This window comes from Erpetoichthys calabaricus, chromosome 9 (genome assembly GCF_900747795.2).
Source record: "Erpetoichthys calabaricus chromosome 9, fErpCal1.3, whole genome shotgun sequence".
Taxonomy (NCBI): domain Eukaryota; kingdom Metazoa; phylum Chordata; class Cladistia; order Polypteriformes; family Polypteridae; genus Erpetoichthys; species Erpetoichthys calabaricus.
The window spans coordinates 80,650,309-80,706,831 of NC_041402.2; the positions used below are offsets into that span (position 1 = coordinate 80,650,309).

Below are 56,523 nucleotides of genomic sequence, written 5' to 3' on the forward strand. Positions count from 1 at the left end.
TTATTCCTTCAGTTGTCCAAGGAGTCCGCCTTTCTTCCTCTACTCACATGGATGGTCACTACAATATGTATTATTTTGCATTTATTGCATAATGTTTCTGTGTTTATTTTTCAAAACTATAATTTAAGATTATGTGGCATTTTCTAACATGCAATATTAGTAATCATTTAACAACAAGCTGAACTGTTAAGTAGAACTAAACTTAATTAAAAAGTTAAATGGAACTGAGCCGAACTTATTTAATTCAGTTCTAGGAGTAAATGATAAGCTATATGGGCCTAACGTTCATTCATTCAGAAGTTCTGTGCATTTTCTCATAATGACATTAAACGGCTATCATCAATTGAATTTGTATACAAAACATTGTCTTAGATATCTTTCTTTTTGAGTTATGCAGTTTCATTTATAAACCTAGACATTTACAGCTTTTCAAAAAAAAACATTTTATCACATTATTTTTTAAGAAGGAAAATGTATCATTTGTATTGCCTTTACCCTGACACTTTGTTGTCACAATGTTTGGGAGATTTGAGTTAAAAATGCGATACATGCACATGGAAATAAAACTTTCAGCTCAGAATAAAATTCTTATTCACCCAATTGATTGTCTGAGGATTAGTGAAGGTTAAATAATTGAACAACATTACATGACAGTCCCAAGTGAATGATTGGTAAACACAGAGTTTAATACTGAAGCTGACGATACATGCAGGAAAACAACAGTAAAAAGAAAACTCCAGACTCTGATTAAAGCTCCTGCTTAGAGCGGATTGTGGCACAGCTAAACGACAATGTGACATTTCTCCCATCCATGCCTGCTGCTTGCCCCGTCTCTCTATCACTGTTTATAGGTAGATGTGATCATTATTGTCTCATGCACAGTGAAATTCTTCCTCAACACCCAGCAGGTCACCACTCCTTGGCACCAAGAATAGTGAGTATAACTACCTTACCTCAATACTTTTGTATCCTTTACCTTAAATAACTATCTAATCTCAAAACCTCGGGTAAGGGAAAACATAATTCTGATAAGACTGTAAATTATACATTGAATTGCAGTCAACAAACAAGAGGGAGAGGAGGGTCTTCAATACAAACAGTCATTCCTATGAGGCTTTAGTTTTTCTGTTTATAATATACAGTGATAATTCTGAAGAATATGCTTTATCAAACTTTAAGAGAAAAAAGCATGCATTTTGCACCTTTTGAGCATACAACTGGATAACTGACATGAGGATCATGTGACACAAGTAATGTGAGATTTTTTATTTTTTCCATTGTTTATCATTGTACAGCATTGGTTTCTATTGGCTTCTATTATTTCATAGATTTTTTTTTCTCTCCATTCTGCATGAAAACATGAGATTAAAGCTTTTTTATTAGCCATCACTACAAACTACACAGGGTAAGTAACATATAAAAAGGTTCAAGGATTCCTTTAATTTGAATAAAGGTTCAAGGATTCCTTTAATTTGAATTATTGTTTAAGCCTACCCCTCCTTTAATCGCCACCTTATCGTGGTGGAGGGGTTTGCGTGTCCCAGTGATCCTAGGAGCTCTGTTGTCAGGGGCTTTATGCCCCTGGTAGGGCCACCCAAGGCAAACTGGTCCTAGGTGAGGGATGAGACAAAGAGCGGTTAAAACAAACCTCCTATGATGGAAAACAATTTTGGACGGCGTTTTCCCTCGCCCAGACGCGGGTCACCGGGGCCCCACTCTGGAGCCAGGCCTGGAGGTGGGGCTCGATGGCGAGCGCCTGGTGGCCGGGCCTGCACCCATGGGGCTCGGCCGGGCACAACCCAAAGAGGCAACGTGGGTCCCCCTTCCCATGGGCTCACCACCTATGGGAGGGGCCAAGGAGGTCGGGTGCAGTGTGAGTTGGGTGGTGGTCGAAGGCGGGGACCTTGGCGGTCCTATCCTCGGCTACAGAAGCTGGCTCTTGGGACGTGGAATGTCACCTCTCTGAAGGGGAAGGAGCCTGAGCTTGTGCGCGAAGTTGAGAGGTTCTGGCTAGATATAGTCGGACTCACCTCGATACACAGCTTGGACTCTGGAACCAATCTCCTTGAGAGGGGCTGGACTCTGTACCGCTCTGGAGTTGCCCCCGGTAAGAGGCGCCAAGCGGGTGTGGGTATACTTATTGCCCCCCGACTTGGAGCCTGTACATTGGGGTTTACCCCGGTGGACGAGAGGGTAGCCTCCCTTTGCCTTCGGGTGGGGGGACGGGTCCTAACTGTTGTTTGTGCGTATGCACCGAACAGCAGTTCGGAGTACCCACCCTTTTTGGAGTCCCTGGAGGGGGTGCTAGAGGGCATACCTTCTGGGGACTCCCTCCTTCTGCTGGGAGACTTCAATGCTCACGTGGGCAATGACAGTGAGACCTGGAAGGGCATGATTGGGAGGAATGGCCCCCCGATCTGAACCCGAGTGGTGTTTTGTTATTGGACTTCTGTGCTCGTCACGGATTGTCCATAAAGAACACCATGTTCAAACATAGGGGTGTTCACATGTGCACTTGGCAACAGGACACCCTAGGCCTCAGTTCGATGATCGACTTTGTGGTCGTGTCGTCGGACTTGCGGCCACATGTCTTGGACACTCGGGTGAAGAGAGGGGCGGAGCTGTCAACTGATCACCACCTGGTGGTGAGTTGGCTTCGATGGTGGGGGAGGATGCCGGTCAGGCGTGGTAGGCCCAAACGTGTTGTGAGGGTCTGCTGGGAACGTCTGGCAGAGCCCCCTGTCAGAAGTAGCTTCAACTCCCACCTCCGGCAGAACTTCGACCACATCCCGAGGGAGGTGGGGGACATTGAGTCCGAATGGGCCATGATCCGTGCCTCTATTGTTGAGGCAGCTGACCAGAGCTGTGGCCGTAAGGTGGTCGGTGCCTGTCGTGGCGGCAATCCCCGAACCCGTTGGTGGACACTGGCGGTGAAGGATGCCGTCAAGCTGAAGAAGGAGTCCTACCGGTCCCTTTTGTCCTGTGGGACCCTGGAGGCAGCTGATAGGTACCGGCAGGCCAAGCGGAATGCGGCTTTGGTGGTTGCTGAGGCAAAAACTCGGGCATGGGAGGAGTTTGGGGAGGCCATGGAGAACGACTTTCGGACGGCTTCGAGGAGATTCTGGTCCACCATCCGGCGTCTCAGGAAGGGGAAGCAGTGCAGTGTCAACACTGTATATGGTGGGGATGGTGCGCTGCTGACCTCGACTTGGGACGTTGTGGGTCGGTGGGGGGAGTACTTCGAAGACCTCCTCAATCCCATTAACATGCCTTCCAATGAGGAAGCAGAGCCTGGGGACTCAGAGGTGGGCTCCCCCATCTCTGGGACTGAGGTCACAGAGGTGGTCAAAAAACTCCTTGGTGGCAGGGCCCCGGGGGTGGATGAGATACGCCCGGAGTTCCTCAAGGCTCTGGATGTTGTAGGACTGTCTTGGTTGACACGCCTCTGCAACCTCGCATGGACATCAGGGACAGTGCCTCTGGATTGGCAGACCGGGGTGGTGGTCCCCCTCTTTAAGAAGGGGGATCGGAGGGTGTGTTCCAACTACAGAGGGATCACACTCCTCAGCCTCCCTGGAAAAGTCTATTCAGGGGTCCTGGAGAGGAGGGTCCATCGGATAGTCGAGCCTCGGATTCAGGAGGAACAGTGTGGTTTTCGTCCTGGTCACGGAACAGTGGACCAGCTCTATACCCTTAGCAGGGTCCTGGAAGGTGCATGGGAGTTTGCCCAACCAGTCTACATGTGTTTTGTGGACTTGGAAAAGGCATTCGACCGTGTCCCTCGGGGAATCCTGTGGGGGGTACTCCGAGAGTATGGGGTACCGGCCCCCTTGATAAGGGCTGTTCGGTCCCTGTACGATCGTTGCCAGAGCCTGGTCCGCATTGCCGGCAGTAAGTCGAACCCGTTTCCAGTGAGAGTTGGACTCCGCCAGGGCTGCCCTTTGTCACCGATTCTGTTCATAACTTTTATGGACAGAATTTCTATGCGCAGCCAGGGCGTTGAGGGGGTCCGGTTTGGTGGGCTCAGGATTGGGTCACTGCTTTTTGCAGATGATGTTGTCCTGTTTGCTTCATCAGGCCGTGATCTTCAGCTCTCTCTGGATCGGTTCGCAGCCGAGTGTGAAGCGGCTGGGATGAGAATCAGCACCTCCAAATCCGAGACCATGGTCCTCAGCCGGAAAAGGGTGGAGTGCCCTCTCAGGGTTGGTAGCGAGATCCTGCCCCAAGTGGAGGAGTTCAAGTATCTCGGGGTCTTGTTCACGAGTGAGGGAAGAATGGAGCGTGAGATCGACAGGCGGATCGGTGCGGCATCCGCAGTAATGCGGGCGTTGCATCGGTCTGTCGTGGTGAAAAAGGAGCTGAGCCGCAAGGCGAAGCTCTCAATTTACCAGTCGATCTATGTTCCTACCCTCACCTATGGTCATGAGCTATGGGTAGTGACCGAAAGAACGAGATTGCGAATACAAGCGGCTGAAATGAGTTTCCTCCACAGGGTGTCTGGGCTTTCCCTTAAAGATAGGGTGAGAAGCTCAGTCATCCGGGAGGGGCTCAGAGTAGAGCCGCTGCTCCTCCGCATCGAGAGGAGTCAGATGAGGTGGCTCGGGCATCTGATCAGGATGCCTCCTGGATGCCTCCCTGGTGAGGTGTTCCGGGCACGTCTAACCGGGAGGAGGCCCCGGGGAAGACCCAGGACACGTTGGAGGGACTATGTCTCTCGACTGGCCTGGGAACGCCTTGGGATTCTCCCAGAAGAGGGAAGTCTGGGCATCTCTGCTCAAGCTGCTGACCCCGCGACCCGACCTCGGATAAGCGGGAGACAATGGATGGATGGATGGATGGTTTAAGCCTAATTGATATTTTTGTATACGACGTAGCTACACTGTAGACTGCATTACCTTTGGCACAACTATGATGTAGCCTGATGCACACCTGCTCAAAAATGTGACTACACATCGTAGTGACATGAACCCGACGCAGACCCCTACAACTCTACTTGTCCAGTTTGGTAACTACGTATTTCCTGAAACACATTTCCATTTTTCTTCCAGTTTGGAAGGTGGGGAATTTGAAAGAAAAATATGTTCACCCTGTTTAGCAAAAGGAGTGGTGATCCTGGAGGGCAAAAAACTGCATGCATTTTAAGGAATCATTCAATTGGTTTGTGTGCTTCAAATACCACCAATTAACGTTCAGGCCTGTGGCGTGCCATGATCCAGAAGCATAAACTGTTTTTGACAGCGTAAGCTGCACACAGTGTAGCATCAACACTGAAGTATAAATCAGCCTTATTAGTAGTTATTCATGGAAATCTGAAGATAGATAAATAAATATATCTTACATACAATGTTCCCAGATGAATAAAGACCAATGATGGATGATAGCTTCAGGCGGTCTGCTCCTTCTCGCAACAACAGCAAGATGTACTTTGAAGCACAGCTCTGAGAAGAAGAAGTCGGGAGAGGAACAGTAACACCAGTGCTTTACAGTGACTCACTGACAAGTATGTGCTCCAGCTGATTTGCAGGAGGTACTTCTCCATGTGAGTTTCATACTTTGATGATGTTGATCTTCACAACCCTAGCAGACAGGAAAAATTCATGAAAGTTTATATTAAAGTGTCAAAACATATAAGCCAGGGATCCTCAAGTTCAGCATTAGCTGCAGGTTTTTGCTCCTTATTTCTTAATTCTTTGGTAATGCAACTTGTTACTTAATTCTATGACTACTTGGTGCCTTCAATTGGCCACATCTGGACACTCTTCTATTTTAGAGTTTTCCTTTCCAATAATATCATCTAAATAATTTCTGAACCAGAGAAGATTAGTAATTCTCAGTCATTCACTTTTTCTCTTTCATTTCTTTCCATGATAAGACCTTTATCCCAATCTCATTGTTAATCCACAGCTGCTTAAGTAAACAAGAAGCAATGAAAAACAGTGAATGCAGCTGTTCAAGACTAACAGAAGCATAAAAATGTTAGGAATCTTAATAAGCAAGCTGAAAAAAATGAAGCACAAAACGGTTCCTCGAGCAATAATTGGCTTCCACAGCAATAATTGGCTTCTAATTAAGATAATTTGGAGCAAAAACCTGCAGCCACTGTAGCCCCCCAGGACTATTCTTGAGGACCCCTGACAGAAGCTATATGCTGTTTCAATCATTTATTTTATAAAAAAAAAAGCAAGCTGATACAAAAATCTGATGTATTAATTTATTCTCAGTCACATCATTTCTGCATGGATTTCGAGGTGTTATTCCCTGCCTCATAATTAAAGAAACAATCCTAAAATTCTCCATCAGACAATACCCTGCCAGACATTTTAATAATTGTTGGAGGGTATAATTGGCAGTGCACAGCTGTTTCTGTAAAGTGCTTCTTTTTTTAAATCCTTGAGGAATAAACATTTTGCAGATTATCATATCGCATTTCAGTGATGTCAAAACTGTGCACTCTGATAAAAGATTTTAATGTTGTTTATAAATGCCTGCTTTACAATTCTTTTTTTGTCCAAATTCTCCAGAAGCACTTTGATTGTTTAAAATGAAATTCAGTGTAGTTGTGTAAGAAGCCGTGCTAAAGTGTGTTCCGTAAAAAGGCTGCCATAAATCTGAAAAATGTGAGCTTGATAATGCTCAGTTGAGACACCCTGGTATGTAGTTAAGATGCCCCCTGGTGCCTTCCAGGGGCATGTCCCCCTTCAGGCAGATCCTGGACATGCTGCAAAGAGTCTCTTTCCTGGCCTGTGAGCACCTGGGAATTTTCCAGGAGATGGAAAAGAGTTGACAGGGAAAGGAAGGTCTGGTCTGCCCAGCACAACATGTTGCCATTGCAATCCTCACCAGGGAAAAGTGGATCGAAAATGGAATGATTAATCTACTGTAGAAATAATAGTGTGTTCTCAAAATTGTTTCAAATATGGATAAATACAATACAATACAACATGTTTTTGTGTAGAGGTCTTCAATGAGAGCAGACACAGAGCGCTGTGAACAATTCTCATTTAATATACATATCTGATATGACTTTTACATATGCAGAAGAGCAGTGGCACCAAGTGCCACATCCAGATACCGAGAAGAGAAAGTAGTAAAGATTTAAAATACTGTGATACTTACATTTCTGTGCAAATGACTAATAAACAGAAATACAGTATGCATAGCTAATCAGCAACTCTAGTCAGGGTATGCTAGACTAAAGTAAGTAGTGAGTCTTCAGCTACGATTTAAAAGCTGAGACTGAAGGGGCACCTTTTATATTAGCGAGAAAATCATTCAACAGCTTCCACAGGATATACGATAATGTGTGGTGGGATAACACTAAGGTGACCAGAATGTTTTGGGCCAATCCGGGGAAATGGGGGGGGGGGGGCTAGAGGAGCGTAGACCACAAAGCGAAAGCTTATCACGTGATTTCTCGGCAAAGTTGCAAGATGCAGTAAAGCATAACCTTCGTCAAAACACCATGCACGCGCGCCGAGTTCAAATTATCGTGGTGATGAGATACATTCAAAAAAGTGAACCAACTGAAACCGGGGACGAAATCTTAAACCGGGGAAAAAACGGGGACATGTTTCTGAGTGGGGACAGTTGTCCGAAAAAGGGGACTGTCCCCGGAAAACGGGACGGATGGTCACCTTAGATAACACACAATATAAATGAGCATCTTATTTGTGGAATGTATATGCATGATATGAGGATGGTTAAAGGCTCTCAGTTGCCCTCATGTATCAGTGTGAGTGGGTGAGATGGTGCCCTATCATGAACTGGCAGCCATCCACATGTGTTTTTTGCCACACATTAGTTGCTGCTGGGACAGGCGCTAAGTTCCAGGGAATCTGAACATTACGATTCAAGGTGGAATATTACAAAGAAATTCATTAGTGTTTAAGGAATATTTTCATTTTAATACAGTATGTATTATTCATTAGTTCCTATCTTGTCAAAAATTGTCATACCTCAGATTACATACCTCAGATTAAACTTTTAGAATCACAGTGAAGTGGAGCGAGGGATGACTTGGGACAAAAGCAAAAATAATTGGGGTGCCAACAACGGCCAAATTCTGTGTAATATGTTGCCACAAAAGGTTAACTAAGACTTTAACAGAAAGGACAGCACAATGGCACAAAAATGTTTGCCATGCTGCCATGCTTCAAAAAATCTTTGAGGCATCCATGTGACCTTGCGAAGGAAAAAGGAGACAAGACTGTTAGCAACAGCACCCCCTCATCCTGGGGTGGTACCACATATCTTAGCACAGCCAGGAAGGCAATCTTCTAATGCGCATGCGTGACAACGGACATGTTTGTGATGGGTTATCACATGATTGTGTAGTAAAATTAGCGGAGTTTATCCAAGTGTGAATTCTGTGGCGAGGGATGTACCACCCTCAGTCTGGCATTTATTTAGTCTGGTATTGTGAGGATGCAAGGAGTAGGGTTGGCGAAGGTGGATGAGTTTAAATACTTGGGATCAACAGTACAGAGTAATGGGGATTGTGGAAGAGAGGTGAAAAAGAGAGTGCAGGCAGTGTGGAATGGGTGAAGAGTGTCAGGAGTGATTTGTGACAGACGGAGATCAGCAAGAGTGAAAGGGAAGGTCTACAGGATGGTAGTGAGACCAGCTATGTTATATGGGTTGGAGACGGTGGCACTGACCAGAAAGCAGGAGACAGAGCTGGAGGTAGCAGAGTTAAAGATGCTAAGATTTGCATTTGGTGTGACGAGGATGGACAGGATTAGAAATGAGTACATTAGAGGGTCAACTCAGGTTGGACAGTTGGGAGATAAAGTCAGAAAGGCGACATTACGTTGGTTTGGACATGTGCAGAGGAGAGATGCTGAGTATATTGAGAGAAGGATGCTAAGGATAGAACTGCCAGGTAACAGGAAAAGAGGAAGGCCTAAGAGAAGGTTTATGGATGTGTGAGAGAGGACATGCAGGTGATGGCTGTAACAGAACAAGATACAGAGGACAGAAAGATATGGAAGAAGATGATTACCATTCTTCATAATAGTAAAAATCCACTTCTTGAGTCCCAGTATGGTACTTATTTTCTTTTTGAGTGTTCAGATTAAAACATTTAGAAAGAAAGAAAGAAAGAAAGAAAGAACCCGAAAGATGGTCATAATCTAGCAATCAAAGCCTAAACACTAACCAGACCTGTAGTTAAAATAAATGCACGAAATCATAATCTCTAAATTCAGATTTACTATAGTTTTTTTATGTTAAATATGGACAGTGAGAGCAACATGTTGTTTCTTATATAGATGGGGAGCGACAATTTTAATTGTCATGTAAAACTCAATTACCCAAAATTATTATCAAATGCCAGCACAGTGGCATCAAGAAAATAAAGATAAATGGTAGTGAGTAATTCAAAATGCACAGAAGGATTAAAATAAAGCCTGAAATTGAATTCTGCATGCTTAAAAATCATAAATCCTGAGAGCTGTGTGATCACCCACCCTATTTGTTGAGCTGAGATGTCAGGTAGGCACTACAAAAGAAGAAGATGGATGTTTCAGATTTGTTATAATCAGAAACGATGGGGAGACTCCAGGGAGTGAATCTTTCTTGAATAACTTAATATGTGGCAGAACGGAAAGGAGATCTTCATGGAGAGCTGATAAGTGTCAGCAAAATCACAGGCAACATTAGCAAGTGGGAGAGTTTATGAAGAGTTACAACAACATTTATTTGAATAGAACATTTCCAAAGCTCAAAGTGCTTCACAGATGTCAAAGAAAGAGGTGGAAGAAAAGAAAAACACATTCAAAATAGGCAAGAAGAAGAATAATAACAACAAAAACATCAATCATAACTGAATACTTGTATGTACTCATTCACACCCCATGGTAATAAGTTGAATGAAAAAGGGTCCTGCTGAATTACTTGTTTTAAAATGCTTGCTTTACTGCCATTAAAAAAATTGGCTTGGAATCAGATTCGGAGAAGCTTCTTCTAAAATCAATACAAATGTAAGAACAATGGTAGTAATCATCATCATCATCATCCTACTCATAGCACTGAACAACCAACTTAACAAAAATGTCCATTCTGTGTAGAAGACTCTTTAGGTGAGAAGTGTTTATTTTTTCAGGAATATGTGTTTGTTTCTGTTCTTTGAAAAGGTCAAACGTGATGGGTTGTGTACATCAATGGCCTGGTCGAAGTTCATGCATTCCTTCACGTCAGGGGTGGATCTACTATGAAACTAATGAAGCTCAAACTTCAGGGCCCCTAATCCCAGAAAGGCCTCCAGAAGTGACTTTAGTCTACATTGCTTAAAAAGGTTGGGTGTCTGCTGTATAAGAAGGGATTTTTAAAATAATAGTGAAATAGTAAAGTATATATAACTCAATACAAAATAATAGTGAAAATAAAAATTAACAGGTTAATAAAGTATCAAAAAATAAAATTTGTGGTCATATGTTGTGGAACAGTCCCATTGATAAAGATAACAATGGTTATCCATACCTCACTGCAGGTTGTAAAGGTGCCCCCCATAACAGTTCAAGTTTCAGAGCCCCATAAATGCTGGTCCGCCACTGCTTCACCTCCCAAGTGAATGAAGTCAAACTATTAAAGAAAGGAGGGATGGGAGAATGGCAAGGGTGTAAAATGCACAGTAACACTGCAATGCAAGAACCCCTCACTCGGCCCAACAAGATGTATAGTTTTCCATACTAACAATGGAAGAAGAAGAATTAGAAGATCCCCATCTACAGCGCATTCAGAACACATTCAGGCCCCTCTACTTTCTGCACCCTTTATTGTAATGTAGATTTAATTTTAAATAGATAAATTTGCTATTTTTGCCCATCATTCTACATTCATTAACCCATAATGAGAAAATGAAAATAAGTTTTTCATTAGCGTTTAAGGAATATTTTCATTGGTGATAAAGTATGTATAATTTGCTAGTTTCTAACTTGTCAAAAATTGTGTTATTTCAGATTACAGTCTAGCTCAGAGTTTTGTTAAACTTTTAGGATCACGGTGTAGTGGGGAGAGGGATGACTCTTGGACAAGACCAAGAATAATTGGGGTGCCTACCGGGCCAAACCCCGTATAATACGTCGCCATAAAAGACTTTAACAGAAAGGAGTATGCAATGGCACAAAAATGTTTGGCATGTTACCATGGTGCAAAAAAGTTTTGAGGTGTTTGTGTGACCTTCCTCTTGGCTCGCCGGGTCTAAACTAAGACACTGTCTCTTAAGAGCATCCCTCCTTTATACTGGTGGGACTGTAAGGGGTGGGGCTTCTTTGGCTTTATTGCCCTCAAGGGGCGGTTTCTCAAGGCTGACAGGGACAAAAGAGACAAGACTATTAGCAACAGCGCCCCCTCTCGCCCCGGGGTGGTACCACATACCTTAGGTCAGCCGGAAGCCAGTCCTCTGATGCGCATGCGTGACAACAGACATGTTTGGGATGGGTTACCACATGATTGTGTAGTCAAATTAGCTGAATTTATACAAGTGCAAATTCTGTGGCGAGGGATGTACCACCCTCAGTTTGGCATATTTTTAGTGTGGTAGTAAACAAGAGCAGCATTGACGAATCACAGAGGGCTTCTGTTCTATGGTACAAAAATATAAGAAATATTCCTCACAATACCACAGCCTCTCTCCTAACCTATGAAGGAATTAACTGAGTTGACTAACAAGGAAAGACATGTATAAGAAAAAGGGAGAAAGGAGGGAATGACACAGACAGGCTTGTGAAGTGAAGGGGCCACAGTGCTAATTTGAAATGTCAAAACAAAAATAATGGACATGGCACAAGGAGGTGATGATTTCTGGGATGTCGTGGAGGGTAATGGAATAGGGCAGGGGTATATGTAGTGCTGTGACAATGCTGTGTGCTAAATGCAGTTTCAGTGGCCATGAACGAAAGGCTGGTGCCTCAACGCGTATTTGCCATTACAGCATACATTGAATCCAAATCAGTAACAATGGAGCAAAGAACATTCTGCATTAGGTTTATCGTGAATCAGTGAGAATTACATCTTGTAACGCTATTTTTAAGTGGTTTGATGAATCTCAATCTGCTCTGTTGGACCACTGAAAACTGTAAGAAGAGCAGAAAATGTCAAAAGGGTGAGACAAGCTGTAGAGCAGAGCCGACGACATTCGGCACAAAGTCAATCGGTAGCGCAAAACATATCAAAAACTGGACTGTTCACTGATTTATGGATCGAGATTTATCCTATTATCAGTATATATTTTTTAGGAATAATTTTGCTACGCAACTCACCTTTTTTATTTAGTTTATTGAATTGTTTAATGGAATCCAGAATATTGTGTTATTTGTGAACTAACTTTGGAAAATGTATTGTTAATAGTCAGAGGCGTAGCTAGGGTTTTCAGCGCCCGGGGACAACTGAAGATTTCACGCCCCCTCCTGTTTGTCAAAATGCAATGGGGAAGGGAAAGAAAATTTTTAAATGGCGCCCCCTGGATGCTGCGCCCGGGGACAGATGTCCCCCCTTGCCCCTCCTAGTTACGCCACTGTTAATAGTGAAACTCATTTGAAAAATATTATTTTTATTTTTGCCATGAGTGAAGTGACTAAGTGACCATTAATACTATCCTTTCAAAAGTCATCATATCCTTGCAACCCTGATGTTTCTGCACCCTTTATTGTGATGTAGATTTAATTTTAAATAAATAAACTTGCCATTTTTGTTCATCATTTTACATTCAATAACTCAAAATGAGAAAATAAAAACAGGTTTTCTGAAAGGTTTGCAAATTTATTAAAAATCAAGGGAGCTATCTGAAGTTTGATGATCTTTATGGTGCTGACGTGCTCTGTGAACATTTTCAATTGTGTAATGTAGGGCTGTGGCCAACAGGAGGCAACAGTGACAGGCTGGTAATGGCTAAACCTGCAATGAAATAAAAAATATGACCTTCCTCAGGTGACTTCAGCCCTGAATGATGAGAAAGATATGTCAAGAGGCAGAGAAACCGTACAAGAAATGATCTTATATATAAACATCTATGCGTGGAAGTGTGTGTGTCTGTCCGGCCCGGAAGTGAGAGGTGGATCTGGGGTAAGGGCTCCATCTCTGAGGAAACAGAAAATTTGCTTAGCGGCAAATACACAAGCAAGGCGAGCACATCAGCAAAACGGTGTATCCCTTTTACTTTTCCTCCCGCCACTAATACACAACTGAGGCGAGCACATTGGCAAAATGAAATCTCCGAAGTCAGAGACACTCACTTAGCTACTTAATACACGAGCGAGCCGAGCACATCGGCAAAACGAAACTGACGATTTCAATAGTTTCTAGGACCCCAGGCTTTTTACAGCACAGGTTTACACAGCTAGTTAATTATAATCAATTACAATAAATCAAAACTACTCAAGCCATGGGGGAATTACAGGGCATAACAAAAAACAGAGTAACATTGAAAATTAACATTAATGATGCAAAAGCAATGACTCTCCGTAGAAGAAAGCACAACATGTCCTACACTCACCTTCCTGGCTGGAAACTGTCGACTTCAAATGGAGAATGAAATCAGAAAGATGGCTTTAATCTCGCTGACCTAAAGCACCTTGCACAGTCACACACATCTGAGACTTCTCCTGGCCGGACAGAAAATTCACTAGCATGAAGGTACCCCTCTATTTCTAGGTAGAATAAAATGAAAGAAACATAAAGTTAAAAGAAAAGGAAATATTGACACAGAGAAAAAAATAACAAGAGGAAAAATAGAGGTTGTGAAAAAGCCTGCTAGCTAACTCAATAACAACTGTAGATAGATAGATAGATAGATAGATAGATAGATAGATAGATAGATAGATAGATAGATAGATAGATAGATAGATAGATAGATAGATAGATAGATAGATAGATAGATAGATAGATAGATAGATAGATAGATAGATACATTATTAATCCCAAGGGGAAATTTTCAGTATGATCCTCATGTCATATTGTGGGAAATTGGTTGTTGGTCTTTCCACAAAAGCCACTTGTAGCAGTTCTGCTTTTTCTTATTTTTTTTACTTGAAAGCATCACCTTAAATTTAATTACTTTATGGCAGTAGTAGATTTTTAAAATCAAAAAAGCTCCCATTAATCAGTTTTCTGGATCACTAGCTAAAAATGTGAATGTTGACCCTTTTTGCGCAGCCTCCATTGCGTTATGTTTATCCCTGGAAAAACGAGCTAAAAACGTTGAATTCTTTTCAACAAGTAAAAAAAAATGTCATTACATACAACAGAAACAAGAGAAACCTGTAAATACCAAAATGTTGACAAAAATACAGTGGGAAAAGTATTTCTAGTGTCCATTACTGTGCTGATACAGATTTAGTACATGTCCTTTGTCTGGTACTTTCTGAGACAGTCACTAACAAACAGCTCAACGTCACAATCGGGACAATAGAAGTGTGTTTCTTTGCACAATTTCTTGCAAATTAGATGGTAGAATGTTAGTGCCTGATCTGCACAATGGACACCTCACATCGTGTTATTGTAGGCTGCCACAGCTCAAGGCTTAGTGACTTCTACATTTCCCATGAAGTAAACATTGACAGTTGCTGCATTGTGAACAGCGCTTAGGGGGCTTACATCTTTCTTGCCCTTCCACGTGATCACAATCAGTTTGCCTTTTTCACCAAGCAGCAACTCTCACACCATGGTGAAGCTTCACAAGACCAAATTCACAGGGTGATTCAGTTTTACAGTGCTGTATGCGCAAGTTTCACTATCCGTGTCAACATCTGGTGGCCAATTCACACAGTCATCACTATTACATACTTCAACTAAAGGTTCAGTTTCAATTTGTTCTAAAACTGGCTTTACATCTTTTCGTTTGCCATTGCCTTTTGGTTAAAGGCTCCGCCCCACTCATGAATATTGATAGGTTACCTTGGAGTTACCATAAAGTAGCAGATCGCATAAAAATATTCATGTTTTTTGCAACATGAATATCCACAAGATGGCAGCAGATTACCGTCCCAAGAGTTATTCAGGCAGCGGATCATCACGCATCACATTGAGTCTGACTCGAGTTTAACCGTATTTACATAATATTCTGAGCACAAGTCACACTCAGAGCTAATGCCAAGGAAGTCAACAGCCCTAAAACTGGAAACTCGATTATCAAACAAAATGCATTTACTTGACTTTCTAAAAGGTGAAGCTTTACATGAAGGGTGTCAAATCCTGGAATGTTGCAAGGCCCCTTTCTTAATCAGTAAGAAATTACTGCTACCTTAAGCCAATGACTTCTAGGTTGAGGGAGTGTCAAATGTGACGACTGAAATTGCTGTTCTCATCTCATCGTCTAAGGTTGTCAAATTATGCTACTCTGTGACGACTTGCTAGTACAATTTGACATTTCCAAAGTATTGCAAGTTTGGCAGCCAGTAACACACCGTCTGACCTCTGGTACTGTATGACTGCTTTACTGGTGCAACAAGTTCAGCCACCGTCTTTCCCTTTTTTGTTTTCCTTTTTCTCCATTCTGTCAGGGTATACAAAACACGAGACATCAAAAGTCAAAAACATCTCTGCTCCTTATTCCTAGTAATATATGCATTGTACTCCCGGGTGAAAGTTCATTTATTATTTTTTATACACTTTATTAACCTCCGAGGGGACATTGTCTTTTCACATGACCTTTGGGGGTACAAACATAGTGTCAGTCAACCATTGTACAGCACCTCTGGAGTAATTTTCAAGTTAAGGGCCTTGTTCAAGGGCCCAACAGCGTAGAATTCATCCTAGCAGTAATGGGATTTGAATCGACAACCTTCCAAATACCAATGCACATCCTTAGCCACAGAGCCACCATTGGTTGTCATTGGTTGTCACATGCACACAGAGTCCACCCCATACAACTAAACACAAAGTCAAACCCAATCGAGTCATTGAGTATGTCCAACTACATCCAACACGATCAAATTATAAAAGTGAAGCTCGTGACTGACAATCAATAGAAAAATTGAGTAATGTTACGCAACCTTTGTATAAGAGTAAGGATAACCTACATTTCTGAACTTCAGTAGCGGTAAGTTTTCTTACAACATCTACAAAAAACAGATTTTGAAAAAGCAGACTCAACTTGTTCTTTGGTCTTCGGTTTAGTTTTACCATTGATTAGGCTTTGTGTGATTCTTCAGTAACATCTTCTGTCTGTTGTCACAAACTCGACAAAGAGCCATAGCAAGGTTTGGGGCAGCCGCCCGTATATTATTTCCTGGCTGCAAAATTGAATAAATTGATGTACTGAAGTGTACAGATCAGAGTCCCGAACAGAACTAAGGGGATAGAGGAAAGGTGCCGGCTTTTAAAGGCCAGTATAGGAAGTGACATCAAAGGGGCCGGAACTGGAAGGATCTTCATCAATAGGCCCGGACCCTGAAGTGACATATAAGGGGCCGGAACCGGAAGGGTCTTCATCCATAGGCTCGGGCCGAGAAGTGACATCATAGGGGCTGGAACTGGAAGGGTCTTCATCAAAAGGCCTGAACCCGGAAGTGATGTCAAAGGGGCTGGAACCAGAATTGACGTCATCAGGGCCAGGCGGAAAAGTGAGAGGTTCGGAATTACTCTAATTAAAGCCCTTTACCTGCCTCCCATGCGCACGTGTGTGACACTGTTTATTGTTCACATCTGGTTTAACATCCATCTGATACTTCACTCAGTAAGTCCCAAATCTTGTATGGAGAGACGTCTTTGATTCTCACACACAGCTCTTCAGAGCTGAAACCCCTGCTGACTGCTCAGTAGACGTTTCAGATTTGGTATACTGTGATGGTCTGGCATCCTGTCCCGATGCATGCTGGGCTAGACTCCAGCTTCCCTATTACCCTGCTCAGGATAAGCAAGTTTGAAAATGGTTGGATGGATTAACAATACACAGGGCTCAAACTTTAATTTAGGTGCACAACGACCAAAGATTGCTTATTTTTGTAGTAATAATATTTCCCTTAGATGGGCTGGCCTGCATTATACCTGGAGCATGCTGGGATAGGCTCTGGCCACTATGATGCTGAAATGGATTAAGAGGCTCTGAAAACTTGATATATTAACATTTTGTGCTAGCTATTTCAGGAAAATGTCCCCCCATGGCTTTGAAAATAGCAAACTGAACGCTGCTGGTAACTAAATGTATCTCAGCATAAGGCGGCAGCAAGCTTCCATATGTCCAACTTAAAATTAATAGATTCAAAATCCATTAACATTATGATGATGTGTTCACCAGCATACGCTGTAATTACTGGCAATTAGATACCAGCACTTGAAGAACACATGCATTTACCAGAAGGTCCATTCCAAAGTCAGTTGTGCCAATTGATCGATCTTGAGCAAGACAAGCTTAAAGACACTGCCAGAAAGCTGTGATTGTAATTGCTTGGTTTCGTCTCCATTTTTCCTCCCCTTTTGATTGCTATGTCTTTGTAGAGTTTTCAAGTTAAAGACTTCAGACTTTATAATTAAACATCTTTACTTCCTGAGAAGCCTGAATGAAGCCCATCTGTATCCATCTATGCTCAACAGCTCCTGCTCAGATTCCATCACAGCTCAGATCCATGAAACATTAAAGTTGGCTTCAGAGTATTAATGGCACACTACAACCTTCTATTCAGGACATACTTAACATGTGCAAACAGGTGTCACACATGCGCTTTAGAGGATCTTCAGGGCTCATGAAATACCTCTCTGAGATGAGAGGAGGCGCTAGAGCTAATCATGTCCTCTTTATTTCACTCTACGGTGACAAGAAAATACCCAGTGAGGGCATTCAACCGGCCCATAAATTCAAGGCCATCCCAGATGGAGGTGTCACTCCATTGCCCGAGCAACCCATAAAATGGAGCTCTGGAGCCTAACCAAGAGAAAAGGAGAAGTCTTATTATTGGGAGCCCCTGAGAGGCCATCTTTGTTAAGTTGATTTATGTCTTCTGCTCACTGCACCATCAAGCGCCTTAAGTACAAATGGGGACAGCCGGGTTGGCAACCCAAAATTTCTTTTATGGAATTGCCTTTCCTCATACAACCACGCAGGATAATCAGTTTTATGATCCAAGCCCAAGGCAGTGAAGCCAAAATAATCACACAACTAAGGCACACAATTCTATCCATCCATTTTCTAAAGCCAATTTATCCTGAGCAAGGTCATGGGGACCTGGAGCCCATCTTAGCAAACATCAGGTACAAAGCAGGTAGAATTCCTGGATAGGGTGACCGTCCATTACAGGGTGGACACTCTGACACCCACACCCACACAAGGCTGTGGACCATGGGAGGAAACCCACATACACATGGGGAGAACATCCAAACTCCACATAAGGACGTGAGCCCTTACTGCGAGGCAGCAGTCCTATCACTGCACCAGTGAGCCACCCATTATTGAATTTAGTAATTAAATAAAGAAAGAATTTGCATTATTGTGGTGTGAGGCAACAGGACGGGGCAACGTGCCATAACTCTCATGCCAGTATGGAAGAGAGAGATCCGATCGTTTTTTGGAGACAGGGTGATCTCGAAAGGTTTGTGGCCACCTCGATCGCCCAATTTAACTCCCCCAGATTTTTTTCTATGGGGATATTTAAAGGGCAAGGTTTATGCAAGCAAACCCAGGACCATCGAACAACTGAAAGCAAACATCGAGCGTGAAATTGTTTCCATCGACAGTGACATGTTGCAGAGGACATTCTCAAATATGGAGCGTCGCGTTTCCTTGTGCGCGGACGTTGGGGGAGGACATTTTCAGCACCTTTTGTAATGTGGACTTGTTTTCCACTAAATACAAGGATGTTCAGTTCTTACAGCTCGCCTTTACGTTTACGCGTTCGTGAGTAATTCGCATTTTTAAAGTTGTACTCCCGAGTGGGACACCCTGTATAAGTATTGCGGAATACCGGGGTCCACCGGCCGCCCCAACCCCGACATAGACAGGCAGAGACACAAATGTCACACAGCACACATTTATTTATTTTTCATGCTCCCCACAAGAGCACAATATCCACAACACCACAGTCCTTTCGCCTTCACTCCTCCTCACAGACTTTGTCCTTCTTCCTCCCAACTCTGGCCCTCTGAGTAGTGACCACTCACTCCTTTCATAAGACACCCGGAGCTGCTCCAGTTGCTTGTTGACTTACTTCCGGCAGCACTTCCGGGTGTAGCAGAAGTGCTGCATACAATGGCTCAGCAGTTCTCCAGGTGCCCCCTGGCGGTTGCCAATGACCCCAGCAGGGTTGAGCTTCAATGCTCCAAACCTGTGGCACTGCTGCACGCCAGGGGGGCTGCCCTCTAGAGCCCTGGGGGCACTAATGATCTGGCTATGTGCTCTCCGCCAGACCTTCCATTATAGGGGTGTCCCAGCCAGGCAAGGACCCCGGCTGTCCATCACAGTATGTAAATTCAGTATACACTTACAGTGCCCATCCCTTAGGACTTCACATTTTATTGAATCACAGTGGACTTAATTTGGATTTTTTGACACTGATCAGCTTTGAAGTTCAAGTGAAAAGAGATCTCTGCTAGAGAAACACAAAACACAAAATACTTGATCACCCCTTCAAATCACCATTTAATAATAATAATATAATTAATAATATTTTTTTGCATTTATATAGCGCTTTTCTCACTACTCAAAGCGCTTAGCAATTGCAGGTTAAGGGCCTTGCTTAAGGGCCCAATAGAGCAGAGTCCATATTGGCATTTACGGGATTCGAACCGGCAACATTTCGATTACCAGTGCAGATCCCTAGCCTCACAGCCACCACTCCGCCTACAAATGCAAATCTTAGCACGCTACGCCACAGAAACAGGTTAGTCGACGTACCTTTGGCAGTCATGACTGCCTTGGCTCTCTGTAGACAGGTCTCTCTCTAACAGTTTTGCACAGTTGGACATTTTTCCTGCACTTTTCCACTGCCAGTGAGAAAACAGTCCTGCCAAAACTTCGCACTCCGTCTCAGCCACCCAGATCTTTAACATTGTGGTTTTTAAGCCATTCCTGTGTAGCTCTGGCTATAAGCTTGGGATTGCGGTCTTCTCCCAAGGCAGACGTTTCTTTTGCAGACTGCATCAGGTTTTCCTCCGAGATTTCCCAGTATTATGCTGTGTTCATTTTATCCTCACAAGCCTTCCAGGGCCTGCTGCAGAGAAGCATCCTCACAACATGATGTTGGTACTCCCATGCTTCACAGTGGCGATGGTGTGTTTTTGATAATATGAAGTGTTTTGGCTTACGCCAAACATGGTGTTTAGAAGCACGGCATTCCTTCTTTGCAGATCTGCTCAAGGTCTGTCGGGTTGCATAGGGAATTGTGAGTTAACAGGGGGTGAGGGAGCCTTGGCAGGAGTTCCTGCCAGTGACAACAGGGTCGAGAGTGAGACGTAATGTGTGTTCCACGAAGCTTACAACACTAACTCCTCTATGAACTTTAGTGTGTATTGCTATCTTGGAGTTGCAGTTGCAGCTACTTACAAGAGAACTGTCATCAAGTCTGCCTTCATTCAGGCCAATCTTAAAACCTCAACAGCAAAAAAAGATTAACTGGTGAAGCACTGCTGCCCTCTAGAGATCAAGTCGTAGTACTCCACGTGTTCAACTGTGCTACATTGGAGCAGCATTTTGCAAAACTACAAAATCACAAGTGTGGGATGTCAGACATTTAACTGAAAGCCTTTTCACTTATTTGCTGAAGATGATTGCATGTTTCACGGCTTCTGGGTGCCATGCTGCTGTGGTTTCTCTGCTACACTTGAGGCATATTTTTCAAATCAACATTATCAAATGCGTACACTAATCCAGAACCCAAAGTCCAATGAAATAATGAGCAGTTTGCATACAGCACACCAAAAAACAACAAGTGTGACGACATGCCTGCTAAAACAGCTCCTACCAGTCGAGGCATGGACTCAACCGGATTTCTGAAGGTGTTCTGTGCTTCCTGGCACCAAGACATTAGCAGCAGGTCCTCTAAATTCTGGAAGTTGTGTGGTGGAGCATCCATCGATCGGACTCGTTTATCGAGGCATGTCCCACCGATGTTCGCTCGGATTGAGATCTGAGGGATTTGGAGGCCAACTCAACACCTTGACAACCTTGCAATGTTTCTCAGAGCACTCCTCAACAATTACTGCAGGGTAGGTAGGGTACATTATCCTGCTGAACGAGGCCGCTGCCATCAGGGCAAGCTGTTATCAAAAATCGGGAGTGTGCTCCCCTCGACTTTCTCGTATAGTGAGATAGAGGAAAAGGGCATCAGAACCACTTCCAGTTGCGCAATATTTCTAAGAAATATCATATCTCGTTTCTCATCATAACTAATTGATGATATCGATACACAAATGATATTTTCGCACTTAGGGAGGTGGAATTTCTTCATGATTTATGCATTACCTAGACTACATGCAAAGTAAAAAGAGTTATAGACACCTAAAAACATTGCAATAGTGTTAGCATTATATAATATTTGTTGCAATAAATTGCTATAGGTAAAACTGCATTTAGCTACATTTAATTATGATAATGATGGAAAAAATAAAAAAAAATATCATAAAATTAAATGTATTACCAGGAACACAACGGGGAAATAGCAGCTTATTGTTCCCATTACATCTTCATATGTGCATGGCATGTTCAATGTTTACACATTATTGTTAAACTGATGATGTATAAATTAACTGTGGTGGGCTGGCACCCTGCCCGGGATTTGTTTCCTGCCTTGCGCCCTGTGTTGGCTGGGATTGGCTCCAGCAGACCCCCGTGACCCTGTGGTTGGGATATAGCGGGGTGGATAATGGATGGATGGATGGATGGATGGATGGATGGATAAATTAAAAAAAAATTAATAACAGATATTGAAAGAATATGCGTTATATTGAATACAGTTTATAATATCGTGTACACATTTATATTTCCATGATATAAAAAATGTGGATGGTTGTTTAAATAAAATACTACTTCTGCTTAAGTAATTTTTCTCAAATTTCATATCTGTTTGCTTTTTATCATTACAAATCACACATTTTGAATCATCTATCTGTAATTACAGTCATATGGAAAGGTTTGGGAACCCCTCTCAGCCTGCATAATATTTTACTTTCAACAAAAAAGATAACACTGGTATGTCTTTCATTTCTGAAGAACATCTGAGTACTGCGGTGTTTTCTGAACAAAGATTTTTAGTGAAGCACTATTTAGTTGTATGAAATTAAATCAAATGTGAAAAACTGGCTGTGCAAAAATTTGGGTCCCCTTGTAATTTTGCTGATTTGAATGCATGTAACTGCTCAATACTCATTACTTGCAACACCAAATTGGTTGGATTAGATCGTTAAGCCTTGAACTTCATAGACTGGTGTGTCCAATCATGAGAAAAGGTATTTAAGGTGGTCAATTGCAAGTTGTGCTTCCCTTTGACTCTCCTCTGAAAAGTGACAGCATGGGATCCTCAAAGCAACTCTCAAAAGATCTGAAAACAAAGATTGTTCAGTATCATGGTTTAGGGGAAGGCTACAGAAAGCTATCTCAGAGGTTTAAACTGTCAGTTTCCACTGTAAGGAATGGAATCAGGAAATGGAAGGCCACAGGCACAGTTGCTGTTAAACCCAGCAGGTCTGGCAGGCCAAGAAAAATACAGGAGCGACATATGCGCAGGATTGTGAGAATGGTTACAGACAACCCACAGATCACCTCCAAAGACCTGCAAGAACATCTTGCTGCAGATGGTGTATCTGTACATCGTTCTACAATTCAGCGCAATTTGCACAAAGAACATCTGTATGGCAGGGTGATGAGAAAGAAGCCCTTTCTGCACTCACACCACAAACAGAGTCGCTTGTTGTATGCAAATGCTCATTTAGACAAGCCAGATTCATTTTGGAACAAAGTGCTTTGGACTGATGAGACAAAAATTGAGTTATTTGGTCATAACAAAAAGTGCTTTGTTTGGCAGAAGAAGAACACCGCATTCCAAGAAAAACACCTGCTACCTACTGTTAAATTTGGTGGAGGTTCCATCATGCTGTGGAGCTGTCTGGATAGTTCAGGGACTGGGGCCCTTGTTAAAGTCGAGGGTTGGATGAATTCAACCCAATGTCAACAAATTCTTCAGGATAATGTTCATGCATCAGTCACAAAGTTGAAGTTACGCAGGGGTTGGATATTCCAACAAGACAACGACCCAAAACACAGTTCGAAATCTATAAAGGCATTCATGCAGAGGGAGAAGTACAATGTTCTGGAATGGCCGTCACAGTCCCCTGACTTGAATATCATCGAAAATCTATGGGATGATTTGAAGCAGGTTGTCCATGCTCGGCAGCCATCAAATTTAACTGAACTGGAGAGATTTTGTATGGAAGAATGGTCAAAAATACCTCCATCCAGAATCCAGACACTCATCAAAGGCTATAGGAGGCGTCTAGAGGCCGTTATATTTGCAAAAGGAGGCTCTACTAAGTATTGATGTAATATCTCTGTTGGGGTGCCCAAATTTATGCAGCTGTCTAATTTTGTTATGATGCATATTGCATATTTTCTGTTAATCCAATAAACTTAATGTCACTGCTGAAATACTACTGTTTCAATAAGGCATGTCATATATTAAAAGGAAGTTGCTACTTTGGAAGCTCAGCAAATGATACATAAAAATCCAAAGAATTAAGAGGGGTTCCCAAACTTTTTCATATGACTATAACAATAGTTTACTTGAAAAGTTGTGAAAGTATTCAGTTCAAGTACTCAAAAGTTGATAGGATTCCTTATTTTTGATATAAAGCAGGTGTACAACATCTCACTGACCTAGGTCAAAGCGTTTTTGACTTATCGTGTTTACACACAGACGGACATAATTTCAAAAATGGTATTTTCAGACTCAGGAAGGTCTAAAACGTTAAAATTCATCAAAATCTTGAGGTTGAATTTTTTCACAATTCCTATGCTTTCTCTATGCTATGTATACAAGAAAGTAAAAAAGGGGAGTATGTGGCCAGCAACAATCTTTAGGTAGGTGGTACATGTCAAAGGAACATCCACATAAATGCCAGGATCAGAGGTACTCAAACAGAACATTGCCCAGAGCGCCATACTTCCTCCGCCAACTTGTCTCCTTCCCATTGTGCATCCTGCTGCCATCTCTTCTGCAGGCAAATGACATGTTGTCCATCTAATCAATATGAAAATGTGATTCATCAGACCAGGGTACCTTCATACATTTCTCCATAACCCAGTTCTGATGCTCATGTGCCCATTGTATGTGCTTTTGGCGGAGGACAGGAGTTAGCATGGGCACTCTGACCAGTCTGTTAGCAAGCTGTGATACACTATGTGTTCTGGCACCTCTCTGTCATGGCCATTACATTTTTCAGCCATTTGTGCTACAGTTCCTCTTCGTAGTATCAGACCAACTCCCCAAGTGCATCATTGAACATTGGATGCCCATGACCCTGTCACCCATTCACCGGTCATTCTTACTTTTGGTTGTTACTAAGCACTGCATACCAGGAACACCCCATAAGACCTGCCATTTTGGAGCTGTTTTGACCCAATCATTAAGCCATCACAATTTGGCCCTCCTCAAAGCGTCTCAAATTCTTATGCTTGCCCATTTTTCCTGCTTCCAACGTATCACCTTCAAGAACTGCCTGTTCGCTTGCTGTCTGATATATCCCACTCCTAGACATGTGACATTATAACAAGATAACCAATGTTATTCACTCTGCTTTTAATGTTGTGGCTGATAGATGTATATCAAATGCTTGGGTTTCAACCAAGTTGACTGCAGTCCTGCCACGGGCAGAGAGCAACAATTAACAGAGACATCAATAAAGCTTTTCCAAGTCAGTATCAGTTGTACATACTGAACGTATCCATACGGTGCAAGTTCTGTGATTTGTCTAAGGAACTCTTGAAAACTTCATACTAGAAGCCATACTAGACTTCTGTTTGGGCTAACTTGGACTGCAGTTCTGCGCCCTGCAAGCTACAGGGACCCCAAAACAAATCAAGATGTACAAAAATACTTGTTTGTTTTTCAGATAAATATTCCTACCACTAGAGTGGCCTACCAAGCCATCTTTACCCTTTTACTGTTACCCCCGAGACAGCTTGTCCACCACTAGTCGCACACACACTGTCAGCCCAGAGTTATCGTGTCTCCTGTGAACTACAGGTACACACAGAGGGCATCTGCTGTATAGCGTTTGCAGCAGCAGGTCAGCTTAAAACGGGCCGTCAGAATGCAAAGTAATTTGTTGAGTTATAACCGGGGCCAGTCTTTTAGCAATTGCCAGTGACAGCATTACATAGTTAGATTCATAAGTATTTGGAGAGATATATAGTTTACATAATTATGGCTCAGTACACCACCACAATAGATTTGAAATTAAGCAATCCAGATATGATTGAAGTGTAGGCTTGCAGTTTTAATTTAAGGCATTAAAAACAAAAACATTGTATGAGCCATTTAGAAAAGACAGACATTTTTATACATGGTGCCTCATTTTCTGGGACTCAAAAGTATTTGGATAAACTAACATAATCATATACTGTATATTACAATCATTTGCAATTATTGGTTGAAAATCCTTTAGTCAATGACTGGCTGAAATCTGGAACCCATGGCCTTCTCCAAGTGCTGGGTTTCCACCATAGGGATGCTTTATCAGGCCTTTACTGCAACGGTCTTCAGGTCCTGCTTGTGTGCTGGACTTTCTTCCTTCAGTTTTGTCTTCAGCAAGTGAAATGCATGTCCAATTGGGTTGAGGTCATTTGATCGACTTGGCCCATGAAGAATATTCCATTACTTTGCATTGAAAAGCACTTTTGGCTCATTGTCCATCTGTACTATCAGACGTTGCCCTGTCAGCTTTACAGCATGTATCTAAATCTGAGTAGACAGTATAGCCCTGTACACTTCAGAAATCAACTTTGGTCAATAGTCATCATTATCAGTAAACACCCACGTCCATTGGCAGTCACACATGCTCATGCCGTAACGCTGCCTCCACCATGTTTCACAGATGATGTGATATGCTACAGATCATAAGCCGTTCTTTCTGTGCTCTCTATTTAATAAGTAAAATGAGGGACCTTCTCACACCTGGCTGTGGAAGAGCTTGTTAATCAAATGTCCAAATACTTTTGTGCACAGGAAAAAGAAGTGGGGATATTTACAAAAATGGCTGTCATTAATATAATATTTCTGTTAAACACTTTGAATTGAGGCTGAAAGTGTACACTTCAATCATTTAATTATTTCATTTCAAATCTACTTGTAGTAGTGATGGTGAAGCACACAAAGGGGACAATTTTTTGTTCTGTAAACTCTATGATGCCACTCCTGAATGTATGTGGTGCAATAACAACTTTGGGTAATATTCAACTCAGTATTCACTTACCGCAAGGTAGGATTTATCATAAGCAGATAATCCATTGCACAATTTGTTCATAAGGGACAGCATGTTAGTTGTAATCGGCCTGACAGACATGCAGAAACTCATCCAGTTTATACACTCCAACCAAACTCGTCTGCATGAGACCAGACATGATTTGTAACATTAAGTGTACAGTATTGTATATAATCTAAAAGCCAGACGTTGAAATGTAGTGACCAACAAAACCTTTACTTGAAACTTCTCACGCACAGCAATTTGTTGAAAAATGTTTCAGCTTGTCAGATGTTCACGTTTTGTCAACAACTTACCTGACACTACGCCAAGAATTGAGAAATTCTTCACCTTCTCAGATGATGTCTTCATGGATTTTGTGCCATGCAAACACCTACTACATGCTCTTGCACAGCTTGCTTTTCTGGTGTACTGCCTACTCCAGTTGAGACAACATTCTAGTTTTTGCGAGGTTCCCTCAGAACATCTAGGTGAGGTCCAAACAATGGTTCAAGCCCAATGACTTCCACCCTCCTAAATCCTCACATGCTTGCAAGGACAGATGCAGCTTTCCCTTAACCCAGCTCCGGATAAGTAAGGTTTGGAAAATGGATGAATGGCTGTGTTTCAGGAATACAGCAAACAAACAACTGCAAACTATGGTCCTGCCTGATCAAATTCTGACAAATCTCCTCTATACTGCAGGTACTATTCTCTTAGGATGTCCATCTACAATAAAAACAAGTACAGTAGTCTTAAAAATACATTACTTGACCTGGGTGCTGGAAACAATTTTTTAAATGCAGAGGGGGGTTCCATAAAAATCATAGACATTGCTTTCAGTATCTTGCTAAAGTAATTTAATTTCATGGAAGAACTACTGTCCATGTTTGGCATTACTGCTTTTGATTAAGGCTGTGCAAATGCGTAACTTCATACATAGACATTTTAGATGACCTGCAATTTAATTTGAAAGCAACATAAAAGGAGTATAAAATAAAATTTTATGTTATGGTGGAGGGGTGATTTGAGGTGGACAAATAAAAAGGAATTATAAGCAGTGCACCAACTTCATATCATGTTCATTAGAAAATGTACACAAATATGGAAAAGCATTATTTTATTTACCGAAAAGGAGCAGGCACTCAAAAACGTAATTTAATATATGCTTCTTGGGAAGAGTTTTAGCGCAATTCAAAAATAAATCCAATTGAGAGTCCTTTGGATAACAAAACAAACTATTACAAACTTGGCCCTAACTTCTACTCACATGTTGTATTACTGATTGCACTAAGCAGTACTGAATTATACCCAAGTAAGTTTGTCGAATACAGCATTGCTGAGAGTTACCTCTCAATCTGTGTCAATTATATATTTTTTTTTATTCACCCAGTGTTTATTCTACATTGTTTTTCTGCAAAGAATTACATAATAATACACCAAAGGCTAGATTTATCGTAGTTTAAAGAATGAGAAACACTATGAAAAATAGTCATGCTTTTAGCTTTGCCAGACAAAATGGCAATATATTATCTACCTAGAAAATGTCAAACATCCGCAAAACTTTAGTAAATTCAAACTACTGTAAATAAAAATTGAACTAAGCACGAATCAAAAGGAATGGGTTTTAAAAAAAATTTTCTGCACACCTTTTACATAAATCTGTATGTATGTTTATTTTTTATAGAGGGAGGCCCACAAAAAAGTGGCACGCCTCCACCCAGATGACTCCTGCGATTTCTACTACGTGGATCATAGGCCCCATCTTCTTTGACAACGGTGAAATCAGAGGTGTATATGCAGATTTTTCGCAAGTTCTACACACAACTGACTATGAATGTGACCATTGTTACTTCCAGCAAGATGGTGCGACTCTACATACTTCCCACATAGTTATGGCTACTATTCGGGAGGATTTCCCTGATGAAAGGATTATTAGCAAGGATTTATGGCCACCACGATCACCTGACTTAACAACTTACGACTATTACTTGTGGGGTCATTTAAAGGGCTGCGTGTATGAGACAAATCTACTGACTGTACATTAACTTAAGTTGAACATTGAAAATGCAATACAGGGAATCGATCCCATGATTTGCAAAGAGTATACATGAACATGCTGAAACAGGCACAGATGTATTGACGCACAAGTAGATCACTTTCACCATCTTCTGTAAATTTAAGTAACAAATCTTATCATTTTTCTCTTCACCATGTAATGCAGTTGTGTCTGTGGAGGCGGGACAGTTTTTCATATAAAATAAAATTTATCAAGTCACAGTGGAGGGATGATTTGAGGTGGACATGTACATATACTCACTCACACACACACAAACAAACTAATAAGAGGTTTATTGCCACCCTGAAGACATCTGAATGGTTAGACAGGTAAAAGGCAAAGCAATTTAAGGGCAAACAAAAGTTATCAAAACTTGGGAACCAAAATCTAAAATACTGCAAATAATTACTCCACTAGCAATGAGATGGTAGTATTCTAAAAGAAGCAAACTAAGAAATACACCATTAGTGCTTAAAATGAAATTCCAAATACTTGACTATGGCATGTAACACCCTCCAAAACCAATCTTTGTTGCATTTAATATACTTCTATAACCTAAATCTTCCTGTTCCCATTCAGGAAACATGAACTATTGTGAAAAATGTGCAAAACCAATGATATCAACAATTTTAGAATCATATTAACTCAAACAAGAAATGCAGTTATATAAGTAAAGGCTTTTATTATTTTTTCCAAGTTCCATAGAAACTAAACTTTTACTTCTTTTTCTCCACATCTTGCTCCGCTGCTTCCTTGGCTCTTTTAGCACGAATACCAAAGAGTCTAGCATTGGCACGTGCCATACGCAGGCTAGCAAATGCTTTGAACTTCTTCTCATCTTCTGTGATTACCCGTGCCTTCTCTTTCTTGTAAATCTGCACAGAAAATACTTTGTCAGAATATAAACTTAAAACCATTTATCTTACACATTATTTTGCTAACATATCATCTGTAACCTGTATTTTTCCTTTCCAAATATGTATTAACTGCACACTAACACTTCACCAAAGTGTAGTCTACATCAGACAAATCAAATGGCATCAATACCACCATCACAATGGTTTAACTTAGAATTTTACACTTAAAAACTACCCTGCAATGGATTAGCAGCAGATTGTCCCTGCCCTGTGCTTGCTGGGATAGACTCCAGTCCCCCTCAACCCTAACTCATGATTAAGTGGGCTTCGAAGATGATAACTATCCTTCGAAGCTGATAACTATCCAAACATTTTCACCTAAAGCTGTAGCCGCAGAAACATTTGTTTCTAATTTGGCTTTCAGTTAAATTCCCATAAAATTAGATCAAACAGTATAGTATTTAACAAAAGAAAATATTCTAAAAACAAATATGTCTACTGTGCAAGTACCAAAGCTGACAAGTTTACTGATAACTATTGATTTCTGGTACTGCGTCTTTTTGGAGGTTGCTCATGAAGTCCCAAATGTGGCACAAAACCTGCATTGTGAGGGAGCGTCAGTTATGGCACTACAGCAATTCCCCAAGGGTGATCCGGCTCACAGGATCCTCGCTGTTGAGGACCCGAGTGGCTGGACCAGGTCAAGAGACGCCCATTCAACACCTTGCTGCGGCAGAGAGAGGATCATTTCCAGAGGGTGGGACTGGACTATGTGTCTGCCTGGGAGGTTGCCAACCAGGATCCCGAGCTGTTTCATCATGTGGAGGGTACAGCAACGTGCTGTACCAGTGCATGCTCCCCAACCTAACCTGATAGATTTGTTGTTGTATTTGCCTGTTATTTTTATTGCAATCTAACCTGGAATGTATCTACTATTTTGACAGTACTTACATTTCTGACCGGCATGACAGTACCAGTGAGCTGGGTGGCCATTTTAAGCTCTTCAGGCTAATAGGGAAGAGAGATGAGAGAGGAAAAAATTAAAACACAAGATAATCATTTAATTCTTGTTTCAATTAGGACATACTGCACAAAAAGATATTACTTACAATTAAGTTATTGGAAGTTACTTACAATTAAGTTATTGGAAGGTTTAGTCTTTTCTACATTAGTGTTACAGTGTTTGCAGAGTAAGGAAATTACTAAAATCTTCTATGTCCATTGTCTTTGTTTCTGATTTCAGCTCCCTACTAAAAACTGATTAAACATATGTGCCAGCATTTCTTAATATTTTTGGGTCTGTGGAGCCCAAAACAAAACAATTTTGATCCGCAGAGCACAAAAAAAATGAACTGTTTCATGTTGCAAGCATAATAAGTGCAAATGAGAAGAATGTTATCTTATTATATATTAAAGATATCATGAATATTTGATGCAAGATTTGTTAACACCTAAGTAATGAGTAAAATGGTATCTCAACGAGTCAGTCAAGATGGGACAAATAAGAAAAATGTATCTCAATATACAGCCACTTTAGGCACAGCTAGCTTATGGGCGATCACTGCTGTGACATCTGTTACCTACTGCTGAGGTTTTGAAATAGCTACAATTGTTGCAAGGTGCAGACCCCCCGTGACCCTGTAGTTAGGATATAGCAGGTTTGATGATGGATGGATGGATGGATATTGCAAGGTGAATATTTTGATGACAGTGCATCAAGATGGTGATAATTAACTGGGTTATGCAAAATCTGTTGGCTATGGCAACTAATGGAGATAGAGGCCCTGAAGGAGCTTCTTCATCACAAGGCATTACAACTGTTGTGACAGTATTATATGGACAGTCCATCACCCACGGACTGCAAAAAGTCACAAGCTACCAAATGTGTTATGTACAGCAAGGCACGAATGTGTTATTTGTAGCGCATGTTTCTAAGCCTGAACTCTAGGTGTTGCCATGTTTTCAAGACTCTCCTTTAAATGCAGATTTTTAGTTATGTTCCAGGTGAAAAAATAATAGAAGTTTCTTTACATTATTGAGTTACTAATTAAGTTTATGATAAACCACTGATTCGAATACATTTCTTTACTTTTTTTTATAGGTTTTGATACAGTTAATCATTATCATATATACATAGACCTATATGCAATGTCCTGGTAATAAATGGTCCAGCAGTTAATGTGTTAAAGACAACTTTAATGTAGGTGTCATATTTAACCAATTTTAATCATTTGTGTTTTGTTGCAGTAACAATTGATTATCTACTTTTACATAAGCACATAGAATCAAACTGGAGTTAGAACCTAAATGCCTACTCAAAAAGTCCAAATTTACAATGATTTTTTACCTAGAATTTAACAAAAATTAAACTAGTCTTCAAATTTAACACACAGGGAAAGATCAGTCAATACATCTTTCATTAGTAGATGATGAATGAGTAATGATCTAAGATTAAATGAATCCAGAACTCCTTTAAGAAAAAGTCTGCAAATTTAACTAATGACATTTTGTAAAATACTTATCAAAGAAAGTTTTAGTTCGTTAATATTGTAATCTTCATGTCTCTTTCTACCTCTTTTTTGGGTGGCTACATTTTCAAGTTGTTTTCAATTCATTGTATCTAAATTTTCTTCTTTGGATCTATTTTATTATAAATGTTGAATACTGCTTTACTTGTTTCCTGAAGTGATAAGTAAAACTTTAAAAGTTGATGTCCGTCTGCAATGTATGAGAAGTTCAAGTTCTAATCTGTATCTTTTTTAGAATTGCAAAAGGTCATAGTTTGTTTGACAGGAATGTAATTTCTGCTCTTAGATCATCATAAAGACCTTTTAAAAATGTGACCACAATAAAAATAGCAAATCCCTGAATGTAATAATAAATTAACTTGTGTTTATTCATACTGGTAATAAAATAACCACGATATAAATACGTTCAACTCTGCTATTAAGCGCAACATGAAGCAAGGTAACAAATACAAAACTGTGTATCAAAACAGATACTTTCTGTTTGGTTCAGCTCAAATCAGTGCCACAAGACACACAATCAGTGTTGCATCAAATGCAGGATATCTATAGATTATCACTAATACAAGGCATTACAACTGATGGCTCATGGACCACCTAAACAGCTTTTGCTGCATGTGATGTACATAAAGCACTTTCATAAGTAAGGTATTAAGAGGTAACAATATTAAAATGCTAAATTTAATCCTGAAACTTATTTACGTTGATATATGTACAATACCTATTATGAAAGAAAATATCCAGTTATCAGAAAATTCAGGGTTAAAAGGAATCATCAAAATTAGTGCAGAGATTCCGGAGATTTTCTCATCATTTAACTGGACTGCATACTTTGGCCAAGAATTTTAGAAAGTACTTTTCCTTGTGTGCATACATTGATAATTTTCTCATATTTAAAATTAATTTATACAAATGAAAATTCTAATGTATTATTTTTATTGTTTTTTCCCCTTTCAGACACAAATACTCACAGAGCTATCTCCCTTCTTTGGTGCTGAGGCCTTTCTGGGGAAGAGGATGAGTTTGGAGCGGTACTCCTTCAAACGTTGGACATTTGCCTGCAGCGATTCAGTGGATTTGTTTCTGCGACGAGGATCTACTGAAATGCCAATAGTAGCAGCCACTCTTTTGTTAATGCCAGCAGCCTGATAAGAAAAGACACAAATGAACCCAATGTAAGAGGTAAACATTAAAGCAAGGACAGATTTGTGATTTAAACACCGGTTCCAAAACACTATGCATTATCTTTTGCAAGAGTGCTACTAAATTCCCTCAATATAAATCTAGACTCAATTTGCCATTAAAAACAAAAAATGCAAGCAAAGTACTTGTGAAAAGTAATACTTGATTTAAACTTTAGCTTGTATTTTTTTTAGCTTGAAAAAAATTCCACAATATTGGATGTCTTCAGACATATTTACAACTGTGTGGACTGACAATTAAAGATTTTGCTTTTGTAATGTAGGGGCACTGTACAAGCAGCAGCCTTTTTTCAGAAGCTCCAAATTTCTCATCGTTTTTCTTTTTGTCTTCTGAACTTATTTACTAGTTACTACAAGTACCACGTTCAAAATGATCAAAATAATTTAATCCATTATTGACAGTGGAATAGCTGAAAATGCTTTTCAAAACAGTCTAAAACTTTGATGTAATAAATTAAGTCTCCCCCCCCCCCAACACCACATCTGTCAATCAGGAAGATAAACTCAATGCCAACTCAGATTATTCTCAATTTCAACTGCTGCAATAAATACATTAGTCATTTAACTATACATCAAAACTTGAAAATACAATAAATTGTGAAGTATGCTAATGCCATATTAAAATGACACAATACTGTTCGAACTAAGACCAATTTCAGACTCTGCAATCTGAATTTCTGTATAACAATTGTGACTGCTGATGCTATACCAGCCCTGAAAAATGAATTACACAGTATTTTAAATAAAGAGAGTTAAAGGCCTCAGATTTTAAACCACAAGATGGTTGCTTCAATCTTCTTCTCACTGTGTGACCCTGAGCAAGTTCCTTAACCTAACCTGTGACCCAACTTAAAAAAAAAAAAAAAAAAAAAAAAAAAAAAAATGTATTTAAGCAGTTGTATTCAATCTTCATCTGAAAAAGGCATCAGTTAATTGACACAGCTAAATAACTAGCGATGATAAAATTCCACTTTTCAACAAGCAAATCAGCATTGTGTATTTTAAGTGCTGACAAGCTTGACAAGGAGGTTGCTTTGACAGAGCACATTTAAATTTTAAGAACCAGAACTATATAATCTTAAATTACATCAACCAAGGTGGTCAAAAAGTTAACATTACAGGTGGATAACAGTCAACACACAGAGACTGGCACTAAAACAAATCTCACATAGATGAGCTTCAGGTACGAAGTCTCATGTTTGATTGACATATAGTAGTAACTTCTACATACGCTTAGTAAACCAGATTAGCTGCACTTCACTCATACTACAAACAATTACAGCTGGGAAATGCATTGGGATGGACTCAGTGTGTGCCCAAAGATGAAGCAGGAGCAGCTGTATTGTCTTACTTTACTCCAAAGCCTAAGGCAGGGGTACTCAAAGTTTTTGAATGCCGGTCCACATTCAGTTAACCACCAACCATCGGGGTCCGCTATAGCCAGGTTTACCGTGTAGGTCTGTAGGAGGGTAGTAATAGATTCAACGCAAATGATAACATTTTTACAGAAGACCAAGACATGCACAAAACATGGAAAACAATTCAAAAAAGTCACATGACTACTTGCAATTAACACACCAATTACAACAGTTGGTACGTAAATGATTGTCACTCAGTGTGAAGTGTGAAACTGTTGTTTCGATTTCATAATGGCAGCATAGTTCGGTGAGTAACCAGTCAGTGCAATTCTTATTGCATTCCTGAGGTTCTGGTCGGTAAATACACTTCGACGTTTCGTCTTGATAGTGTTCATAGTGGAGAACGCACACTCACAAGAATATGTTGAAGCAAACATAGTGAGCATGGAAATCGCCAGTTTCTTTGCAGCAGGATACTGAGAATTTGGAACAAACTTTGACCAAAAAATTGTTATGCCGACTTTGTTCAATTTTGCTTTCAAAACGTGAGAAGCTTGCAAATCAGCTGCTTCCATTTGCAACAGTGACAGGTTTGAGTCCATTCACCGTCAGGCTGGACAATGAAAGGATCAGAAACAAACAAAAACACAGGCTTCAGTTTTCTGCAATCCTTAAAACGTTCATCAAACTCGACCTTCAAATGATGTAGAAATGTGGAAATCAACTGAAAACATGCCTGTTGATCAGCTGTCATGCAGCTCTTCAGGTTTGGGAAATACAGCATCTTGCCACCTTCCAAGTCATTGATGAAAATGCTCAGTTTTGTTTCAAAGGCACAACATTTTTCTTGCAATTCGACAACGGTTTTGTCTGCACCCTGAAGTGACAAATTCAGTGTATTTATATGTCCCATAATATCAACAAGAAATGCCAGCAGTGCGACCTTGTCACTGTCTTGAATAAATGTTAAAAATTCTGCAGCTTCTTTGTATTCAAGGACTGCAGGAAGTCAGCTACATCTTCACGGAGATTCCAGAACCTTTCCAACACACGACCCTTGCTTAACCATCTGACGTCATTGTGAAGCAGCAAATCTCCAAATTCTGCAGACATCTCTTCAAGAAAAGAACGAAACAGACGATGCTGCAGAGACGAATTACATCGTAAAAAATTCACTAATTTCACAAGAGTAGACATCACTTCCGCCAGTACGTCACAAAGTTTTGAACAGAGGGCAGACTGATGAATGATGCAGTGATAAGCAGCAAGGTTGGGCTGAAGTGCCTTCATATGAGTGACAAGTCCTCTATCTTTACCAGTCATTTTTGTTACATCCAATCCAGCTGCGTGCATAAACTGCGATAATGCTGAAAACATGTCCTCACCGCGGGTCTGTTTTGCTAGCGGTTAGTAATGTCAGAAACTCTTCAACAAAATTATGGCCATCAAAAAATCTTGTGAACATACAGAGTTGAGACATGTCAGTTTTATCAGTGGATTCATCGCACGCGAGAGCAAACAATTTAGCTTGTTTAAGATCTGATATTAACTGACTTGTTAATGAATGAATGAATTTCCCATTGGGATTAATAAAGTATCTATCTATCTATCTATTGTTAGAAAGGTCATCTGCACGACGACTAGCAGTACTGTCTGATAATGGTATCTGCTTAATCAGTTCAACACACTTTTGTCGCTAAACAGAACTGAAGAAGCAGACATCATGCATTCTTTAACAACCTCTGCATCAGTAAATGCTTTCTTATGTCTGCCAAGAACCCAAACAATGCGTAGCGAAGCTTCTGTAACATTTGATTGTGTGGTGGTCGCTTTCGTCATCAGCGATGAACTCGCTACCAACGACGACTTAAGGACGTCGATCTTATGCGAACGGAGCTCTGACTTTGGTGGATAGTTCGCATTGTAAAAAAGACCAAAAAATGCCAGATGACCAAACGCAAATTTTATATGCCAAACAGTTTTCAAAAATGCCAGATTTCAGTTATTTGGCATAAAAAATACCAGTTGGCAACCCTGCTACAGAGTAAATAATAAAACAATAATAATTTTGGTGCTTTTATATTCGGACTTTTGACTTACGCAGAAGACAGTCGCGGTCTGCCAAAAATGTCTTGACGGTCCGGATTGTGGACCGCGGTCCGCCGTTTGAGTACCCCTAGCCTAAGGGACCCAAGGCCATTGGACCATCCTTATTCCAAAATTACTTGCCTACTTCATATACAGTTAGGTCCATAAATATTTGGACAGAGACAACTTTTTTCTAATTTTGGTTCTGTACATTACCACAATGAATTTTAAATGAAACAACTTAGATGCAGTTGAAGTGCAGACTTTCAGCTTTAATTCAGTGGGGTGAACAAAACGATTGTATAAAAATGTGAGGCAACTAAAGCATTTAATTTTTTTTTTTTTTTTTTAAAACACAATCCCTTCATTTCAGGGGCTCAAAAGTAATTGGACAATTGACTCAAAGGCTATTTCATGGGCAGGTGTGGGCAAGTCCATCTTTATCAATTAAGCAGATAAAAGGCCTGGAGTTGATTTGAGGTGTGGTGCTTGCATGTGGACAGCCAACATGTGGTCAAAGGAGCTCTCCATGCAGGCGAAAGAAGCCATCCTTAAGCTGCAAAAACAGAAAAAACCCATCCGAGAAATTGCTACAATATTACGAGTGGCAAAACCTACAGTTTGGTACATCCTGAGAAAGAAAGCAAGCGCTGGTGAACTCAGCAACGCAAAAAGACCTGGACATCCACGGAAGACAACAGTGGTGGATGATCGCAGAATCATTTCCATGGTGAAGAGAAACCCCTTCACAACAGCCAACCAAGTGAACAACACTCTCCAGGGGGTAGGCGTATCGATATCCAAGTCCACCATAAAGAGAAGACTGCATCAAAATAAATACAGAGGGTGCACTGCAAGGTGCAAGCCACTCGTAAGCCTCAAGAATAGAAAGGCTAAGATTGGACTTTGCTAAAGAACATCTAAAAAAGCCAGCACAGTTCTGGAAAAACATTCTTTGGACAGATGAAACCAAGATCAACCGCTACCAGAATGATGGCAAGAAAAAAGTATGGAGAAGGCGTGGAACAGCTCATTATCCAAAGCATACCACATCATCTGTAAAACACGGTGGAGGCAGTGTGATGGCTTGGGCGTGCATGGCTGCCAGTGGCACTGGGACACTAGTGTTTATTGATGATGTGACACAGGACAGAAGCAGCCGAATTAATTCTGAGGTGTTCAGAGACATACTGTCTGCTCATATCCAGCTAAATGCAGTCAAATTGATTGGGCGGTGTTTCATGATACAGATGGACAATGACCCAAAACATACAGCCAAAGCAACCCAGGAGTTTATTAAAGCAAAGAAGTGTAAAATTCTTGAAAGGCCAAGTCAGTCACCTGATCTTAACCCAATTGAGCATGCATTTCATTTGTTGAAGACTAAACTTCAGACAGAAAGGCCCACAAACAAACAGCCACTGAAAGCCGCTGCAGTAAGGGCCTGGCAGAGCATTAAAAAGGAGGAAACCCAGCATCTGGTGATGTCCATGAGTTCAAGACTTCAGGCTGTCATTGCCAGCAAAGGGTTTTCAACCAAGTATTAGAAATGAACATTTTATTTCCAGTTATTTAATTTGTCCAATTACTTTTGAGACCCTGAAATGAGGGGATTGTGTTAAAAAAATGCTTTAGTTGCCTCACATTTTTATGCAATCGTTTTGTCCACCCCATTGAATTAAAGCTGAAATTCTGCACTTCAACTGCATCGGAGTTGTTTCATTTAAAATTCATTGTGGTAATGTACAGAACCAAAATTAGAAAAAAGTTGTCTCTGTCCAAATATTTATGGACCTAACTAACTGCACTCTTAACATATCAACTATTCACCACATGAATGATCATTACAGTGCAACATTTAGCAGTCTGGTTTCATTTTCTGAAGCATATAAAACGCAACAACAGTACAGCTAGGGGAAAGTAACAACTGCATTTAATGGGCTTGACAATTTTGTCTTGTTAATTATATGCAATACAGGTGGATTAAAGGCCAGCAGTCCACATGACCATCTTGTGGTCTCAGAACCCCTGCAGAAGTTATTTTTTTTCTCCAGCCATCTGGAGTTTTTTCTGTCGGACCTTTTATTCTGTCAGTGGTGCCTAATTTTATTTTCTTATATATTTTGTCTCTTTTCTCTTTCTTCATCCTGTAAAGCACTTTGAGCTACATCATTTGTATAAAAATTTACTATATAAACAAATGTTATTGTTATTGTGGCAAGTGTTCCTGGCTTTGCTTTTTCTATATCACTTTTGGGCGAAACGAACCCCAATTTTTATTTTTATTTTTTTTACATTTGACTTTAAATGCATCTTTTAAGCAACAGCACATAAATACACCATGAGATAAAAGTAAAACTGCTGCTAATAATGAAGTGTAGAACAGAGTGAGGACTATCACTAGATATAGGTAGGCTGTAAAACCTGTCGTGGAAGGGAACAAAGAACAGAACTGATGAACCGAGCCAGACATTTAACAAGTTTGACTCACTCAGTCCAGCACTACTAGTCTCTCTGTGCAAGCTAGAGAAGATGTGGATTCCCAACTGCCATTTCTACCCTGCCTGACCTATGTGTACAATGACACCATACCTATGGTCTTCAGCCCCCTTTCACTTCCTGGACTGTCTGTCTTTGCTGATAAAGTTTGGAGAGAGCTGGGGAAACTGTATAAAAAAGGCTGCAGGAATCAGCCCCGGAGTGCTGAAAAAATATTCCAGTCAGCTCTGTGGAGTTCTTCAGCAACACTGGAACTGTCCCGTCTCCCTTCACACATTTACCCTCTACACAACATTCTTCCAGTATAATACCAGTGGCTTGTCACCTACAGAAATTCTCAGATGATTCCATCATAGGCCACATAAATAATGGAGATGAGGAGTCAGAGTAAAGGAGGATTATTGAGGTGCAGGGAGAATTACCTGCAAATCAACACCAGCAAGTCAAGAGTTAAGTGGCGGACTTCCTGCGTGCCAAAGAGCCTCCAAGGCCAGCCACCACATGGAGGACGTGGAGATGGTGCAGAGCTACACGTACCTAGGGTTCACATAAACAGCAAACTGGTTTGGTAGGGCAATGCAGAGGCGCTGTACAAGAAGGACTAGAGCATAAGGTAGAGGCGCTGTACAAGAAGGACTAGAGCATAAGGTAATCTGTACTTCCTGAGAAGACCCAGGTCTATTGAGGTATGCGGTAAGCTAGAAATGTTCTACCAGTGTGCGGTGGCCAGTTTACTGTTCTTTACGGAGGTCTTCTGGAGAAAACTTGAACTTAAGGCAGACAATGGCTTAAACAAATCTATCAGGAAAGTCTCCTTCACCACAGAAATAACCCTGGACACAATGGAAGCTGTTATTAAGAGAGGATGGTGTTAAATTTGGATGGCATCACGAAATACATCCCTTTAAGGAGGCACCTTCTTGGAGCACTTTTGGCCAGAAGCTCATCCACCACAGTGTGCTAAGAAGCACCTCCAGGGATTTTTTTTCTGCCTGCTGCTTTAGGTAATTCAATGCTTTTTCCCCAACATTACAAACTAAAATCTTGCAAGTTCTTTTTACTATTTATGAATAACATACATTTATATTTTTCTCTACTGAGTGACTGCATTATTTGTTCTGAGAGTCAGAAATTTTTGTTTCTGCTGCTACAGGCATCTAAACTTTCCCTTGGGACTGAAAAAGTTTATCTAAGCTAAAATTCCAATTAAATGTTCACTTCTTTGGGTTGGAGGAGACGCTTATAAGACCAGTTATACATAAAATACAGTCCAGAACTATTTTATCAATTTCACTGATGAGTCAATAAATTATAAAGAAAAATATATATTTGTCATGAAAAGAAAAAAAAGTTTGGCGTTTATATTTTAACCTAGGGTCTCATCTTCCTCAAGAGTGCCAGGGTGGTTGCAGATTTTACTCCAATCTGAGAACACGCAGGTGTTAATCATAAAATGACTTTATCAATTAAGCTTTTGGGGAGAAAACAAAAGTGCAAATGTTCTTTTGTCCACCACAACTACAAATGGAATCGGCGTAGCCGTTAGTTTCTTAATTTGACAGCACATTAAGCAAACAGGAAGCAATTAGTAGAAATCAAAGGTTGTGAATCTTAATGTGGGAACAAAAACAGAGGTTAGCCTCAAGTGTGGAAAAGAAATGAAATGAAAACCAGACACTGAAGCCATCCAAAACAATAGGGAGGACCCCTCCCTTAATAACATCCTCAGAAAAACAATCTACAATATCAGACATTTCTGAAAAGGATTAAGAGTAATAACAAGGCATATAATACTGTAACTTATTAGAATACAGTTCCTGCTGTTAATAAAACCTGTTGACTGGTTGGAGCAAAAAACCTGCAACCACTGTAACACTCCAGCAAGGAGACTGGAAAATGATTTGAAAAATAAAATTCTGGAATTATTTTTATATTTACAGTTGTGTAATTTCAAGATGGCATGATAAAATAAACAAGAAGAGTTTAAACTTACCTTTAATTCTTCCAGGCTGAATCCACGTCCGGCACGGACTTTTGTGTGGTACCGGATTGTAGGACACCTCACTATAGGCCTTAAAGGACCAGCAACTGGACGAGGGGCAATTCGACGAGCTTTAGCCTGACGTGCCTTTCGTCTTAAATAGAAAAGAAAATTAAAAACTATGCCAATTTATACGATTTATTGTTTTTTTAAAACAGTAATTTTAAATTTTTATTTAATAGTAAATTTTTATGTCTTCAGCCCATTAAAAATAGTTTATACATTTTTTATAAGGCCTAAATATGAAAACAAGGACTTTGAAAACTTTGGTGGCATATACTTTTTAGGAGCTCAGAAAAAGAGGAAAAAGATACAATGACCCATGATACTGATAGGATCTGTATCTCAAAATTACACCAAAATTAATGACCACAATTATTGTTATTTAATACTTTAACAAGCCTAGACTTCATGAGGGTAAGACATGAATATATATGAGTCACTCAACTTTCTCCAATATGTCGAGTCTAACTGGCACAATGTCACCAATATCAAAGTCATCTTCCATCACTGCAATATTTGTGAAATCAGTACAATATGTAGAGAAATGCTTAGCTGCTCAATTTCAATGACTGTGCCTTTAATAAGAATATAAACAGACAACAGCAACAAAAGGCTTTATAAATATTAAAATTAATCAATAGAATTTAAAATGTAATAAATGTAAGAGTTAACAATAAGGCATCATAAATTTCTAGACACTTTTCCTATTCAATATGCCTATGGTTTTCAGAAAAAAGCTCCTCCCTCAGCATCTCGGAACTGGACTTTAGGGAATGGTAGCGTTTACCAGACTTCAGTACATTAAAGAAGCTGCTGTTAGAACAACTTATATTTTCTTTGCCCAAGTCCAACACTGCTTGATGTACATGTCATTTAAGTTAGGGAATGCACACTCAGTGAAGCATTAAGTTAACCCCACTAACCTCTGCAGAGCCTTGTGGTCCTGCTGAACGGGGTCCCTAAACAGGCAGCAATACTTCCTGCTAGAATACTTCTAATTGTGGAAGTTCTATAGTAATTGGGAAGGCAGCCTGTAATTGGAGGTGTCTGAGGCGTTAAAGATGTCATGCCTTTGCAACCAAGGTGTGGGTCAGATTGGACAATGTTAGGTCTTCTGTGATATGGACACCGTTGACGTAATTTTTATGGCTTTGTATGTCTTACTTAAAGCACATGTGTAACCATGAGGAGAAAAAAATGTTTCGAATGCACTCATTATTTTATCACTATCTTGATTAGCATAACTTTCAAAAAAATCTGAAATGGGTATGAGCAGAGTATGAGGCTCAGGCTTCTTGAGAACAATAATATTTTTAAAAAAACATTAACACATGAAGAATTGTGTTAGATGTGGAAGTAAATCAAACAATTCAAGGTTAAGCACAACCACAAACCAATCTCATGACTTAAAAGAAAAAAGTGTCAGTGAAATTCCAAGAAACATTAAAGCTACACAAAACTTGACGAGCCAGCATCCAGAACTTGCTGGACAGAAAGCAGAGTACAAGCAGCAGTCCCACTGATTATGCTACTTTGCAGTGAAAAGTGACCATTATGACAGCAAACACAGAACATTTCAATAAAAGGAATACATACAGTAGAAAACAGGCACAGTAAAATTTGAATGATTTAACCCTTAATGAGTTAATGAATATGACTATCAAAGTAATGCATCAACTCAAATGGGTAAATCTGTAGTTAATGTTGCTCACTACTCCACCAAAAATTAAACAACGTTCTTTTTTCATTATTTTTCCACTTAATTATTGGACACCTTAATAAAGGAACAAAAGGTACAACCCCACACGTTGATTTAGTATTTCAAATGATGTATATTGCTTATTAATCAAAGTATAAACACCAAGTTATTTTTATCCCTCTTACCAGGACTTGGGTAATAGTACAACTAATGTGACGGATAAAACTAATACTTTATGGGAATGTCACTTGCTAGATATTATAAACTAACAGCAAGTCCCGAACAAAACTGACCAATTCTCTAGTTCAATCATCACACAACAACTAATAAACGTTACCACAGAAGTTAAGGCATCACATGTAACTAAAACAAGGAAGCACTCATACTCATCTGAACATAGGGGACAAGTAAATACAAACATAATCACCAGAAAAGTGTTCAAAACGAGCAAGTGATCTACTGACATCTAATTCCGACAGAGCACTGGATGTATATTTACCTGTACTTTTAAAAGGAAAAAAGCTCTTAAAATGCTGATCTACTTAAAGCAAATTAAAACACCCATTACTCCTGAATGTCAGTGCTATTACAAGTAATGACTATGTTTTCTATGCATAGCAGACCCAAATGTCATGGAGATCTAACGAGGGCCTTTTTTCTGGTATAAGAACATAATCATGATTAATATTTTCTGAGCCCAATTTCTCTAAATCTAGATATTTTGGCGGTCACAACCTGCCCCATCGGTGGGGTTTGGGCAAGGAAAGAATTAACCCTGAACAGGACAACACTCCACCACTGGGCACATACATGAACACTCACATTCACTCATACAGGGCCAGTTTAGAGTTCCTAATTTAACTTTCATTTCTTTGAGATTTGGAAAGAAAACTTAAGTACTTGGAAAACAATCTACATTCATTACCTGGGCCAAGGTTTATAACTACATAACATGTATTTACACTTTTCATTATTTCAAAATCTTATAGAACCACAGTAAGTTGCACCAATAACCAAACACTTGAATTACCTGCGGATCTTCCTTGCGGGCTGATTAAACCAGGTGCGGACTCTCCTCTGCCAGTCCTTGTGAAAGTGTGGGTTCAGAATCATGCCATTTCGGCTGGGGGCCATGGTTGTTTATTTCCCTGGTGACAGATCAGCAACAAAAAAGAAAAATAAGCCCAAACATAATTGTATATCATCATATAGAACATGCCACAAATCTAGTTAACTTATGTTGGCGAGAGTCCTTTAAAAATGTCATATGGCTCACACAATCCAGGTGGACTGGTTTTCTGAATTTAAACTTTATTCTATTAAAAACAATGGAACACACACTGACGTCTTAAGTATTGATTGTTTAGTATCCGAGTCACAAAAACATGTTTTATCCACTAAAGGCTAAAAGTGCTCACGTATGTTCTTTTATTTTTGAACTACAGTGTGCCCGACACAAAATAAACGTTTCTTTGCAATAAAAAAAAAAAAAAAAACCGAAACCAATACACACGGTACTTTGGTCATCAGAATATAAAGGGTTCAAAAGAGATCATCAATGAGATTACAGAGATTCCGGAGAATTTTTCATCATGTGACCAAAAACCGCGTAGTCTTGCAGATATTTAATATTTACTTTTTTATCTGTTCCTCACTCCGACAGCATTGTGCTTTCACGCTCTAAGTTCAATACTCCCTTGGCTAAGAACGGCACACATTTTCCAAACGTCACATTAGACCTCCAGTAAGCCCTGCTAAAGAATGGAAGTACAACTTTTAACATGAAACTGGCCTTTTAGGCCTCTAGGATTTTCCGAATTGTTGAATGAAAGGATTCGGGTCACAATTTAATTTTAGATAAACACATTAGAATCGTTTACTTCAGACAGAACCACCCTACTAGAATTCCTCTAATACATTTCTCGAAACGCAAAACCTAGGAGTATCTTCTGAGCTCTAGGCAAGCAATAGCAAACTCTAGAAGGATAAACGCCATAGCCAACTAACTGCACACGTTTGCGGCACAGGTCGAATAAGTACAAACTCCTAAAAGTAGCAGTAATTTCTAACATTCCTAAACTACTGCTATTCTTTCAGAAATGTCTGTTACCAAGACATTAATTCTCTCTGACACATAAGCATGCTGTTACAGTAAATGAAACAGAGTAATCGTAAACAATTTAAATTTAATAGTGCCTAATGTGGCAAAAAATAAAATAGGCCCAGATTCCACACCGTTATGTTTTATTCAATATTTAGGGCATATTCGAGGACACTACCTTAATGGTTCTGAAGAAGATTAATTTAGATTACATTTTCTTTCACTCAAAGAATTTCAAACATACCGTGTTGGGAGAAAATGGCCGAAAGGAAAAAGGAAGTAGATGGGCGGGGGGAGTAAAATTATCAAGAAGTTTATCCAATCATTTTTAACTCCGAGAGGAAGTTCTCACGAGATGAATTCTGGGACGGTGTTTGTGACAGGCTGTCTTAAAGAGCCCGAGACATATGGACGGTGCCAACAGAACTATTGGTAATAGATTTAAAAAAAAGAACTCCCATTTAGTAATTAAAAAGAAATAGTATATGATATAACTGAACATAGAAGTTTATTTAAAGCCTTTATTAAGTCTGTAAAATATACAGAAACGTACTGAATAATACATTCTAGAAGACTAAGTAATTGTTAAGGTAAATAGATAATTTAAGTTGGAACCTCCATCCAGTAGTTGGCAGTAATCGATCATTTTATATGCTCCCAGACTTCCATTAACCGGAATAAGAAAAATAAGAAGCACTGTAACTATCAATATTCATCGCTTAGTGATAGTTTTTGATTTATGACCAGAAGACGGATCAACAATAACTATTCTATAGATTAAGTGTATTCCAATCTCAAACGTTATAATAATGTTTAGAAACGTAACAGCTATTCTTACGGGCAGAAGTAGAACTGAAGGTGCGGAACTGAGTAACTGATACATTAGCGATTACACCTATGAGGGGAAAGACAACTATATAGACGTTTATAAGCAAATAACAACACCAACACAAACATTTATTTCTTTAGCACATTTTCATACATTTATAAATACATTTTACTCAACTAATCAATTAATTAATAAATTTAATATTAATATATCCCCAAAAAGCAGTTTCTGTACAGAAGAAATTAATCTCACACAATTTTTTTTATTTCTGCACTTATTCTAAAATATTTTTGTTATGATATATTTTTATTTTTATTACTTTCTTGAATGACCAAAAAAATGTTTAAATGTAATTTGTTTTTCTGTTTATAAATTTCAGTATAAAGTGGTAGAAAATATAGTAAATGTGCTTTCCTAAATATCATATACATAAGTCTTAAGAAGTACATGACAGCATTAGGAAAAATGAGTAAAAATAAAAAAATTCTTAGCTCTTTTCTCGACAGTTTGCAATGTTAATCTTTGAATTCCTCTTTTATTTAATGGTATAACTGTTGTGAATCTAGTATGTACATTATTCTTTATTTTTTAATGATAATATAATATGTTAATGGATAAATTGCATTATTGACATATTTTGATATTGATACAATAAAAAGGTGTGATTAAAAATAATAATAAGTTAATGTACATGTTGCTTTCCAAAAATGGAGGAGAAGAAGAAGCACAGTGAAATTCGGGCAAAGTCTCATCTCACTTTGTGATTTAATATATATTTTAATATATAATATTATAATAAAATATATAATATCCATCCATCCATTATCCAACCCGCTATATCCTAACTACAGGGTCATGGGGGTCTGCTGGAGCCAATCTCAGCCAACACAGGGCACAAGGCAGGAAACAAATTATATATTTTAATATATATTTTTATTTAGTTTGTGATGGAATGTAGTGCCACCCTGGACTAGTCCAGCCTTACTCCTGGTGCCACCAGAGTCGGTTCTGCCCCACCCTGAAGTTAACAGGTTCGTCCCTGCATAGGGTGACCTTAGAGATGTAGCTGAAGCAAATGAACTGGGAAACACAATAGATGTATTTGTCAGGTAAACTTAACAAGGTATGAAATGACTAAATTCTATTATCTCCAGTTTTACCTGTGTTTGTACTTAATGATTAAATGGATATCCATCCATTTGCTGAGGTTTAGGACTGTAGGGAGTTGCTGTCAGTCAGGCAGACTGGGCACATGGTGGGAACCAACACTTAATGGGGCACATTTGGGCACACACTTATGTTAGATCAATTTAAAGTCGCAAATTAAACTACCAGTCATGTCTTTAGGATGTACAAGGAAGACCCACATGATCATGGAGAGAACATGCAATCTGCACACAGTTAGTGCCACGACTTTAGGGTGGTGAGGCAGGGGTGCTAACCAGTGTACTTTTTATACTCCAGTGTTGGCTGTATTATCCTCAAGGAAGGAATCAAGGGCACCAGTCCACCGCAGAGCAAATGTATGCACAGACCCATACATACACCCCCAACTTTCTCGTATGCATAACTTTTGGATGTAGAAGAAAAACATAGGATCCAGGTAAAGCCCACGCAGACATGGAGAGAACATGCAAACCTCTCACAGGCAGTGACCAGGCTGGGAGAGGTGCACTAAGAACACACTTCCCACAAACACTTTCAAAATGTATGACATAACATTCTCAAACCTTATTAATCTAATTCTTGAGCCCAACCTAAGATCAGTCATAAGGTAATGATCATCTCTTGTTGGTCTGTTCATCAGGTCACACTCTTACATATACTCACACTTGTAATGGAGCCGGGTAGCAGTCAACAAAAAACCTAACTAGCAAGTGCTTGGAATTTAAAAACTACAGTATCCGCAAGAAAACTAATATTAGTTAAGTTTTTATTGAGCCCGTGTAAACTGTAAACTTTCACCCTGGGAATAATTAAAGTGGTATTTATCTATATAAAAACTGACATGGATACAGAACACACAAATGCCACACAGACAACAACCAGGCCCTGGATTTGAACAGAGGATGCTGAATCCATGAGGCACCAGGGTCTACCACTATCCCCCATGTACTGCAAATTTATAACATATTTGTTTGCTAGAATTATTTACAGCAGATCAATTAATCATGATTGCAGATTAGGAGTTGGAGTTCTCGTGGCCCTAAATGGTGGCAATGGCTGCTGGTTTTTGTTCCAAGCCATTTCTTAATTAGCAATTTGATTTATGGGAAAGGCCAAGTAATAAGATATACATCTCTTTATCCTTTTTTATAATTCTGTTAGGTCAGATATTCCCTTTTATGTATTTTTTTGGGAAACAAAATAGGATAGGGAGGATTAGAACACCTAAACTTTTAGCCATTCTATTTATTTTTCCAATTACTTTATTATAATCTGTAACCTAATGATGAATACACATACAAGTGACAATAATACTAATTTAGCTGAGTAGTAGTTGTCACTGTGTATGTAAATTATGGTAAATGTCTTTATCGTTATTAAATTTAATTAATAAAACACAGGAAACTAAATTAAAATGAAACAAAAAAAAATTCGAAATTAAGAGATGAAATTTCACTTTATAAATGTTTTAAGTCAGCAGACAGAACATTAGGATGTACAGTTTTATTAAACTAATTCAACAAGACTGACTTTAAATGAGAATATCTATGGCTACAGCATATTTGGGCTTTGTATCATGGTGGGACACTTTCCACAAAGAGTGTATTCTGGCTTCCTTCATGTTTGCATTGGTTTCCTTCCAGAAAAGCAACTATTTACACCAGTCCAAAGTCATGCTATTATGTTACTGGCAAGCTGGGACACATGACAGATGGATTGACTTCCAATCCAGGGGGTTGATTTCACCATAAAACAGGATGTTTGGATGTATTTGTACTCCATAAATTTTAGAACCTATTTGTTCCATGTAATATTTTTTAGTATGGCATATTTGAGTAATGTCTTTATCTAAGGTTACTCAAAAGATCAACTGCTTGCAGATTTTTCTGCAGACAGCTTCCTAAGGGTCACAGTGTAAGGCAGAGTTGGAAATTGAGGGAACAGTCTTGCTCCTGTTGGGGGTCCCGCTCCCAAGGCACGTCCCTATAAAGAGGAAGATTTTCTATTCTTTTAATTGAGAGACAGAGATCCGACTACACACAGAGCTTGATTCACTCCTGAAAGAGACGTATGTTTGTTTGAAGTGTCTGAATAATGTTTCTGTCTCTAAAATCTCCTGTGTATCTGTGCAGCTATGTGACCTAAGCGTGACAGCGTATGTGGATTTCACTTTCACCAAACAACAAATCTTTTAATTCAGTTGGATACGCCTCTTCATTGGGAAGAAACACTACTTTTCCCTGATGGCAACATTAATTAGACTATCTACAAGTCTCTGACTTAAACTTTAAATCTGAACAATATATTCGATCTCTTTTTTTGGAGACTTTCGAATTTTTGTACTTCCATTATCCCTAACCTGCTCTGCATGTGTATCGCACCAATGTTTTTGAATTATTTAAGACATTCTACTTTGTCATCTACTCTTTATCTCATGGGACATGAAAGTGTCTCTTTGAAAAAGTACCATCTCGTCCTAAGATTTTTTATATAATAGAGAGATGTATGCATATATAATTCCTTCTGCCATGTTTTGAATACACTCTTTTTACTGACTTACACTCACATACCCAGTCAGAATGGCAAAGTACTGTATATTTAACCACAGGTCAGGACAGGTTGGGGAGCATGTACTGGTACAGCACGTTGCCACACCCATCACACAACAAAACAGCTTGGGATCCTAGCTGGCAACCCCCCAGGCAGACACACGGTTCAGTCCCACCCTCTGGAAATGACTATCTGTCTTCCAGAGCCAGGTGTTACATAGACATCCCCTTGGCCTGGTCCAGCTACTCGGATCCTCAACAATGAGGATCCTGTGAGCTGGATCACCCTCAGGAAACTTGACACAAAGTCAAACCAGCGGTACCCAAGAATTCTCCGAAGAGACACAAGGAGTCTAGACTTTGTCACAGGTCACTGGATAGCATCCATGTCTTGCAACCATATGGCAAAACAGGAAGCACCAGGACTCTAAAGACTTGAACCTTCATCCTTTTGCAGAGATATTGTGAGCGCCACACACCCATTTCCAGCAACCTCATGATCCCTCCATGCTCTCCCAATCCATCTACTGACTTCATAGGAAGAGTCACCAGAGATATATGTCACTGCTGAGGTAAGTAAACCACTTGATAAGGTCAACATTCTCTTCACAGACATACACACTGCTGATGGGTATGCCCAAGAGGTCATTAAAGGCATGGATCTTGGTTTTTATCCAGGATACTTGCAAGCCCAGATGTCTAGACTCCTCACTCAGTCTCTTGAGAGCCCCAATCAGAGCCTTCATTGTCTGTGGAAAAATCACAGCATCGTTGCCAAAGTCAAGATCAGTGAATCTTTCTTCACCAACAGATGCCCCACAGCCGCTGAACCCCACGAACATAAGCAACACCGAGTCCATGCAAGCATTGAACAGAGTAAGAGCAAGAATACATCCCTGACAAACCCCAGAATCAACTGGGAAAAACACAGAGGTTCTGCCTCCACTCTGCACTGCACTCACAGTACCAATGTACAAGTCAGCCATGATATCCAACAATTTCGGGGGTTCCCACAAAGTCTCAGGAAGTCCCACAGGGCAGCTCAATCAACTGAGTCAAATACTTAAATGAAAATCAACAAAGACCACAAAGAAACTCTGTCAATATTCATGTTTGCCCTCAGTGAGAACCCTCAGTGCCAGGATGCGGCTGATGGTAGAATCCTCGGGGGTAAAACCAGACTGCTCCGGTTGCTGGTAGGTAAGCAAGTGATCACAGATCCTATTAAGGATGACCCTAGCAAGGACCTTAACCAGCACCGAGAGCAGTGTTATCCCCTGTAGTTGCCAAAATCCAGGCTTTCACCCTTTCCTTTTCAGATAGGGATGACAAGTCCCATTTTCAAGTCAGTTGGGATGATGCCCATCTCCCAAATGGAAGCAAAGATTGTTTGCAAAGTCAGGAGAACAGCCTTACCAACTGCCTGTAAAAGTTCACCCCAGATACCACAGATCCCTGCAGCCTTCCCTACACTCAGCTGATTCACCATTTGTGCAATCTCAGTGAGACTGGGTGGTAAACATTTAATTGGATGATTAGCTTCAAGAAATCGTGGACCCATAGATGTCCATTGTTCTAGCCAGAGGATCAGCTTTAAACAAATTTAAACTAGACTTTAAAGAGAGTTTAGAGTTGAAACTGCTGGAAAGCCAATGGGGTCAGGCCTGTTGGGGATTAGTGCTGAAGTGTCGCTAACTGCATGGCAGCGCTCGGGTCCCAGGTTGAGGCGGCCCATCCAGGTAGGCACTTGGAATAAAAAATGTAACCATGCTCAACATGAAATGGAATCATATCTATTTCTAGCTTCTACATACCTACCTAGATTACAGAGTAAATATACTGCATCCATTGTGTGCACAGATTTGTAAGGATGTATTTATTACAGGTGTATAATTTCTTTGTTTGAATGTTCAATATTTATAATTGATATCTGGAAGGTTGCCAGTTCAAATTCTGTTATTGCCAGAAGGGATCCTACTTCATTGGGCCCATGAGCAAGGCCCTTAACCTGAAAACTGCTCCAGGGATGCTGTACAATGGCTGACACTGCGCTCTGACCCACAAAGGTCATGCAAAAAGGCAATTTCCCCTTGGAGATAAACAAAGTATATCAAATCAAAAAGAAAATACATGCATGGATCCTTGCTGTTTCACTTAATTATGAGAATTTATCCACATTGAACCCAGTGTTGTGCACTACTTTGGACAGAAATGACACTTTGTTTTGTATTTTTGTGTTTACTGCTTTGATAATAGTTTCTATCCAATGTTATTTATAAACATTTTACTGTGGTTCTATGCATAATGTGTGCCCTTTAATTGTAAAGTACTACGAGTATGGTAAAGGTGCAATATAAAGGAAATAATGTGATCATCAGCTTATGGTAAATGAAAAACACACCCCACGTTTTATTCCCATTTCAGACCATATCTTAGGAACGATCCTCATCCTTCCAGAGTTTATGACAAAACATACTAATGTTTAAGAACATTACAACTTATTAACATTTCCAACATACTTTTATAATTATGCACCCTTAGCAGGCTGATCTGAAAAGACAATACTGTATAGTAATTCCATTCTTTAATTAATCAAACATAACTATATTTTTGTACGTTATATACTTGTACACAGGACTCCTTCTGTACTTAATTTCTGACCACTCCCGGATAGCACAGACTGCAGAAATGACATGTTATGTTTGTGAAACATACTGTAGTTCCAGCACTTTGGATGAGTGACTGAAAAGTTTAAAGACCAGGAATCTTAATGTTACTTTTTTTTTTTTTTTTTTTTTAAGTTAACACTGTCATTGAAAACATCTGCAAAGTTCTTTCAGGCAGCAACCTCCTGGTGTGTCTTTAACACATCTACCAAACCATACACTTTCTAATAATCGTGGTTAGAAGCAATGGGTTTGCAAAAGCATGTGGGGTGGGGATAGTATGCATGGTAATAAAATGCACCTTGGATGGATTTTTTTTTTAGCATGGTACTGTTATGCGGACATCCTTTGTTGATTTGTATTGTACATTTGCATTATGTATTGTACTCCCTACAATAGTTGTGAATGGTTAATTCTATTATGGTTTAGGTATTTTGTATAAGGTGAATTCATTATTTGGTATAGTGCTTTTCACAGATAAGCTCAGAAGGTCCCAACACCCAAAACTTTTATTCTACAGTGTAAAGGCAGTAGGAATGCAATTCCTGTAGCAATGGGCACAGGGAAGGGGGCTACCTCTGGATATGGGCACCACCTTTACAATACAACCTTATTGACTCAATCTTGTCCAGTTTGGAATCTCCAAATAACTAGGCAATATGTCTTTGGACTTAAGTGAGGTCAATAATTTGTAATTTACCTAACTTTGCTTTTTGATAAAATTCAAGCAGAAACCATTGTGTGTGTTAAAACTCTATATTTAATGTAATGTTTGCAAGAACTGTATCTAAAAATATTAGTTAAGTGCACACACTATAATCTGTAAAGCAAATGTTTAAGTAAACATATTTATTTTGTGTTTACTTTAAAACATAAGAAAACAAAAACATTTTTCCGTCAAATAAAGGCTCCCCAGAAATATAAATTTCACAAAAGTTACAAAAACCGATTTAGATGATTTGCAAGATGCAAAGAAGTAATGCAGTGTTCAAACAAGCATTACTAGTAAAAGTTGGCAGACAAGTAATTATTTTATACTGCTATGGGATATATTATTCAATACAATGTACAGTGCAGGTTATTATCTGCCAAAAGTATATTTTAGGCATTTTGTATTTTAACATCCACACTGCATGTAAACAGTTAAACCTTCTAATAAGATATTCTCAAAAATGATTAGCATTATCAAAGTATCACACATCCTCATCTAAAATGTTCTTAAATTTGGCACCAAAAATTTGAATTTATTCCTTTAATAGCTGCCAATTTAATTAAGGCAAATATAGTATATATTATTGACTTCAGCTCAGCCTTCAATACTGTCATCCCACAACACCTGGTAAAGAAACTGGAGCCACTAGGCATCAGCACCCCTCTGTGTAACTGGTTATGAGACTTCCTCACAGACAGACCCCAGACAGTACTGTACATCTTGGAAAGAAACACCTCTGAGACTACCATCATGAATACTGGGGTTTCCCAGGGCTGTGTTTTAAGCCCCCTACTGTTCACCTTGTTGACTCACAACTGCTGTGCCAATTACAACTCGAATCACATCATAAAATTTGCAGACGACACAACAGTAGTGGGCCTCATCAGTAATGGCAATGACTCCGCATACAGAGAGGAAGTCAATCAACTCATTGCCTGGTGTGGAAAAATCAACCTGGCACTGAATGTCAACAAGAGAGATCATCGTTGACTTCAGGAGAAAGCACATGCCACACCGGCCACTTACAATCCATGGAAACAGTGTGGAGTCAGTGAGAAGCACCAAGGTTCTGGGAGTGCACATTACAGATGACCTGACATTGACCACAAATACCACTTTTCTTGTCAAGAGGGCACAACAGCGACTTCATTTTCTCCAAAGGCTGAAAAGAGCAAACCTTTCCTCTCCTGTCCTCATAACTTTCTACAGAGGCACTATAGAAAGTATATTGACCAGCAGCATCTCAGTTTGGTATGGTAGCTGCACTGTCACTGAACGGAAAATGCTTCGAAGAGTGGTGAGGACAGCGGAGAAAATCATTGGGTCCTCACTCCCATCTGTTCAAGAATTACACTACTCACGTTGCCAGAGCAGATCCATTAAGATCATAAAAGATCCCACACACCCAGCACATGGGCTGTTTGAACTTCTACCCTCTGGAAAACGTTACTGCAGTATGCACTGCAGAACGACCAGATTTAACAGGAGCTTTTTCCCCACAGGCCATCAGAATACTAAACTCTGCTAAATAACCTTTGTCCTTTTGCTCTCTTACTTACTGTGCACTTTATTACCACAAATAGGTCTTAAGTTTACATTATATTGTATTGTAAAATCGGACAATATTACATTGTCTATATTGTATATATTATTTATAAATATTGTATCCATATAGTGCAATATCACAATCACTGTGAAACAATGTGCAATATTTTCTTTCATATTATATTTCACCCACTGACTGGCTTACATTTATATATATATCTTTTGTTTTTATTGTTTATTCTGTGCTGCCCTGTGCTGTCTTACCTACTTTCTGTGTAAGAAGTGAAATGTTTGTAATGTCTGTATGTTGTCTTGTGTGCACTTGTCTTTTATGTCTTTATGTCTTTTATGAGCCTGGAGAAACACAATTTCGTTCAGCTATGCATCCGTTGTTGTACTGTTGTATGGTATGAATGACAATAAAGTTCACTTACTTACTTACTATAGTAATTACCAAATATAGCTGCTAACAATGTTACAGTTTTTCACAATTGCTAACACACAAAAATGACATGCATAGCACAATTATTCAAACTGACACACAGAGAGCAAAACCTCTTCTCAAGTCTCTAAAACTCTAAACACATTTCCTGCTTTACACACATTTTGCAATTCAAAATGGCACTTTCTAAATGCACTGAACACGGTTCTCTGCATAAGACACAACAATCTGACATAAAGTCACATGTTTGCCATTACAACACACTGCCATTCAAAAGGACAGAACATGAGCTAATTGGCCAATATATGTGCCACCTGGCCAAACACCTCAATGGGTAATTGTTACCACTTCAATCAGGAAGTAAGCACTATAAAAAGACCACAGATGAGCACCTTTTTTCAAGAACAATGGAAGACATTGCAGAGAGAGGAAGAGGAAGAGGGAGGGTGAGGATGAGAGGGGGAGGAAGAGTGAGAGGTAGGGGTAGAGCTGGTATAGGAGGTCATGGGCAAAGAAGACAGCAACTGTCAAATGAAATCAGAGCAACCTTAGTTGATCATGTCATCAACCATGGGCTGACAATGCAAGAGGCTGGACGTAGAGTGCAGCCCAACTTGAGCTGTTTTACTGTTGCCTCTGTCATCCGGACATTTAGACTGGAGCACAGGTATGCAACCAAAATGTCTTTCACACTGTGTAGTACACCCCATGTCATAGTGTATCAGTTGGGTGACACCTGTGTACTTCATGAATGGCTAATGTCATACACTTAACTGTACAAGTTTCCTGTCCAATTTACTCTACTGTGGGTGAATCTTTAGGCTGCATTGTCCAAGCCCTATATTTTTGTTTTTGTAAAGGACTGAGAGACTCAACCATGGTGGAGGAAGGGACGAAATGTTCACAGGGGTACAGGAAGCTGCCATTGTAAACTTGGTCTTGGAGAATAATGAAATCAGATTAAGAGAAATTCAAAGCAACATCATCCAAGACAACACCATATTCACCAACATTCAACGAGTCAGTCTGTCCACATTGGCTCGCATTCTCAAGCGAAACCAAATCAGCCTGAAACAATTGTATAAGGTGCCTTTTGAGAGAAACTCTCAAAGAAACGAAGAGCTCAGACGAGTATATGTGGATGTAAGTACAATATTGACTGCAGCACATTACACGCAACATTGTTTCCCAGTGTACTGGATAACATCATATTGACTGATTTTAGTTCATTGTTTTCAGGGAGTACTGGAAATGGATGCTCATGCAATCCCACATGAGTTCATCTTCATAGATGAGGCTGGTTTCAACCTAGCAAAGACCAGAAGAAGGGGAAGAAACATCATTGGCCACAGAGCCATTATAGATGTTCCTGGCCAACGTGGTGTGAACATCACAATGTGCGCTGCCATCTCCAATATACATGGTGTCCTCCACCGTGATGCCAACCTTGGACCATACAACACAGGCCATATTCTAACATTTCTGGACAGACTCCATAACATTCTCATTCCACCAGAGCGTATGAATGATGCAGACCATGCAAGAACCCGGTATGTTGTAGTATGGGACGTGAGCTTTCATCATGCAGCCCCAGTCCAAAATTGGTTTGCTGACCACCCACTGTTTCTCGTGCAATACCTCCCACCATTCTCACCATTTCTAAACCCCATAGAAGAGTTATTTTCGGCATGGCGGTGGAAGGTATACGACCGGCAGCCCTATGTGCGCATGCCTCTTGTGCAGGCTATGGAAGAGGCATGTGATGAAATTGATGTGGGTGCGATTCAGGGATGGATAAGGCA

At 39.9% G+C, this 56,523-nt stretch overlaps 1 protein-coding gene and 2 non-coding genes across 4 annotated transcripts; all 3 read right to left on the reverse strand.

The window, feature by feature from the left end:
* Positions 1 to 29,100: 29,100 nt before the first annotated feature.
* Positions 29,101 to 45,155, reverse strand: rpl13 (ribosomal protein L13). 2 transcript variants are annotated; one of them, XM_028809798.2, is made up of 6 exons: positions 45,056 to 45,155; positions 43,741 to 43,858; positions 40,961 to 41,102; positions 32,792 to 32,965; positions 30,247 to 30,303; positions 29,101 to 29,313 (listed from the first exon to the last, which is right to left on the reverse strand). In XM_028809798.2, exons 2-6 carry the CDS (start codon positions 43,842 to 43,844, stop codon positions 29,155 to 29,157), a joined length of 636 nt encoding a protein of 211 aa, XP_028665631.1. In that variant the 5' UTR covers positions 43,845 to 43,858; positions 45,056 to 45,155; the 3' UTR covers positions 29,101 to 29,154. The 2 variants fall into 2 exon arrangements, with proteins under 2 accessions (XP_028665631.1, XP_051787981.1); XM_051932021.1 differs by lacking the exon at positions 45,056 to 45,155 and adding an exon at positions 44,990 to 45,013.
* LOC114658314 (small nucleolar RNA MBII-202) lies at positions 32,550 to 32,633 on the reverse strand. Its single transcript, XR_003717361.1, has one exon. It is a non-coding gene; the product is annotated as a small nucleolar RNA MBII-202 (small nucleolar RNA).
* LOC114658315 (small nucleolar RNA MBII-202) lies at positions 44,218 to 44,302 on the reverse strand. Its single transcript, XR_003717362.1, has one exon. It is a non-coding gene; the product is annotated as a small nucleolar RNA MBII-202 (small nucleolar RNA).
* Positions 45,156 to 56,523: the final 11,368 nt, after the last annotated feature.

Coding starts and splice junctions, on each gene's coding strand:
- rpl13 (XM_028809798.2), bottom strand. CDS start 43,844: ATGGCCCCCAGCCGAAATGGCATGATTCTGAACCCACACTTTCACAAG. Junction 41,103..43,740: donor CCCGCAAGGAAGATCCGCAG/GTAATTCAAGTG, acceptor TTTCTATTTAAG/ACGAAAGGCACGTCAGGCTA. Junction 29,314..30,246: donor CTGTCATGCCGGTCAGAAAT/GTAAGTACTGTC, acceptor TTTTCTGTGCAG/ATTTACAAGAAAGAGAAGGC.